At 44.6% G+C, this 70312-nt stretch overlaps 10 protein-coding genes and 1 pseudogene across 10 annotated transcripts; 7 read left to right on the plus strand and 4 right to left on the minus strand.

The window, feature by feature from the left end:
• The first annotated feature begins 1526 nt into the window (after positions 1-1526).
• LOC123431253 (mavicyanin-like) lies at positions 1527-2185 on the plus strand. The gene has a single exon (XM_045115077.1). It carries the CDS (start codon positions 1611-1613, stop codon positions 2115-2117), a length of 507 nt encoding a protein of 168 aa, XP_044971012.1. The 5' UTR covers positions 1527-1610; the 3' UTR covers positions 2118-2185.
• Positions 2186-5512: 3327 nt separating this feature from the next.
• Positions 5513-6244, minus strand: LOC123431254 (mavicyanin-like). Its single transcript, XM_045115078.1, has one exon. The coding sequence runs from the start codon at positions 6188-6190 to the stop codon at positions 5675-5677; it is 516 nt and encodes a 171-aa protein (XP_044971013.1). The 5' UTR covers positions 6191-6244; the 3' UTR covers positions 5513-5674.
• A 1848-nt stretch (positions 6245-8092) lies between these two features.
• LOC123431255 (mavicyanin-like) lies at positions 8093-8667 on the plus strand. Its single transcript, XM_045115079.1, has one exon. It carries the CDS (start codon positions 8093-8095, stop codon positions 8597-8599), a length of 507 nt encoding a protein of 168 aa, XP_044971014.1. The 3' UTR covers positions 8600-8667.
• Positions 8668-11992: 3325 nt separating this feature from the next.
• LOC123431256 (mavicyanin-like) lies at positions 11993-12724 on the minus strand. Its single transcript, XM_045115081.1, has one exon. The coding sequence runs from the start codon at positions 12668-12670 to the stop codon at positions 12155-12157; it is 516 nt and encodes a 171-aa protein (XP_044971016.1). The 5' UTR covers positions 12671-12724; the 3' UTR covers positions 11993-12154.
• Positions 12725-14572: 1848 nt separating this feature from the next.
• On the plus strand, positions 14573-15147 carry LOC123431257 (mavicyanin-like). The gene has a single exon (XM_045115082.1). It carries the CDS (start codon positions 14573-14575, stop codon positions 15077-15079), a length of 507 nt encoding a protein of 168 aa, XP_044971017.1. The 3' UTR covers positions 15080-15147.
• Positions 15148-18482: 3335 nt separating this feature from the next.
• LOC123431258 (mavicyanin-like) lies at positions 18483-19207 on the minus strand. Its single transcript, XM_045115083.1, has one exon. It carries the CDS (start codon positions 19158-19160, stop codon positions 18645-18647), a length of 516 nt encoding a protein of 171 aa, XP_044971018.1. The 5' UTR covers positions 19161-19207; the 3' UTR covers positions 18483-18644.
• Positions 19208-21491: 2284 nt separating this feature from the next.
• On the plus strand, positions 21492-24764 carry LOC123428921 (annotated as a pseudogene).
• Positions 21981-22775, minus strand: LOC123431259. The gene is made up of 3 exons (XM_045115084.1): positions 22617-22775; positions 22439-22535; positions 21981-22319 (listed from the first exon to the last, which is right to left on the minus strand). The coding sequence occupies exons 1-3, from the start codon at positions 22764-22766 to the stop codon at positions 22171-22173; spliced, it is 396 nt and encodes a 131-aa protein (XP_044971019.1). The 5' UTR covers positions 22767-22775; the 3' UTR covers positions 21981-22170.
• Positions 24765-27328: 2564 nt separating the features above from the next.
• On the plus strand, positions 27329-27987 carry LOC123431260 (mavicyanin-like). The gene has a single exon (XM_045115085.1). The coding sequence runs from the start codon at positions 27413-27415 to the stop codon at positions 27917-27919; it is 507 nt and encodes a 168-aa protein (XP_044971020.1). The 5' UTR covers positions 27329-27412; the 3' UTR covers positions 27920-27987.
• A 5945-nt stretch (positions 27988-33932) lies between these two features.
• LOC123428441 lies at positions 33933-37466 on the plus strand. Its single transcript, XM_045112653.1, has 5 exons — positions 33933-34165; positions 34255-34327; positions 35122-35186; positions 35710-35819; positions 36925-37466. Exons 1-5 carry the CDS (start codon positions 34052-34054, stop codon positions 37235-37237), a joined length of 675 nt encoding a protein of 224 aa, XP_044968588.1. The 5' UTR covers positions 33933-34051; the 3' UTR covers positions 37238-37466.
• Positions 37467-37860: 394 nt separating this feature from the next.
• LOC123428440 (ubiquinol oxidase 4, chloroplastic/chromoplastic) lies at positions 37861-40572 on the plus strand. Its single transcript, XM_045112652.1, has 9 exons — positions 37861-38065; positions 38138-38360; positions 38446-38539; positions 38685-38800; positions 38968-39076; positions 39179-39247; positions 39598-39669; positions 39785-39832; positions 40208-40572. The coding sequence occupies exons 1-9, from the start codon at positions 37923-37925 to the stop codon at positions 40342-40344; spliced, it is 1011 nt and encodes a 336-aa protein (XP_044968587.1). The 5' UTR covers positions 37861-37922; the 3' UTR covers positions 40345-40572.
• The last annotated feature ends 29740 nt before the right edge of the window (positions 40573-70312 follow it).

Genomic DNA, 70312 nt, shown 5'->3' on the forward strand with positions numbered 1-70312 from the left:
TTTGCCATGGATGATGAGCTATGTAGAAAATAATGATTGATAGAATATCTCTCCTCACACGCAAACTTGTAACTAATATTTCATCACTTTGAGTAATTCATTTTAAAAGGCAAATACATGGATTTGAAAATATTCATTGTGTTATTCAATTCAGTGCACAATTTGAAGTCATCCTAAAAGGTATCTATAAAGCAAAACCTATATATATTCCTTATCAAACATAAGCTACTATTATTGACCATAGATATATTATACTCCCTCCGTCCGGAAATACTTGTCATAGGAATGGATGTATCTAGATGTATTTTAATTTTAGGCGCATCCATTTTTATCAATTTATGCGACAAGTAATTCGGACGGAGGGAGTAATTGACGATAATCACTGTGCTTTTTGCACAGATTGTATTGTAGTGTGTGGTCCCTGTGTCCGCAATCCAAATAAAGGCACGCAAGAGGCCTCCAGCGTCAGGCCCGTACCGTGTTCCTGTGCACACACAAAATGAGTGCTGGCTGCACCGCGGCTTCCGAAATAATAGGGTCCTTAATTTTCTATGTACTTCCTTCGATTCTTTTTAATCTGTGTGTAAGATTTTTGTCAAGTCAAACTTTTCAAAGTTTTACCAACTTTAAGTTATAAAATATTAATATCTACAATACCAAATATTTATAATGTTAAATTACATCCATAATGATTCTACTGATATTGATTTTATATTATGAATGTTGATAATGTGTTTCTATAAGTTTGTCAAAATGCTTTCACTTCACAAAAAAAATATATACGGACTAAAAAGGACCGGAGGGAGTAATAGAGTAGTAATAATGACTAGTTTGGCTCTTACTACCTCCGTCCTGGTATATTAGTCCTCCTTGTAGTTTGGGTTAAACTTTAACCTTTGATTTAACTAATAAAATATAAGTCACATACCCTAAAAATAATATAAATAGAAACTTCTTTCAAATATGAATCCAACAATTAAAATTTTCTGACATACAACTTCTAATTTGTTAGTCAAATCTATGGTCAAAGTTGTGCATAAAATACAAAGGTCATCAATAAACCTGGACGGAGGTAGTATTAAATTATATATATGCATGGCATAACATTATAGTCACTAAATGTATCATTTGTACTTGATATTGCATTAGTACATATAAGTAAATCATTCCAAGAACAAAAATTTAGGGCCTTATTAATACGTTGAATCCATAGATAAAAAATGCTTTCAACACTTGGATCTACGTCAGAAGGTACGTGGATCGTGATAGTCTACGTGGAATGCGTGAAAAGCTCAGCAGGCCAACATTACAGCCCGGTCTTCACATGATCGGTCTATTATGACCAAATACGTACCAGCCACATGCCTAGCTTGCTTGTGTTTTCATCTACTTTCTTCGTTTCTAAATATAAATTTCTCCAGCATTCAAAGTCCAGAATCCATTCTCCGCGTCCACCAACCGCACACGTTTCTCCAACCCACCCAGGAGTATATATATAGGACCCGACACAGCCACCTAGGGAAGCAAACACAATCTCCACTCAAGGATCAATACACCACCACTTGCTATACAAATCCACTTTGCTAGCTCTCCTTGCAGTTCCAACCGCAATGGCTGCCACAAGAACCAGTCTTCTCGCCCTGGCTGCGATGGCCGTCGTCATAAGCACCGCGTCCGCGGCGATCTACAACGTCGGCGAGCCCGGCGGAGCTTGGGACCTCGGCACCAACTACGACGCATGGGCGTCCTCCAGGAACTTCCATACCGACGACCAGATCATGTTCAAGTACTCCCCTCAGGCGCACAACCTCCTCCAAGTCAGCAAAGCAGACTACGACTCCTGCAACACCGCCAGCCCCCTCGCCACCTATACCTCTGGGAATGTTATTGTCACCCTCTCCAACAACAGCACCCGATACTTCATCTGCGGTTTCCCTGGTCATTGCGCGGGCGGTATGAAGGTTAAGATTATTGTCACCTCTACGTCACCCGCCCCGGCCAGCGGCCCAAGTGCAAGCAACGCTCCCCCGGCGACACCTGCTTCCGCTGCCACCAATGTGAAGGTGACGGGGTTCGGTCTCGCCGTTTTGCTTGCCGTTGCCGGCCTCATGGCTTGAGTGCATCTCTATATAGTCGCAGGCACATGTGTATTTTATGTACATATTCAAGTAATTATTACTAGCAACTATCTGTGTGTATAGTAAAGTCGTTATGCGTGTGTTGGACCTATTCGCGCTTTCTGTTTTGCTGATTCATTTTATAGGATTTATTAATAAAGATTATTTTGGTCTTATACAACATTTGTCCTTAAACACGATCTTTCTAAAACATGAGAACCAACATTTTCATAACTTAAACTTGTATTACAAATATATACATACTTAAATTAGACATGTAATTAGTATTGCCCGGCCCTCATTGTAAATGAACTGTCCCGAACAACCAGCTGCCACAAATGTTCAAGAACAATTAGGATGCCCCCAACCCCGGACATACAGGATCAAAATCCGCTGCGCAAAATCCCTGTTTTTTGCTGATGGAGTGCCATACATGTTTCTTTTTCTGGTGTTGCAAGGGACAATCACCGTCGTCGAGGGGGAGAGACCATGGAAGTGGGTGTTGGGTGCATTTTGGGAATGGATTCTGCCCTATTATGTTCTTGCGGCTGTTAGGAAATAAACCACGACTGCGTCATGGCGTGTGAGCCAGGGTCGCATGCGTGCGTGTGTGTGCCCAAATGGCGCGTGAGTCCGAGCTCATGTCCGTGTCCATCAAGTAGCCATGTTGTGCGGCCACGGTGATTAGTTGCAGCAAGTGCAGCGGATGCATGATGGTGACCAGGTATAGCAGAGGAGCTAGCTCATCGTGTGAGAGGACCGGATCACCAGGATAAATATGGGTGGGCGTTGTGTTCCCTTTGCTACATGGCCGGACGTGCTGTTGGTTCATGTAGATGGCTACTTTCCTTACAGGGATTCATAGTAAGTATTGATGTTTTGATGAACGTTGATATATTTTTACTTTGTCAATTTTTTAGCGTTTCATATGTCCATTTTAAACGAGAGTTCATGTGCAAATTATTTTTTTGAAACGTTCATTCGCAAATTTTAATGTAGTGCTGTTGATATGGTTAGGTACATTCTTTTTATGTAAATCATAGGACCTTTGTTATTCGTATTCGTATTCATAGATGATAGATTATAGGTACTTATGTTTTCAACAACACTACATTAAAACTAGAGTGTGTGCGAGGAGTCGTTGAGTCTGCCGAGAGAGTTTTTGAAACTGCCAATGCCGCCCTAGCCGAGGTTAAGAAGATGATCGGAGACGAGGACAACTCTTCACAGAGTTGAGCTTAATTTCAAGTTGCTATGATGGAGTCAGAATTTTTGTTTGTCAACTTTTTGTGAACTGCCATAATGTGGTCTCTATGATCGATGCTTTCAGTGTAGTTTCTATGTTTCTACGAAAATGCCTATATGACTTTGCTATATGTTATGTGCTGCTCCATCTCTATGATACATCGTAATGCATACGATCGAATATGTAAATTCTTGTTGGTTATATGTATAGTTGTGGAGGGAAGCATATGTTACCAGCCCCAACTGCAACATCTAGTCGTGGCGGGCGAGGGCAGTTTGACTGCCACTACTACAATACCTATGTGTGACGGGCGTATGGAGATGCTCACCACTGAAGATGCTCTACTAGTGGCGGGCGTTCACCCGCCACTGGTGGGGTACCAGCAGTGCGGGAAGTCGGTGGAGGGCACCCCTGGGAGGCTTGCCCGCCACTATTGGCCTTTTTGTGCCCGCTGCTACTTGGCATTCCTACAGAGTCCCGGTGTACTTATCCTTCTGGAAACATTTTATCACTATAATCAAAAGTACTCCTGATTGGCGACATTGTATATCCTTCCTTCTATTACATAAAAAAAATGAGCCTTACTTCAGTACACCCCCCCCCCTCACAAATCGTATAATAAGGACAGTATGATTATTTAACCATAAGGTATACCCACCTTTATATGTGACGCGTACTAGCTATACATAGACGTACACGGTCGATCCGCACGCCCTTTCTATGCTTGGCCTCTCTTTTTTCTTTCATAAAGATTAAAAATTTAGTGCGAGAGGTAGGACTCAAACTCCCAACATCTTGATTTACTTCCACCCTTTCAGGATTGGTCGTTCTGTGTCACCACCTCCCACTACACATTCGATTGACTACAACCAATTAGGACAACTCACTTGTTTTTCCTAGTTACTTCGTTTATTCTTCTTGTTGTGCATAGCCTAGTTTTTTCTTTTCTTTTTTGTTTTGCTTGCCTTTTTTTCTTTGGTTTCATTTGTTTATTTATTCGATATACAATCCCCGCCACCCCCCCCCCTCCCTCCCTCCCTCCCTTTTGACCTGGGCTCGGCCCAATTATCTTTTTCCTTTACTTTTTTGCAACCTTCAAAAAATAAGTGCATCCTATAAACCTAACAAGTTAATCCCCACTACCTTATTTATCTTAACATGCACACATGCCACATCATCACTCATGCCACATCATCAAGTCCGCTACTTTGATTTCTTTTAACATGCGTGCATGATAATGCTACACATCCCACTTTATCAACTCTACTAATTTTATTTCTCTAAACATGCATGAGAAATAATACATAATATTTATTTTATAATTACAAATAATCAGATACAAAAAATCATATGTATTTTTAATCTTCAATCTCATATTCAAATTCTAGGCAACCAAATATGATTAACATAATTATATTGCAACCAATTTCCATGTGTTTTCGCTGCAATGCGCGGTGTATCATCTAGTTATGACAGACTCAAACCTAGAACGTCGCGGTTCATAAGTAGACGTATTAACCACCTTGGATACCTCACCTCCCATGTCTAACATCTTTGCTTTCCATTTTTTGTAGTGCGACAAATAAAACACAGAAAAGAAAGTCAGATTTTCCTTTTCTACGGAGCTGTTTCGGCATGTTTTTCCTTTGGTTTGTACTCGGGTTTTTATATTCTTTTATTTTTAATTTTTCCTTGTTTCTTTTTTTCTTCAAATGCATGAATTTTTTTAAATAACTTTTTCGAAATTCATGAACTCTGCTCAATTTTTTGAAATGTTTTTCAACTTCACGAACTTTTACAAATTTCATGAATATTTTGACACCCGTCATTTTTCGTTCTCTTTTTTAGCTAAAAGTCTAGTGAAATTATTTCTATAAAATATATACGTCATCGTGGTCAAAAAGATATAAGTGAAAAAATAGAGCAACTGCTAAGCTCAAAATATATATATGGAGTACATAAAGTATTCTAAAAAATTATGATGAATACATGACTCTGCAACTTAAATACATGAAAAACTCCAACTATAGGATACTCATTCACATATTCAACACAAATCAAACAATGATATTACATGTATAATCTATGTGTATATGCATTTTTCCGTGTTTCAAGTCAATGTTGGAGAAATCTGGCTCTACTTGCAGTATTGATCAAATTGTTTCAGGTAAAATACTGTGTAAAAATGCGGAGCCTCGATACATACAACATACCCTATAATTACTACACTTTAGAATATACGCATATATGGTAGCTAGTAATCGCTACTTCTAATATGGAAATTGCACGTGTATGCCGTTGCAAATTACATTCAAGACATGAGGCCGGCAACGATAAGTAAGATGGCGAGCCCAAACCCTGTGGTGGCCACAGAGGTGGCGGCTGAGACAGGCACCGGCGGGGGAGCGTTACTTGCACTGGGACCGCTGGCCGGGGCAGGCGAGGAAGAAGAGGAGCTCGGCACGACATCGATCTTCACCTTCATTCCCCCGGCGCAGTGGCCCGGGAAGCCGCAGATGAAGTAGCGGGTACCGGTGGCCGTGAGGGAGACGACATCATTCCCGGAGTTGAGGGTGGCGATTGGGCTGGCGGTGCTACAAGAGTCGTAGTCGGCCTTGCTGACCTCGAGGACGTCGTGTGCCTGAGGAGAGTATTTGAAGACGATCCGGTCGCTTGGGTGGAAGTTCCTGGAGGACGCCCAGGTGCCGTAGTTGGTGCTGAGGTCCCATGCACCACCTGGCTCGCCGACGTTGTAGATTGCCGCCGATGCGGTGCTCAGGATGGTCATTGTGGCCACGGCGAGGAGAATGGTTCTCGTGGCAGCCATTGCGGTTGGAACTGAAAGGAGAGCTAGCAGAGGAGATTGTAAGTCAGGTCTTGTGTTTGCTTCCCTAGTTGTTTGTGTCGGGTCCTATAAATAACATGCAGGCTATCCCCGGGTGGGTTGAAGAAACGCGTCCGGTAGGTGGAAGGCTGGGAGCGTAGAATAGACTACGTATCTGAATTTGGTACTTTGAACGTTTACGTGGGAACACAAGCAAGCTAGGCAGCATGCAGCCAGTACTTGGTCAACTCAAACACGTAGTGACGTGGAGATATATATACTAGTAATAATAAGATAATCGGTCGGCGGAATATCTGAAGACTGGGCTATGTTGCTGGCTGCTTCACGCGTTGCTTTCCTTTTCTTCAATATCGACACGGTCTACGTCCCTGTTCGATCGGCGTCTTATTACATCCGCACACACACAAAAAACACATTTACAGTTGGTAAAATGGAGTTTTGAGCTCGCAAGTTGAGCCGTACAATTGACCCACAGTGCAACCTCCTGGATTGCAAAGTAACATTATCGAGTGAAATAATATTGCACGATGTATTCTTAAATTGGATTAAAGTTTAGGAATATCCACTATGTCTTGGCGGGAATATCTCTCGTACCATTTGCCATGGATGATGAGCTATGTAGAAAATAATGATTGATAGAATATCTCTCCTCTCCTCACACGCAAACTTGTAACTAATATTTCATCACTTTGAGTAATTCATTTAAAAAGGAAAATACATGGATTTGAAAATATTCATTGTGTTATTCAATTCAGTGCACAATTTGAAGTCATCCTAAAAGGTGTCTATATAGCAAAACCTATATATATTCCTTATCAAACATAAGCTACTATTATTGACCATAGATATATTATACTTCCTCCGTCCGAAAATACTTGTCATAGGAATGCATGTATCTAGATGTATTTTAATTTTAGGCGCATCCATTTTTATCAATTTATGCGACAAGTAATTCGGACGGAGGGAGTAATTGACGATAATCACTGTGCTTTTTGCACAGATTGTATTGTAGTGTGTGGTCCCTGTGTCCGCAATCCAAATAAAGGCACGCAAGAGGCCTCCGGCGCCAGGCCCGTACCGTGTTCCTGTGCACACACAAAATGAGTGCTGGCTGCACCGCGGCCTCCGAAATAGTAGGGTCCTTAATTTTCTATGTACTTCCTTCGATTCTTTTTAATCTGTGTGTAAGATTTTTGTCAAGTCAAACTTTTCAAAGTTTTACCAACTTTAAGTTATAAAATATTAATATCTACAATACCAAATATTTATAATGTTAAATTACATCCATAATGATTCTACTGATGTTGATTTTATATTATGAATGTTGATAATGTGTTTCTATAAGTTTGTCAAAATGCTTTCACTTCACAAAAAAGTTATATACGGACTAAAAAGGACCGGAGGGAGTAATAAAGTAGTAATAATGACTAGTTTGGCTCTTACTACCTCCGTCCTGGTATATTAGTCCTCCTTGTAGTTTGGGTTAAACTTTAACCTTTGATTTAACTAATAAAATATAAGTCACATACCCTAAAAATAATATAAATAGAAACTTCTTTCAAATATGAATCCAACAATTAAAATTTTGTGACATACAACTTCTAATTTGTTAGTCAAATCTACTGTCAAAGTTGTGCATAAGATACGAAGGGGATCAATAAACCCGGACGGATGTAGTATTAAATTAGGTATATGGTATAACATTATAGTCACTAAATGTATCATTTGTATTTGATATTGCATTAGTACATATAACTAAACCATTCCAAGAATAAAAATTTAGGGCCTTATTAATACGTTGAGTCCATAGATAAAAAAATGCTTCGACACTTGGATCTAACCGCAATGGCACCACAAGAAAATGCCATTGCGGTTCCAACCGCAATGGCTGCCACAAGAACCAGTCTTCTCGCCCTGGCTGCGATGGCCGTCGTCATAAGCACCGCGTCCGCGGCGATCTACAACGTCGGCGAGCCCGGCGGAGCTTGGGACCTCGGCACCAACTACGACGCATGGGCGTCCTCCAGGAACTTCCATGCCGACGACCAGATCATGTTCAAGTACTCCCCTCAGGCGCACAACCTCCTCCAAGTCAGCAAAGCAGACTACGACTCCTGCAACACCGCCAGCCCCCTCGCCACCTATACCTCTGGGAATGTTATTGTCACCCTCTCCAACAACAGCACCCGCTACTTCATCTGCGGTTTCCCTGGTCATTGCGCGGGCGGTATGAAGGTTAAGATTATTGTCACCTCTACGTCACCCGCCCCGGCCAGCGGCCCAAGTGCAAGCAACGCTCCCCCGGCGACACCTGCTTCCGCTGCCACCAATGTGAAGGTGACGGGGTTCGGTCTCGCCGTTTTGCTTGCCGTTGCCGGCCTCATGGCTTGAGTGCATCTCTATATAGTCGCAGGCACATGTGTATTTTATGTACATATTCAAGTAATTATTACTAGCAACTATCTGTGTGTATAGTAAAGTCGTTATGCGTGTGTTGGACCTATTCGCGCTTTCTGTTTTGCTGATTCATTTTATAGGATTTATTAATAAAGATTATTTTGGTCTTATACAACATTTGTCCTTAAACACGATCTTTCTAAAACATGAGAACCAACATTTTCATAACTTAAACTTGTATTACAAATATATACATACTTAAATTAGACATGTAATTAGTATTGCCCGGCCCTCATTGTAAATGAACTGTCCCGAACAACCAGCTGCCACAAATGTTCAAGAACAATTAGGATGCCCCCAACCCCGGACATACAGGATCAAAATCCGCTGCGCAAAATCCCTGTTTTTTGCTGATGGAGTGCCATACATGTTTCTTTTTCTGGTGTTGCAAGGGACAATCACCGTCGTCGAGGGGGAGAGACCATGGAAGTGGGTGTTGGGTGCATTTTGGGAATGGATTCTGCCCTATTATGTTCTTGCGGCTGTTAGGAAATAAACCACGACTGCGTCATGGCGTGTGAGCCAGGGTCGCATGCGTGCGTGTGTGCCCAAATGGCGCGTGAGTCCGAGCTCATGTCCGTGTCCATCAAGTAGCCATGTTGTGCGGCCACGGTGATTAGTTGCAGCAAGTGCAGCGGATGCATGATGGTGACCAGGTATAGCAGAGGAGCTAGCTCATCGTGTGAGAGGACCGGATCACCAGGATAAATATGGGTGGGCGTTGTGTTCCCTTTGCTACATGGCCGGACGTGCTGTTGGTTCATGTAGATGGCTACTTTCCTTACAGGGATTCATAGTAAGTATTGATGTTTTGATGAACGTTGATATATTTTTACTTTGTCAATTTTTTAGCGTTTCATATGTCCATTTTAAACGAGAGTTCATGTGCAAATTATTTTTTTGAAACGTTCATTCGCAAATTTTAATGTAGTGCTGTTGATATGGTTAGGTACATTCTTTTTATGTAAATCATAGGACCTTTGTTATTCGTATTCGTATTCATAGATGATAGATTATAGGTACTTATGTTTTCAACAACACTACATTAAAACTAGAGTGTGTGCGAGGAGTCGTTGAGTCTGCCGAGAGAGTTTTTGAAACTGCCAATGCCGCCCTAGCCGAGGTTAAGAAGATGATCGGAGACGAGGACAACTCTTCACAGAGTTGAGCTTAATTTCAAGTTGCTATGATGGAGTCAGAATTTTTGTTTGTCAACTTTTTGTGAACTGCCATAATGTGGTCTCTATGATCGATGCTTTCAGTGTAGTTTCTATGTTTCTACGAAAATGCCTATATGACTTTGCTATATGTTATGTGCTGCTCCATCTCTATGATACATCGTAATGCATACGATCGAATATGTAAATTCTTGTTGGTTATATGTATAGTTGTGGAGGGAAGCATATGTTACCAGCCCCAACTGCAACATCTAGTCGTGGCGGGCGAGGGCAGTTTGACTGCCACTACTACAATACCTATGTGTGACGGGCGTATGGAGATGCTCACCACTGAAGATGCTCTACTAGTGGCGGGCGTTCACCCGCCACTGGTGGGGTACCAGCAGTGCGGGAAGTCGGTGGAGGGCACCCCTGGGAGGCTTGCCCGCCACTATTGGCCTTTTTGTGCCCGCTGCTACTTGGCATTCCTACAGAGTCCCGGTGTACTTATCCTTCTGGAAACATTTTATCACTATAATCAAAAGTACTCCTGATTGGCGACATTGTATATCCTTCCTTCTATTACATAAAAAAAATGAGCCTTACTTCAGTACACCCCCCCCCCTCACAAATCGTATAATAAGGACAGTATGATTATTTAACCATAAGGTATACCCACCTTTATATGTGACGCGTACTAGCTATACATAGACGTACACGGTCGATCCGCACGCCCTTTCTATGCTTGGCCTCTCTTTTTTCTTTCATAAAGATTAAAAATTTAGTGCGAGAGGTAGGACTCAAACTCCCAACATCTTGATTTACTTCCACCCTTTCAGGATTGGTCGTTCTGTGTCACCACCTCCCACTACACATTCGATTGACTACAACCAATTAGGACAACTCACTTGTTTTTCCTAGTTACTTCGTTTATTCTTCTTGTTGTGCATAGCCTAGTTTTTTCTTTTCTTTTTTGTTTTGCTTGCCTTTTTTTCTTTGGTTTCATTTGTTTATTTATTCGATATACAATCCCCGCCACCCCCCCCCCTCCCTCCCTCCCTCCCTTTTGACCTGGGCTCGGCCCAATTATCTTTTTCCTTTACTTTTTTGCAACCTTCAAAAAATAAGTGCATCCTATAAACCTAACAAGTTAATCCCCACTACCTTATTTATCTTAACATGCACACATGCCACATCATCACTCATGCCACATCATCAAGTCCGCTACTTTGATTTCTTTTAACATGCGTGCATGATAATGCTACACATCCCACTTTATCAACTCTACTAATTTTATTTCTCTAAACATGCATGAGAAATAATACATAATATTTATTTTATAATTACAAATAATCAGATACAAAAAATCATATGTATTTTTAATCTTCAATCTCATATTCAAATTCTAGGCAACCAAATATGATTAACATAATTATATTGCAACCAATTTCCATGTGTTTTCGCTGCAATGCGCGGTGTATCATCTAGTTATGACAGACTCAAACCTAGAACGTCGCGGTTCATAAGTAGACGTATTAACCACCTTGGATACCTCACCTCCCATGTCTAACATCTTTGCTTTCCATTTTTTGTAGTGCGACAAATAAAACACAGAAAAGAAAGTCAGATTTTCCTTTTCTACGGAGCTGTTTCGGCATGTTTTTCCTTTGGTTTGTACTCGGGTTTTTATATTCTTTTATTTTTAATTTTTCCTTGTTTCTTTTTTTCTTCAAATGCATGAATTTTTTTAAATAACTTTTTCGAAATTCATGAACTCTGCTCAATTTTTTGAAATGTTTTTCAACTTCACGAACTTTTACAAATTTCATGAATATTTTGACACCCGTCATTTTTCGTTCTCTTTTTTAGCTAAAAGTCTAGTGAAATTATTTCTATAAAATATATACGTCATCGTGGTCAAAAAGATATAAGTGAAAAAATAGAGCAACTGCTAAGCTCAAAATATATATATGGAGTACATAAAGTATTCTAAAAAATTATGATGAATACATGACTCTGCAACTTAAATACATGAAAAACTCCAACTATAGGATACTCATTCACATATTCAACACAAATCAAACAATGATATTACATGTATAATCTATGTGTATATGCATTTTTCCGTGTTTCAAGTCAATGTTGGAGAAATCTGGCTCTACTTGCAGTATTGATCAAATTGTTTCAGGTAAAATACTGTGTAAAAATGCGGAGCCTCGATACATACAACATACCCTATAATTACTACACTTTAGAATATACGCATATATGGTAGCTAGTAATCGCTACTTCTAATATGGAAATTGCACGTGTATGCCGTTGCAAATTACATTCAAGACATGAGGCCGGCAACGATAAGTAAGATGGCGAGCCCAAACCCTGTGGTGGCCACAGAGGTGGCGGCTGAGACAGGCACCGGCGGGGGAGCGTTACTTGCACTGGGACCGCTGGCCGGGGCAGGCGAGGAAGAAGAGGAGCTCGGCACGACATCGATCTTCACCTTCATTCCCCCGGCGCAGTGGCCCGGGAAGCCGCAGATGAAGTAGCGGGTACCGGTGGCCGTGAGGGAGACGACATCATTCCCGGAGTTGAGGGTGGCGATTGGGCTGGCGGTGCTACAAGAGTCGTAGTCGGCCTTGCTGACCTCGAGGACGTCGTGTGCCTGAGGAGAGTATTTGAAGACGATCCGGTCGCTTGGGTGGAAGTTCCTGGAGGACGCCCAGGTGCCGTAGTTGGTGCTGAGGTCCCATGCACCACCTGGCTCGCCGACGTTGTAGATTGCCGCCGATGCGGTGCTCAGGATGGTCATTGTGGCCACGGCGAGGAGAATGGTTCTCGTGGCAGCCATTGCGGTTGGAACTGAAAGGAGAGCTAGCAGAGGAGATTGTAAGTCAGGTCTTGTGTTTGCTTCCCTAGTTGTTTGTGTCGGGTCCTATAAATAACATGCAGGCTATCCCCGGGTGGGTTGAAGAAACGCGTCCGGTAGGTGGAAGGCTGGGAGCGTAGAATAGACTACGTATCTGAATTTGGTACTTTGAACGTTTACGTGGGAACACAAGCAAGCTAGGCAGCATGCAGCCAGTACTTGGTCAACTCAAACACGTAGTGACGTGGAGATATATATACTAGTAATAATAAGATAATCGGTCGGCGGAATATCTGAAGACTGGGCTATGTTGCTGGCTGCTTCACGCGTTGCTTTCCTTTTCTTCAATATCGACACGGTCTACGTCCCTGTTCGATCGGCGTCTTATTACATCCGCACACACACAAAAAACACATTTACAGTTGGTAAAATGGAGTTTTGAGCTCGCAAGTTGAGCCGTACAATTGACCCACAGTGCAACCTCCTGGATTGCAAAGTAACATTATCGAGTGAAATAATATTGCACGATGTATTCTTAAATTGGATTAAAGTTTAGGAATATCCACTATGTCTTGGCGGGAATATCTCTCGTACCATTTGCCATGGATGATGAGCTATGTAGAAAATAATGATTGATAGAATATCTCTCCTCTCCTCACACGCAAACTTGTAACTAATATTTCATCACTTTGAGTAATTCATTTAAAAAGGAAAATACATGGATTTGAAAATATTCATTGTGTTATTCAATTCAGTGCACAATTTGAAGTCATCCTAAAAGGTGTCTATATAGCAAAACCTATATATATTCCTTATCAAACATAAGCTACTATTATTGACCATAGATATATTATACTTCCTCCGTCCGAAAATACTTGTCATAGGAATGCATGTATCTAGATGTATTTTAATTTTAGGCGCATCCATTTTTATCAATTTATGCGACAAGTAATTCGGACGGAGGGAGTAATTGACGATAATCACTGTGCTTTTTGCACAGATTGTATTGTAGTGTGTGGTCCCTGTGTCCGCAATCCAAATAAAGGCACGCAAGAGGCCTCCGGCGCCAGGCCCGTACCGTGTTCCTGTGCACACACAAAATGAGTGCTGGCTGCACCGCGGCCTCCGAAATAGTAGGGTCCTTAATTTTCTATGTACTTCCTTCGATTCTTTTTAATCTGTGTGTAAGATTTTTGTCAAGTCAAACTTTTCAAAGTTTTACCAACTTTAAGTTATAAAATATTAATATCTACAATACCAAATATTTATAATGTTAAATTACATCCATAATGATTCTACTGATGTTGATTTTATATTATGAATGTTGATAATGTGTTTCTATAAGTTTGTCAAAATGCTTTCACTTCACAAAAAAGTTATATACGGACTAAAAAGGACCGGAGGGAGTAATAAAGTAGTAATAATGACTAGTTTGGCTCTTACTACCTCCGTCCTGGTATATTAGTCCTCCTTGTAGTTTGGGTTAAACTTTAACCTTTGATTTAACTAATAAAATATAAGTCACATACCCTAAAAATAATATAAATAGAAACTTCTTTCAAATATGAATCCAACAATTAAAATTTTGTGACATACAACTTCTAATTTGTTAGTCAAATCTACTGTCAAAGTTGTGCATAAGATACGAAGGGGATCAATAAACCCGGACGGATGTAGTATTAAATTAGGTATATGGTATAACATTATAGTCACTAAATGTATCATTTGTATTTGATATTGCATTAGTACATATAACTAAACCATTCCAAGAATAAAAATTTAGGGCCTTATTAATACGTTGAGTCCATAGATAAAAAAATGCTTCGACACTTGGATCTAACCGCAATGGCACCACAAGAAAATGCCATTGCGGTTCCAACCGCAATGGCTGCCACAAGAACCAGTCTTCTCGCCCTGGCTGCGATGGCCGTCGTCATAAGCACCGCGTCCGCGGCGATCTACAACGTCGGCGAGCCCGGCGGAGCTTGGGACCTCGGCACCAACTACGACGCATGGGCGTCCTCCAGGAACTTCCATGCCGACGACCAGATCATGTTCAAGTACTCCCCTCAGGCGCACAACCTCCTCCAAGTCAGCAAAGCAGACTACGACTCCTGCAACACCGCCAGCCCCCTCGCCACCTATACCTCTGGGAATGTTATTGTCACCCTCTCCAACAACAGCACCCGCTACTTCATCTGCGGTTTCCCTGGTCATTGCGCGGGCGGTATGAAGGTTAAGATTATTGTCACCTCTACGTCACCCGCCCCGGCCAGCGGCCCAAGTGCAAGCAACGCTCCCCCGGCGACACCTGCTTCCGCTGCCACCAATGTGAAGGTGACGGGGTTCGGTCTCGCCGTTTTGCTTGCCGTTGCCGGCCTCATGGCTTGAGTGCATCTCTATATAGTCGCAGGCACATGTGTATTTTATGTACATATTCAAGTAATTATTACTAGCAACTATCTGTGTGTATAGTAAAGTCGTTATGCGTGTGTTGGACCTATTCGCGCTTTCTGTTTTGCTGATTCATTTTATAGGATTTATTAATAAAGATTATTTTGGTCTTATACAACATTTGTCCTTAAACACGATCTTTCTAAAACATGAGAACCAACATTTTCATAACTTAAACTTGTATTACAAATATATACATACTTAAATTAGACATGTAATTAGTATTGCCCGGCCCTCATTGTAAATGAACTGTCCCGAACAACCAGCTGCCACAAATGTTCAAGAACAATTAGGATGCCCCCAACCCCGGACATACAGGATCAAAATCCGCTGCGCAAAATCCCTGTTTTTTGCTGATGGAGTGCCATACATGTTTCTTTTTCTGGTGTTGCAAGGGACAATCACCGTCGTCGAGGGGGAGAGACCATGGAAGTGGGTGTTGGGTGCATTTTGGGAATGGATTCTGCCCTATTATGTTCTTGCGGCTGTTAGGAAATAAACCACGACTGCGTCATGGCGTGTGAGCCAGGGTCGCATGCGTGCGTGTGTGCCCAAATGGCGCGTGAGTCCGAGCTCATGTCCGTGTCCATCAAGTAGCCATGTTGTGCGGCCACGGTGATTAGTTGCAGCAAGTGCAGCGGATGCATGATGGTGACCAGGTATAGCAGAGGAGCTAGCTCATCGTGTGAGAGGACCGGATCACCAGGATAAATATGGGTGGGCGTTGTGTTCCCTTTGCTACATGGCCGGACGTGCTGTTGGTTCATGTAGATGGCTACTTTCCTTACAGGGATTCATAGTAAGTATTGATGTTTTGATGAACGTTGATATATTTTTACTTTGTCAATTTTTTAGCGTTTCATATGTCCATTTTAAACGAGAGTTCATGTGCAAATTATTTTTTTGAAACGTTCATTCGCAAATTTTAATGTAGTGCTGTTGATATGGTTAGGTACATTCTTTTTATGTAAATCATAGGACCTTTGTTATTCGTATTCGTATTCATAGATGATAGATTATAGGTACTTATGTTTTCAACAACACTACATTAAAACTAGAGTGTGTGCGAGGAGTCGTTGAGTCTGCCGAGAGAGTTTTTGAAACTGCCAATGCCGCCCTAGCCGAGGTTAAGAAGATGATCGGAGACGAGGACAACTCTTCACAGAGTTGAGCTTAATTTCAAGTTGCTATGATGGAGTCAGAATTTTTGTTTGTCAACTTTTTGTGAACTGCCATAATGTGGTCTCTATGATCGATGCTTTCAGTGTAGTTTCTATGTTTCTACGAAAATGCCTATATGACTTTGCTATATGTTATGTGCTGCTCCATCTCTATGATACATCGTAATGCATACGATCGAATATGTAAATTCTTGTTGGTTATATGTATAGTTGTGGAGGGAAGCATATGTTACCAGCCCCAACTGCAACATCTAGTCGTGGCGGGCGAGGGCAGTTTGACTGCCACTACTACAATACCTATGTGTGACGGGCGTATGGAGATGCTCACCACTGAAGATGCTCTACTAGTGGCGGGCGTTCACCCGCCACTGGTGGGGTACCAGCAGTGCGGGAAGTCGGTGGAGGGCACCCCTGGGAGGCTTGCCCGCCACTATTGGCCTTTTTGTGCCCGCTGCTACTTGGCATTCCTACAGAGTCCCGGTGTACTTATCCTTCTGGAAACATTTTATCACTATAATCAAAAGTACTCCTGATTGGCGACATTGTATATCCTTCCTTCTATTACATAAAAAAAATGAGCCTTACTTCAGTACACCCCCCCCCCCCCTCACAAATCGTATAATAAGGACAGTATGATTATTTAACCATAAGGTATACCCACCTTTATATGTGACGCGTACTAGCTATACATAGACGTACACGGTCGATCCGCACGCCCTTTCTATGCTTGGCCTCTCTTTTTTCTTTCATAAAGATTAAAAGTTTAGTGCGAGAGGTAGGACTCAAACTCCCAACATCTTGATTTACTTCCACCCTTTCAGGATTGGTCGTTCTGTGTCACCACCTCCCACTACACATTCGATTGACTACAACCAATTAGGACAACTCACTTGTTTTTCCTAGTTACTTCGTTTATTCTTCTTGTTGTGCATAGCCTAGTTTTTTCTTTTCTTTTTTGTTTTGCTTGCCTTTTTTTCTTTGGTTTCATTTGTTTATTTATTCGATATACAATCCCCGCCACCCCCCCCCCTCCCTCCCTCCCTCCCTTTTGACCTGGGCTCGGCCCAATTATCTTTTTCCTTTACTTTTTTGCAACCTTCAAAAAATAAGTGCATCCTATAAACCTAACAAGTTAATCCCCACTACCTTATTTATCTTAACATGCACACATGCCACATCATCACTCATGCCACATCATCAAGTCCGCTACTTTGATTTCTTTTAACATGCGTGCATGATAATGCTACACATCCCACTTTATCAACTCTACTAATTTTATTTCTCTAAACATGCATGAGAAATAATACATAATATTTATTTTATAATTACAAATAATCAGATACAAAAAATCATATGTATTTTTAATCTTCAATCTCATATTCAAATTCTAGGCAACCAAATATGATTAACATAATTATATTGCAACCAATTTCCATGTGTTTTCGCTGCAATGCGCGGTGTATCATCTAGTTATGACAGACTCAAACCTAGAACGTCGCGGTTCATAAGTAGACGTATTAACCACCTTGGATACCTCACCTCCCATGTCTAACATCTTTGCTTTCCATTTTTTGTAGTGCGACAAATAAAACACAAAAAAGAAAGTCAGATTTTCCTTTTCTACGGAGCTGTTTCGGCATGTTTTTCCTTTGGTTTGTACTCGGGTTTTTATATTCTTTTATTTTTAATTTTTCCTTGTTTCTTTTTTTCTTCAAATGCATGAATTTTTTTTAAATAACTTTTTCGAAATTCATGAACTCTGCTCAATTTTTTGAAATGTTTTTCAACTTCACGAACTTTTACAAATTTCATGAATATTTTGACACCCGTCATTTTTCGTTCTCTTTTTTAGCTAAAAGTCTAGTGAAATTATTTCTATAAAATATATACGTCATCATGGTCAAAAAGATATAAGTGAAATAATAGAGCAACTGCTAAGCTCAAAATGTATATATGGAGTACATAAAGTATTCTAAAAAATTATGATGAATACATGACTCTGCAACTTAAATACATGAAAAACTCCAACTATAGGATACTCATTCACATATTCAACACAAATCAAACAATGATATTACATGTATAATCTATGTGTATATGCATTTTTCCGTGTTTCAAGTCAATGTTGGAGAAATCTAAATCTGGCTCTACTTGCAGTATTGATCAAATTGTTTCAGGTAAAATACTGTGTAAAAATGCGGAGCCTCGATACATACAACATACCCTATAATTACTACACTTTAGAATATACGCATATATGGTAGCTAGTAATCGCTACTTCTAATATGGAAATTGCACGTGTATGCCGTTGCAAATTACATTCAAGACATGAGGCCGGCAACAATAAGTAAGATGGCGAGCCCAAACCCTGTGGTGGCCACAGAGGTGGCGGCTGAGACAGGCACCGGCGGGGGAGCGTTACTTGCACTGGGACCGCTGGCCGGGGCAGGCGAGGAAGAAGAGGAGCTCGGCACGACATCGATCTTCACCTTCATTCCCCCGGCGCAGTGGCCCGGGAAGCCGCAGATGAAGTAGCGGGTACCGGTGGCCGTGAGGGAGACGACATCATTCCCGGAGTTGAGGGTGGCGATTGGGCTGGCGGTGCTACAAGAGTCGTAGTCGGCCTTGCTGACCTCGAGGACGTCGTGTGCCTGAGGAGAGTATTTGAAGACGATCCGGTCGCTTGGGTGGAAGTTCCTGGAGGACGCCCAGGTGTCGTAGTTGGTGCTGAGGTCCCATGCACCACCTGGCTCGCCGACGTTGTAGATTGCCGCCGATGCGGTGCTCAGGATGGCCATTGTGGCCACAGCAAGGAGAATGGTTCTCGTGGCAGCCATTGCGGTTGGAACCGAAAGGAGAGCTAGCAGAGGAGATTGTAAGCCAGGTCTTGTGTTTGCTTCCCTAGTTGTTTGTGTCGGGTCCTATAAATAACATGCAGGCTATCCCCGGGTGGGTTGAAGAAACGCGTCCGGTAGGTGGAAGGCTGGAAGCGTAGAATAGACTACGTATCTGAATTTGGTACTTTGAATGTTTACGTGGGAACACAAGCAAGCTAGGCAGCATGCAGCCAGTACTTGGTCAACTCAAACACCTAGTGACGTAGAGATATATAGTAGTAATAATAAGATAATCGGTCGACGGAATATCTGAAAACTGGGCTATGTTGCTGGCTGCTTCACGCGTTGCTTTCCTTTTCTTCAACATCGATGGAATCTCTATTACTCCCTCCGTCTCGGTGTATTAGGCATTTTAGGAGGTGCACTGCAACCTAGGCACGCATAGATTGGATAGGAGAAGAAAATTAAATTGCAGAGGAAGCCAATTACACCATTTCTTTCTCAACTGAAAACGTGCTATTAATTAGAATACCTCTTGAAATCCAAAAAATATGCCGCATAAATTGCATGCATTGGTCCTCCAATTAATAGATGTGGTCAAATTAATATGCATGCAACTAGTACTACTCTAATGTGCCTTAGTGTTTTGGGATTATTTGATTTTCGTAAGATGCCTAATGCACCGAGACGGAGGAAGTATTAAAAACTATACATACAGATTGATTACCTGCATTTTCTGTTTTATAATGAATGTCTATTTTGAGTTTAATGTGTATGCGATGTATAACTATCTCAGAATAAATTCTTGTTTTCTCTTTGTTTTGCTTTATTTTTATTGTGTGTTCATCATAAAATGACCCATGTTGTATGATATGGAAAGACATGTATGACCATGATACTTCGAATACACAAAATCCACTATTTCTCATAGCACCACGCATAAAAATACACCATTAATTGATCAAGAAATATACAATATCATGTAATCATATTTGAAAAGGGGATTAACAAAGTACCCCAGGCACATCTTTCCTTTGATTGAAAACCAAGATTTTGACAGCGTTATGTTTGCATCAAATATATTGTAAAACTATAAAAAACTTCACCAATCCAAAGAAAAATAATATAAATCTGAAAACAAATCTCATTGACAACAAGACAAAGTTGTGTTGCCTTTAAAGAATCACATAGCACCTTGGATTTTAGCAATCAGTAATTTAGCAGAGTTGACAGCTTGCGTCAGCACATAGGGCACATATCTCCCCCAGCTTGAGACAGCTCGAAAAACACCATGTGGGCGTGGATCATGGGCACCAATTTCGTCACTCTCTCGAGCAGCTCAAAGGAAACAAGGCACTTCCTGTCCATTGACCTCCGTGACGAACTACTCCATATGTTGTCCATGTCATCACCATCGTGCATCTTAAACTGGTTTAAACACATAGTTTTGAAATGCAGTCAAATAAACCAAGTGATTTATTGGTTCCTAGTTTAAACACATAGATATGCAATGCGCTAGTCTCAGATAGTTTAATTGTCTCGTGAAAAGAAGATATATAAAAAGGATACTCTAATTTACAATAATGCCTTTAAGATCCGCAATAATGCCATTTACAAAATTTACAATTATTCTTTTAAGTGGTTTTCATGATAGCTAATTCACATTTGGGTTACCATGGCACATTATGTTTCTGCTGTCAATGCATCTTGATAGCTTGTTTCTTATATTTTATTTTATTTAAATTCTTCTTCTATTCATTTATTTTTCTGTTTCATTTCTTATTGACTACTTGCCAGCTTCTGCATATACTGAATTTCATTTGTTGTGCTAATAGCAGGTTGACCAACTCTGTAAATAAAATTGCAATGCCATGGCAGCAGACGCCTACTTAGATGGGGATTATGCCTTGTCCTGCTACGTTTGTTTAACTGACTAAGTAGCTTTGGCTTATCAGTTGATGCAAATGCTAATGCTATCTCATGCATTGGCCTGCAATATTCAGAACATAGAGATAACTAATCAACTACATATAAAAATATAAAAGCACCAATTTATTCCTCCAAACAAATTCAGGACAGTAAGGAAGTGATCTAAAGCAAATATCTTATACTCCCTCCGTCCCGTAATATAAGAGCGTTTTTAACACTATACTAATACAAAAAACACTCTTATATTGTGGGACAGAGGGAGTATAAATTTAGGAACAGATTTGCAACTAAACACTAATTATTTAGATTGTGGGGGTGTGTTTCTACTTCTACAACTGCAAAGCGGCACCAAATACCACTTCCTATGGTTTGGCAAATAAAAGCTCATAAGCATGTTATAATATGGCTAACCTCTGTAAACGGAATAGCAACATTGTGAAACAAAATCATATTACCACACCTTCATATTACTGTAAGAAATATTGTAATAAAAAAGCAAGGAACCACCTTAACTGAAAAAGAAATTATATACCTCGAGACGAGATGAACGTTGTTATCATTGTCGTTATTGGTGCTACCGACATCACGCAGACTTACTGTTAATCGATGTAAGTCGGATACACCATCGAGCCTAATATAACCGATGGCCAAAACCCCAAGATTTCCAGCACTGCAAGGTTTCTCTGGGTAAACCCCAACAGCCCGCGCGCCGCCGAACTCGCCCGCGCGCGCCGGCTCCAGACGCCGGGCCCGCCTCACCACCGCCGCGGCAGCGCTCGCCGCGTGGGAGCCCGCCGAGGCGCCCGTCGCTGCTGCGCTCGAGGCCGCCTTCCCGGAGGCCCCCTCTGAGCAGGACCCCGCCATCATGCTCAACATGGCCGCCGGCAACCCGGCTACCACCATGCTCGCACTGCGCTGGTTCCTGGAGAACGCGGAGGTCCGCAGCAAGGTCATCCTGTACAACGTCGTGCTCAAGGTGTTTGCGCAAGCGGCAGCGCTGGAGCAAAACGGAGGCGCTCTGAGACGCAATGCTGCGGGACGGCGTGCAACCGGACAACACCACCTTCTCCACCGTCATCAGCTACGCTTCTTCCATGACAAATTTGTTGTCCTCGCTCTCACCAGACAACTTGGTTAAGGGTGTCGTAGCCTTCTTTGTCGTGCCTCTTTTGCTTGATTCGTTCCGCCTTTTCTTTCCTTTCTGTTCTTTTGTAGTCTCGGATTCCGCGGCTGCGCAAACATGTACAACATTGATGTACACATAAACAACATTGTAAAAGGCCTGGTTAAACTTTTGTAAGAGATAGGTATGTCATGTGCACAAACACAAGATTGTACATAAGAATTACCACTACGTTTTGGAGGGGAGTCACCAATAGTACAAGCAGCCATGCGATCTTTTAGGTTGAGTGCTTCGTCGTCATCATGTCTCACCGGTGCACTTGCCTACGAAATTTTTAAACTGATTTGTAAAGAAAAAAAATAACTTTAACACGTACAGTAAAAAGGCTTGCTCGAGGAACCAACCTTCTTGGCTGGTTTCTTCTTTTGTGCCGCGTGTTTGGTTTCCAAATCTGCATCGTGATTACCAGCCAAATTTGCCTCGAAGAGTAAGTTTGTTTTATCAGTAAAAGAACAACATATACTACCTAGTCCTCTGTAACTTAAGAACTTCATCTCTTCTGTTACTCTGTACCTTCTGAGCTTTGGATGCAGTCTTCTTAGGCCGTCTCTTGGGCGCTGCTTTAGACAACTTCTCATATTTCAAGTAATTTTCCCGCCTACGTCTTGTTTCCTCATGTTCAGCTTCAAATTTTGCATCGAGAACCTGTATCAAAAACCAATGAATGAGAAGAGATGAAACATATAACATCGACCAAAACATTAGAGGGAAACATTGCTTAATTACATCCATTTCTTTTTCAAGAACATCAAGGACACTCAACCAAAGAGTTACCAGAGTTGTTTTGTCCAGACTTCGAAATTCATCCTCTAATTTCTTCTTTTCTGCGACGAGCTCCCGTACTTTCTCCAGTGTCAAGGTACGAATTGCCATTCCGAGAAGATAGTCATAACCATTTTCTCCATCTACTTCTTTAGCCGTATTTTTTTCATTTGGGAAAGTTGCATATCCCTTCTGCTTAAGCTCCAAGAGTAACTCAGCCCTCTTCCTGTTACTGACTACGATGTCCCCGGAATTAACAGCAAAGATAAACCTCACTTTGTTCTTAGGCTTCGACAGTTCTTTCTCAATATTTTGCAGCATTACTGCCTGCACAGCAAAACGGAGGCGCTCTGGGACGCAATGCTGCGGGACGGCGTGCAACCGGACAACACCACCTTCTCCACCGTCATCAGCTGCGCGCGCGCGTGTGGCCCGCCCGGTAAGGCCGTGGAGTGGTTCGAGAAGATGCCGGAGACAGGGTGCTCACCGGACATACTCATGTACTCGGTCCTGATCGACACATACGGCCGCGCCGGGGACGCCGAGATGGCACTCCGCTTGTACGACCATGCTCGGTCCGAGAGATGCCAGCTCGACCCTGTCATATGCGCCACGGTGATCAAGGTGCACTCCACCAACAACAACTCCGACGACGCGCTCAACGTGTTTGAGGAAATGAAGGTCGTCGGCGTGAAGCCAACCCTGGTCGTGTACAACACCGTGTTGGACGCCATGGGCCGTGCCATGCGGCTGTGGGTAGTGAAGACCATCCACAGAGAGATGGTCAGCCAGAAGGTGCAGCCCAACAGGGCAACCTATTGTTGTCTCCTGCAGGCATACACGAGGGCACGCTATGGTGAGGACGCGAAGATCATGTACCGGAAGATGAAGGACGAGGTGATGGACATCGACGTGGTGCTATACAACATGCTCCTGTCAATGTGCGCCGATATCGGCTATGTCGAGGAGGCCGAGGAGATCTTCACAGACATGAAGTCGTCTGTGGACACCAAGTGCAAGCCTGATAGCCGGACCTACTCATCAATGGTGACACTATATTCCTGCACTGGCAATGTCCCTGGTGCAGAGGCCATACTGAAGGAGATGGCACAGGCGGGTTTCAAGCCCAACATCTTCATCCTCACCTCGCTCATCCGGTGCTATGGTAAAGTGGGATGCACCGACGACGTCGTCAGGTTATTCGGCATGCTAGAGGACCTCAAAATCACGCCCGACGACCGGTTCTGCGGCTGCCTTCTTACCGTGGCAGGGATACCCCAGTGGAGGAACTCGGCAAGGTGGTTGACTGCATCGACAGGAGCAACGCCCAGGTTGGCACCGTGGTGAAGCTCCTGGTGGACAGGAAAGCCTCCACTGAATCCTTCAAGGAGGCAGCCAGGGGCATCCTGAACGACGTCCGTGGCGTGGTGAAGATGCCCTACTGCAACTGCTTGATGGACCTGTGCGTGAACCTGGGGCAGATGGAGAAAGCCTGTGCGCTCCTCGACGCCGCGCTGCAGCTCGGCATCTAGAGCAATGTGCAGACGAGGACGCAGACGCAGTTATCGCTGCACCTCAGAGGCTTCTCGGTCGGCGCCGCTCTGCTTCTCTTCTCTCCATCTCACCTCCTCTCTCTCTCCCTCGTCTCTTCTTCCCAGGGGGCCGAGCCGCCATGGCCAGAATCCGCGGCGCGAGATGAGATGAGAGGGATGAGAAGGGTGGGACGCTAGCCGGACCTGCGGGAAGCGGTGGTCGACGTAGAAGCCCAGCGAGATGAGGGCGAGGAGGCCCTTGAGTGTCGACCTTCTCGCCGTCGAAGCGGGAGTCGAGGAGCGCCGGGATGGCGACGGCGTCCAGGTCGTCGTAGAGATACGCGTCCGCCCCACCGCCTGCATCCCTGAACCAGTCGAACGCGGCGGGAAGCTGCGCGGCGCGGATCTGGCCGCCGGCGAGGAGGAGAGCGGCAGGAGCGATGGAGTGGGGGAAGTTGGGGGCTGGGAGTTGGATGCGTTGTGCGGGGGAGGTGTCAGCGGATTTTCCAATCGCAGAGGAAGGAAGAGATTTTTTTTAATTAAACCGACTGGTTTTTAGGGTTGAATAAAAATCGATGGTGGAACGTGGGTGAAAGGGTAGCGAGCGTTAGCCTTAGAAGGTCGAACCATCGCGGAGGTTGAACCATCACGACGGCACATCCTGCTTTAATAGTAGAGCTCCGCACACACATAAAAAAACACGTTTACAGTTGGTAAAATGGAGCTTTGAGCTCGCAAGTTGAGCCGTACAATTGACCCACAGTGCAACCTCCTGGATTGTAAAATAACATTATCGAGCGAAATAATATTGCATGATGTATTATTAAATTGGATTAAAGTTTACGAATATCCACTATGTCTTGGCTGTAATATCGCTCGTACCATTTGGCATGGATGGTGAGCTATGTAGAAAATAATGATCGATAGAATATCTCTTCTCACACGCAAACTTGTAACTAATATTTCACCACTTTGAGTAATTCATTCACATAGTGACCTCTCCTTCGGTGATTGTTCAACGAAAACCTAGATACATCATGGTTACAAGGACTACCTTTTTTACTATTGTTTGATCATTTTCTCGGGTCTAAGTTCCAGCTTTCTACTACATGAGTTGCATGTAACACCTAATTAAATTATAGCTCTAGTGTCACAAAAAATTTACAACATTGTTCCAACAAAACAAGTCACAACTATCAACTTAGAAAGCAAACGCTATGTATCGCTCGAAAGTCGAGCATCAAAATCCAGAATTAAAGCGTTCATACCACATACAATCAGCACATTTAAAACTGGTAAAATGGAGCTTTCAGCCTGCAATCAAGTAATTTTTATCTAAAATGAAAGGTCATATTTATCTTGGGTCAATAAAAGAAATTTATTTTGGATCTCGGGCTCTATATCCTCCGTGAACCTATTCTTTATTTATTTTTAAATAAACTTTGAAGTGATAAAAAAATCTGAAAACAATTTCCCATGCATGCATAGATGGGTTTTAGGCACGTGTAAAATTTCTTTATGAGATACTTTAACATGTTATTTTAAAAGCAAACACATGGATTTGAAAATATTCATTGTGCTATTCAATTTAGTGCACAATTTGAAATCATCGTAAAAGGTATCTATATAGGAAAACCTATATATATTTCTTATTAAAAAGATTGTATTATAGTTTGCGGTCCTTGTGTCCGCAATTCAAATAAAGGCGCGCAAGAGGCCTCCGGCCCGTACCGTGCACCTGTGCACACACAAAATTAGTGCTGGCTGCACCGCGGCCTCCGAAATAGTAGGGTCCTTAATTTTCTATGTACTTCCTTCGATTCTTTTTAATCCGTGTGTAAGAATTTTGTCAAGTCAAACTTTTCAAAGTTTTACCAAGTTTATATTATAAAATATTAATATCTACAATACCAAATATTTATAATGTTAAATTACATCCATAATGATTCTACTGATATTGATTTTATATTATGAATGTTGATAATGTGTTTCTATAAGTTTGTCAAAATGCTTTCACTTCACTAAACAGGACCGGAGGGAGTAATAGAGTAGTAATAATGACTAGTTTGGCTCTTACTACCTCCGTCCTGGTATATTAGTCCTCCTGGTAGTTTGGGTTAAACTTTGAACTTTGATTTAACTAATAAAATATAAGTCACATACCCTAAAAATAATATGAATGGAAACTTCTTTCAAATATGAATCCAACAATTAAAATTTTGTGACATACAACTTCTAATTTGTTAGTCAAATCTACTGTCAAAGTTGTGCATAAAATACGAAGGGGATCAATAAACCCGGATGGAGGTAGTATTAAATTAGGTATATGGTATAACATTATAGTCATTAAATGTATCATTTGTACTTGATATTGCATTAGTACATATAACTAAATCATTCCAAGAACAAAAATTTAGGGCCTTAATTATTAATACGTTGAGTCCATAGATAAAAAAATGCTTTCGACACTTGGATCTACATCAGAAGGTACGTGGATCGTGATAGTCTACGTGGAATGCGTGAAAAGGTCAGCAGGCCAACATTACAGCCCGGTCTTCACATGATCGGTCTATTATGACCAAATACGTACCAGCCACATGCCTAGCTTGCTTGTGTTTTCATCTACTTTCTTCGTTTCTAAATATAAATTTCTCCAGCATTCAAAGTCCAAAATCCATTCTCCGCGTCCACCAACCGCACACGTTTCTCCAACCCACCCAGGAGTATATATATAGGACCCGACACAGCCACCTAGGGAAGCAAACACAATCTCCACTCAAGGATCAATACACCAGCACTTGCTATACAAATCCACTTTGCTAGCTCTCCTTGCAGTTCCAACCGCAATGGCTGCCACAAGAACCAGTCTTCTCGCCCTGGCTGCGATGGCCGTCGTCATAAGCACCGCGTCCGCGGCGATCTACAACGTCGGCGAGCCCGGCGGAGCTTGGGACCTCGGCACCAACTACGACGCATGGGCGTCCTCCAGGAACTTCCATATCGACGACCAGATCATGTTCAAGTACTCCCCTCAGGCGCACAACCTCCTCCAAGTCAGCAAAGCAGACTACGACTCCTGCAACACCGCCAGCCCCCTCGCCACCTATACCTCTGGGAATGTTATCGTCACCCTCTCCAACAACAGCACCCGCTACTTCATCTGCGGTTTCCCTGGTCATTGCGCGGGCGGTATGAAGGTTAAGATTATTGTCACCTCTACGTCACCCGCCCCGGCCAGCGGCCCAAGTGCAAGCAACGCTCCCCCGGCGACACCTGCTTCCGCTGCCACCAATGTGAAGGTGACGGGGTTCGGTCTCGCCGTTTTGCTTGCAGTTGCCGGCCTCATGGCTTGAGTGCATCTCTATATAGTCGCAGGCACATGTGTATTTTATGTACATATTCAAGTAATTATTACTAGCAACTATCTGTGTGTATAGTAAAGTCGTTATGTGTGTGTTGGACGTATTCGCGCTTTCTGTTTTGCTGATTCATTTTATAGGATTTATTAATAAAGCTTATTTTGGTCTTATGCAACATTTGTCTTGAAACACGATCTTTCTAAAACATGAGAACCAACATTTTCATAGCTTATACTTGTATTACAAAAATATATATACTTAGATTAGACATGTAATTAGTATTGCCTGGCCCTCATTGTAAATGAACTGTCCCGAACAAACAGCTGCCACAAATGTTTTTTTTTTTGAAATGTAGGCAAAAGCTTTGCCTCATCTCATTAATTAATTAAGAAAAGAATTGCTCGGTTGATTAACGGAAAATTAGACGAAAATCGTTATAACACGTCCATTCAGGACACACAGAGCGACCTGGCAACCCACATAAGCCTCACTCCTTAAATAGCCGGCTATGGCCTCGGGCGGTGAGCCGGAGTGGCGTCACGCCGCGTTCGCACCGCGGCGACAGTTGAGACGACCGTCGAAACATCGGGTTTTCGGGCGAGTCCGCATGTGCCCCATTACCAGGCCGACGTGGCGGGCGTGCCCGAGCGTCCTGTATTTAGACTAGATACGAGAGGTTCCTGTCAGCCGGGACGTTTAAGGTCCGTTTGAGTGGTCCGGTTGGATCGTTTTTTTATGACTGAACAGTCTATCCGGATGTTTGAGGTAGGTATGAGAGGTCTGGTTGTAGATGATCTTATTGTTAGCTAATCTGTTGTTTTTCACAGCTTAGGGATTATCATATATATGTCTCTTAATCTCTTATACATCGCTTGATTGTTTCTTCACTTTTTTTTAAGCGTACATATGTAATCATGCGAGGAGCAGAAAAGTCTTGTCACCGCAATACCTGCTTGCCTCCTGCCCGCGAGCCCCTAATTAAGGTAGCTAGATAACCCCGTTGCGATTGGGATTTGTTGTCAACTGTGCGCCGCCAAACGATTCAGACACGGAAAGCTGTGTCCGGCTAGAGCACGCTCCGAGCCCTTCTCTTCCCCGTAACGCAGAACAAAGGCCTTCCTCTCCAACACTATATATATAGTATATAGTTCCCCAACGACTTACCAAACACCGCAAATCGATCAAGCTCTCGCCGTTGTCCCTCGACACCATGGCCGAAGAAAGCAGGTGCTTCAAGTTTTGCATGATCGCAATGGCGATAGTTATAATGGCAGGTTTTGTGTTTTCCATTGTGTGGGAAACCACGAGGCCCTGTGACACCAAGTACACTGTGACCATCACCAGCGTCGACGGCTTGGATCTCCATAGCGACCGGCAGGCGCTCAGCCCGGTGTTCGGCATCACCGTGCACATCGACAGCACCCACAACCAGATGACCAATGAGTGCGTCGGCGGCGTCGGCTCGTCGGCGATCGTGACATACGGGGATGCACTGCTCGCCAAGGGCACCATGCCGGGGCTCTGCGTGCAGAGAACAAAGGTGCGAGAGGCCGCTACCAAGGCGTGGGGCATGAACGTGGAGGTGCCCCACTTCCTCCGGGACCGGCTGGCCAGCGAGCTGGAGAGGGGGCAGGCGGTGGTGGACGTGGCGGTGCGGACTCCCGGCGGCGGAGGCTGCTACATAAACGGGTGCCTGGACACGGTGCTTGTCTGCAAGGCCAAGATCGGAGGGGGTCCATCCCCGTGTTTTCGTGCTACGACTGTCAGCGGCACCAATACAAACACATAGTAGTAGTTTAGTGCTTGGTTTTCGTTTTACTTTTATTTAGATATATAGCGCTAACCTTGGATATGCAATTTTTTGTTTTCAATCATAGCTTTCTATGTATTATAGTTGATCTAAATTATGATTTTTTTTACCAGGAACTGTATTTATAGTGGATCTTAATTTTGTTCTTTCAGTCAGGATATACTAACAGACTGAGTTGATCGCAAAAAGCGCATAGCGTCTATATGTACTACCTCCGTCACAGTTTAGAAGGCACGCACGTTTACCGAGATCGTCAATTTGACTTATATAAAATCTATTATTTAATATAAAAATTATATCATTAGAAAATAGAACATCTAAAGTTTTTAATGATATATTTTTTGTAATATATGCTTATTATTAAATTAATCAAATTAACGACCTAGATACGCGTGCCAGACTTATAAACTGAGATAGAGGAAGTACTACAGTACAACGGTCTTTATCCGGTACTACTACTTTAGGTTTTGGAATAATTAGATTTCTTGTTTGACATAAAAAAAATCTCTATCCACTTATTTTGAAAGGAAATAGATTAAAATCAGACGACTGATTTGGGCGGGTTGTAAGCCTCCTCTAATGCATGACACCCGTCCCGGTGGGGACCTGCAGACCGCTTGCTCCACCCTATCCTTATCCGCATGCGAGACGCTCCAGCCATACAAAGCAGCAACTCGGTCGTTGACCCCAACCTCTCCCCTACCTTTGCGATAGTAAACCCCCCAATCGATGCTCTCCGTCTACATCTTTGCTGCCCATTTTCATCGGTGAAAATCGAAACTTTCTCGTGTGTTGCAGTGGCCAACTAGGGAAGACGACGAGCCGTTGCAAGCCGTCGTGGACGCTGGGTGTGGGGTGCTCACCGGTGTTGCTGTAGTGGAGCGCTCGTTGGGCGACCCAGGGCTCCAAGGCAACGCGTGGCGGCTGCAATGAAGTTTCATCGGCGGCCCGGAGCTGCGATGCAGCAGAGGGTGCTGCAATGGAGGCTCATTGTGGCTGCAATGAAGCTTCACCGGTGGCCCAGAGCTGCGGTGCAGCAGACGGTGCTGCAATGGAGCTTCATCGACGGCTGCAATGAAGCTTCACCAGCGGCCCGGAACTGGGTGCAACAGACGGTGTTGCAATGGAGGTCCACCGCGGCTGCAATGAAGCTTCACTGGCGGCTTGGAGCTGCGGTGCAGCGGACGGTGCTGCAATGGAGCTCCACCGACGGCCAGATCGTGCGCAGGAGTGGGGGTGTAGTTTAGCATCGCCGGCGCGAGTCCTGCTGCGAGCATGTGATGTTGCTTGCTCAGGCGACGCGGTGGTTGGCTGCGATGTGAGAAGGACGTGTTCGCGTTGATCGATCCAACGACTCCGAAGGGTTGGATCAAACGGCTGCCCAACCGAAAGAAATCATCCGGTTGATTCGTAGCAATGACCATTTTGAAAATAGACATTATTGTTTTTCTAAACATGTACACATCATAAAACGTATGAGTATTCAAACAAAGCTAATATGCAAACTAAAAAAGACCGAAGGGTGTACTACCTTGGCAGAGATCGTCCATCACATTGTTCAATTCCAAGTCCACGCATGGCTAAATTTCGTATTTTGTGTCTTTTTTGAAGTAAATTGAGATATGATCCTCATTTACAAAACATTTGGAATCTGATTCTTTCCCTATCAGCAGCGACCATAGTGTTAGGGTATAACAACTTATCGCCAAGATTCTTTCGGACCGTGTCCCCGTGCCTACGACCGAGTTGAACATTTTGCTCGACCCGTGAATTTCACATCCTTTCGGACCACATTGTTTAAACCCAACATGGTTGTTCATCGGTCCAGACGTCTTTTCATCTGCAAAGTGAAGACAAACGTGTGATAGGTTTGCGGGAGTCCGGACCGATCTCAAGCCCGCTTCTGACCATCCTCACCCACCAAAAACCCCTCTCCCCTTCGATGCACGCTTCTCGCCCGATGTCAGCTGCCCGCATTCATGTCGTTGTAAAGCGCGTCGTTCCACGTTGAAAGCAAATGAAGGCAGACGCGACCTCTCACTGTCTCCGTCATTGAAATGGCCCGCCCGTGGACGCCGCCCGCTACACGCCTGGCTGAACACGGCTCCTTGTTGCATTCAAACGTCTTCATTAAACCCACATGAAAGCCGAGAAACCTACTCCGGCCATACGTCCGTTCTTGAGTGGACCAACATTAAACGCAAGGTCGGTCCGCTCTCTATTTAAATAAGCCCAAACGACCGGCGAGAATCTCACCCCTAAACCATTTTCTCCATTTTTTATGGCTTCTGAACAGAAGTTCTCTAGCATACAAGTTGGTTGGGTGGTTTGTCGAGTCTATCGGATACAAGCGAGGCAGATCGCTCCTACATCTCCCTCGCCTAGCCCAACGGAGACAGTTGCCACCCGAAGTCGGCGTGTGGCTCAGCAACTCGTTGCTCCAGGCCAGCTCGAAGAGGAGTGGCGAGTTGCTACATGCCGGCACGACTGGGAGCACGACAGCAACTGCGCCCCCCGTGTGTGCGACCGCGCCTCCCGTGCATGTGGACGTGCCATGCGGGCAGAGACAGAAACTGGGTGCATGGAGAGCGACGAGTCGGTGGCGAGCGCCTCTGCGTCCGCCGCCATCATTGAGGAGAAGTACAACACGGGACGTTGCCGCCACTTGGGTCTCATGAAGGCCACCACTGAGGCGGCGCTGGCGTACACATCTGGTGTCTTGCCCGTTTTCTTCAGTTGCAAGGACCATCGTCAACCCCACATGGGCTCTGTGGAAGCGGAGGCACCCCTTTTCCCCTCCTGTTGAAGCATCAGTCCGGGGTTCCACTACGATGAGCAGTCGAAAGGTGAGTCATTGTTTGCATTGAAGCATATGCTTTCGGGGCTCCCGACAGTCCGCTGATCGGGCTGCCGGACATAAGGAAGACAAAGGGATCCGCGGGCGTCCATTTAGATTAGTATTAATTATACGCCCAAAGTCGGACCAACATCGCTTAGTTAATGTAGATGTAATGAATTTCGTTAATGCTTATATGAAAATCCAGCATTTTTATATGAAATCCAACCTTGTTCGCACCAATTTCATTTGGTTAATTTATGAGTTGTTATCAAAATATATGCGACTAGGTTAGATCATTTTCTGTGCGTGCAGAAATAGAGCCTTGCCTGTCTTGCCTTTTTGGGCAGGGCTCTGCGCCGGCGCTCCGGCCCAATCTTTTCGGCCGGTCAGCCTAGATCCATCCGATTTAGACACGCGTAGCCGTCGGATCTCCTCCCTCCTCTTCTGCATCCCATCTTCAACCTCCCACACGGAAGTAAAATATATGTTTTTTTTACTTTTGCAGCCTTATTTCTTATGTAATTTCTGCAGTTGTGCTTATTTATAGTTGAATAGTGAATGGTATGACCAAGTAGGCCGATGTCGAATGCTCTACAGATGAGGGCAGAATTGATGTTGATTTCATATCTTGATGTTTTCTTAATCCTGTAAAGAAACTACTGCTAATGCTTTGAGTAACCCCCTGGTTGTAGACCAAGGGCTCGCTTCCTTATATTTTCAATGCATACTTTGAATTTTTATCTTTTTCTTTTTTGGTTGCCCTTAATGATCACCGATAAGTTCCAGTCTACATAATACGAAACATAAAAGGATGCATTGCAGAATTTTAGACAACAACATAAATTACGGGTTAGGCAAGTATATATTTGTCGTGGCATTGTACATATGGTGAAGCTTTTCAATACGGTTGTTCGTAGATAACTCGATGATAACTACAATAAGTTGGTAAATTCAGTTTTTAGTGGAGACCTTTATTTTTATCCAGAGCAAAAACAATGATGATATTATGCTTTCAGTCGAGACGTGGGTTGCACGTGCATGTGTACTACTTCCTCCGTTTCTAAATATAAGTCTTTTAAGAGATTCCACTAAGTGATGAGTTAATCTATACTTTAAAATATGTCTATATATATCCGTATGCAGTTCCCTATTAATAAAAACTCTAAAAAGACTTATATTTAGGAACGGAGAGAGTAGCAAGGAAAAAAAAGGTAGCCAATAGGCGGCAGTGGACAAAGAAAAGGATTCCGGTTCGGTGTCCGGTACCGCCGCCGCGTTGCACTCCGACGCTCCCCCGTCCGTAGCCTAGCCGCTGCCTATTTCTGCCCGTTCCGTTTCTTCCTTTGCAAGTTGGTCGCGCGCCCAAGGAGCCGGAATCGCGCCCAACTTTCCTTCCTCGCCCCCAAACCCCGCTGCCCCCCCCGAACGAAATCCTCCAGGAAAAAAAGCCCCCACCGAGCGAGCGGAGGACACCGAGATGGCGGCTCGGCGGCTGGCCGGCGCGGGCCGCGCGGTGCTGTCGCTGCCCAACGTCCGGCGGCGGGCGACCAACTCCTGGGCCGCCGTCCGCGACACCTTCTTCTCCACCAAGGTAAGCTCCGCCCCCGCCCCGCCCCACCCCATCCTTGATGCCCCCGACCCGCCTCTTGCGATCTGGTTTTGAGCCCCCGATGCGTGCAGGAAGTGTTCGAGAGCCACCGCGTCGTCTTCACCGTCGGCACCTCCATCGCCTCCGTCCTCACGGCCTGGGCCGGTACGCCCTCTGTTCCATCCCCTGCTCCTCCCCCGCAGTCCGTATGCTGTCTTCGGGTTCAGATCGTGTCGCTGACTCGTTCGATTGATTGCCTTTTTGTTTTCAATCGCCGCTGTATCTGAAGGTAGCCACACAGGGAGTAATGCAGTTGTGCAGCTGCTTGCTGCTGAACCCTAATTACTTTGTTTGGCTTATGTGAGACTGACTGTAGGGCACACCTCAATTGGAACCACAGCTGCACCAGAGCAATTTTGTTTCAGAAAGCCCCATTGGTGCTGATTGCTGAATGCAAGTGCACCATGTTAATACAATCTAATCGATTAGTTTTTTTTTACCCCAATCGCTGCACACTAGCACAGTAGTAATTATTTCAGTTATAATGTTAGATTCTTCAGTGGTCTTTGGTTTAGTTGAGATGTGCAACTACTTTCGCCCCTCACCTGACTAAATGTTAAGTAATTCCAATATGTGTGCTTAATTTGAAGCCAGATTACTTGCCTTTTGAGCTGACAGATCCCCTTTCGTGTTCTACAATTAACAAAGGGAGTCCTCTTTATCTGCTGTTTTCGTTCATGTGTGTAATGCATGCCAAGTGGCAGGAGCATATGTTGTTATGCTGTACTCCCTCCGTCCCAAAATAACTGTCTCAACTTTATACTAGCTCTAGTGCAAAGTTGTACTAAGCTTGAGACAGTTATTTTGAGACGGAGGGAGTACATATGTACTGTTTCTTAAGTTAATTGGTAATTCCCTGTTTGGATGATTTACAGTTTCTGATACGCTTTTTGTTATAGGTTATTCTATTCGTCATATGCAGCAAACAAAGATCGACAAGAGGCTTCATTCGATTGAGCAATCTGTAAGCAATTCAGGACATAGTCTGTTAATGTCATGGTTATTTGTTTTGTGAATATGTTACACCCTTCTCCTTTTTTAATCTGCATTTCCCTGTGCATGACTTATAGAACTGCTAATAGGCAGTTAGACCCTTGACAAAAGTTCAAGATTGCTCCAGGGTAGGCTCGGCATGAGACAATTAGAACCTGTGTGCATATGTGTTACTTTGTCATTTCAGTGCAACATGCTTTCATATTTTCTGATGACGAGATTAACATGTGATTTGTTGTTTGTTTCATCTCTTTTTCCTATTTGAGGTGATGATATTTAATGTTCATGATGAGCTAGTGGGTTTATAACAGTGGAGTTTTACACTCCGATAGTCACAACTTTCATAGAGTTAGAAGCATCTGCTTTCGTTTCCCATTTCATTTGAGACGGTGGATCGGCTGCCTGATGTACCTTCAATATGTATTTGTTATTTTTACTGAATATATACTCTGGACAATCTTTGATATATATCTTCTCTTTTATTTTCTGAACAGTTGAGGGACACCCACAAAGTTGAACATGATGAGATCAAAAAGATTGTTACCTCCTATAATATTAGCACTTCAGCTTGTATAGCCACTGCATTGACAACTACGGTTGTTGGGTATGTTCCTGCTGTTCTTAATATATATACCAATTTACTATGTTCCAAAACTATTTCTATCGGTAGCACCAGGCATATGTTACTTGCTCTCTACATACATAACGTTTCAATGGCCTAGTCAAGCTTATATATGCTCTGTATTTTCATATTAATGCAGTCAATGCTAATCACATGCCTCAGCTCTCAATCAATCATAAAATCTATGGCCTATTTACTTCTGGGTTATTTTCTTGGTTGCTTTTGAGTTTAGTTTTCATTTTCTGCAGAGATAGTTTTTAATATCACGTCTGGTTTCTTTTATCCTGCTCCAACTTAGTGTAGCCCTCATGCTGCCACATATTTAGCTGAACACCCTACTCCAACTATACACATTACTGGGACATGCACAAACGACATAATTTTGCTGTCATCTTCTGTATATGTTCCAAAGGAACTCCATAATCCAAATCCCTGCTAAAGTGCTAAAGTACCTGTTATATCCGAGTTCATCTATAAACAATTAAGAGTGAGTGTTGCACAAAGGCTATTTACTTTGGGTTATTTATTAATTGATTGCTTTTGAGTTTAGTTTTAATTTTGCGCAAAGAATATACCCCCTCGGTCCACTATTATAAGATGTTCTAACTTTTTTCTGAATCAAATATTTATAGACAAAGTTTTAGTGTGTTTGGTCACTCATTTCAGTCTGTATGTGGTCCATATTAAAATACCCAAACCATCTTAGAAATAGTGAACGGAGGGAGTGTTTAATATCACATCTGGTCTCCAACTTGGCACCACCTGGATATGAATAAAGGCAAAAGTGTAGTAGTAGCTCTGATGTTGCAATTTATTTAGCTGAACACCCTCCTCCAACTATATGCATCACGGGGGCATGTACGAACGAGATAGCTTCACCGTGTCACGCCTCAGTTCCTCTGAATCAATCATAAGCAAGTGCTGCACATAAGTGGCCCTGGTATCTGCCACGAATCTTAGGATCCATTCTGACACCAACGCTAAACTTGCGAATCTTAGAATCCATTCTGACACAAACCCTCAACTACCAGTGCTATCATCTTGCGAACCTGACCAATGAAACCTGCCAACCTTGTGTGACTTTCAGGTATGCCCTGGGGTGGCGCGGCGGAGCCTGGTACGCCCGGAGGATCGTCCGGAGGGAGCAGCAGAAGCTGATGGGCCAAATAAAGTCGCAGAACAGGTGGCACTGGCGACCCTTCAGCAAGCTGAGAACCCGGTTCAGGAGCAACCGGCACGCCTCCAAGAGCTCCGACGCCCCTCAACTCCCGGGCAAGGATGCATCGGCCTCAGCCAACAAGGGCCAGGGCGCCGAGGCCCTTTCGAATAACGCCGCCTCTGCTAACGTCGGCGGTGGCTCTCAGCCGGCACCGGCATCGGCTGCGGCTGGCTGCAGATGACTCCGATAATAGATGATGTGCCTGATAATAGAGGGCAAAGATGCTAAGAAGTTGTAGGTTTATATACATGGACTGACAGTCGATGAGCCAGTCACTGCTAATCCTTTGCCAAGGAAAAAAATATATTGTCGGCCTTATCCAGTGGTGGATAATTTTGTAGCGTTAGCGAGGAAACCATCTGGTTGATTTTTGACAAGTATAGTATGGAGTATCACTTATCCGTGCGATATTTATATGTGGTTTGGATGCTGCGGTTGCCTGATCGTTGTGATCCCTTCCCACAACCGTACAGATGGTCGAGTTGACTGATGAATCCGTAGCGCGCTCCACCTCTCGTTCGGCACCGGCGACACGGACGGCACGGCGCTAGCGATCAACCATCGAGGTCGAGGTCACAGTCGGCACGGCACGGCACTAGGCTCCCAATCCACTGCCCACGCGCACCCCATCGCATCGCACTCGCTTCGCCTCCTCCGTCCGCCCGGCTGACACCTGCCGCCGCGCGCCGTCGTTTCCGCGGCCGTCGCGCTCCCGACGACAAAACAGCCCACGCGCGGTGCGCCCCCGCGAATATACCCACCACTCCGGGTGCGCATCACCACCCCACCCTCGCCGCCGTGCCCCTCCCACACGCTGCCACATCCCCCGTACCCCGGGAAAAATATCGCCTCCTCCCCGCACCGCCATGGCCGCCTCCGCGGCGCCACTCCGGGCCGCGCTCGCCCGCAGCCCCGCCGCCACCGCCGCCGGGCGCGCCTTCCTCCCGCCGCTCCCTCCCCGCGCGCGCCGCATCCGCCTCCGCCTCGGCCCGGCCGTTCTCGCCTCCGGGTAACCCGCTCGACTCGATCCCCCATCATCTCCATCCTCGCCGTACGGCTTTGCTGACTTCGTGCCGCGCAGGAGGGGGAGGAGGATCCGCGCGGAGGCGACGGCGAGGACGAGGCAGGACAAGGAGCAGCAGGAGGCCGAGGTGGCCGCCGTCGAGGACTCCTTCGCCGTCAGGGAGGCGGCCGCCACACCCCCTCCGGAGGAAGAGGGGGGGTTCGACGAGGAGCTCACCCTCGCCGGCGAGGACGGCGACTGGGTCATCAGGCTCGAGCAGTCCTTCAACATATTCCTCACAGTGAGCGACTCCATCCCAGATTCCCGGCGGGTTCGGGCTCAGACTTCACTCTCGGCCTGAACGTTTTCATGTGTCCGCACCGCAGGACACCGTCATCCTGATACTCGATATTCTGTACCGCGACCGCGACTACGCCAGGTTCTTCGTGCTCGAGACCATCGCCAGGGTGCCCTATTTCGGTGAGGGTCTCTGTCTCACGCATCTCTCAATCGCACGCAGGTCACTTAATTTTGCCTCCACACCATATGTGTGTGATTTATGTATGATCCTGGCACGCAAGTTTAGTCACTGTTTTTGTTGACTGACTGATTGATTGTTGAGCAGCGTTTATATCGGTGCTTCATTTGTACGAGACCTTTGGATGGTCCAGAAGAGCTGACAACATCAAAGTGCACTTTGCCGAAAGCATGAATGAGTTCCATCACCTCTTAATCATGGAAGTGTGTGCAAAGCCTGTCTGTTTAGTCAATGTTTTTATGTCAAAATGAATTCTGATTATACCCTGTTTTCTTCCGAGCCCTTAGCCTGAGCTCTAGATATATAGTTTTCTGCTGGGTTATGTTATTGTATATTGTCTTACTTTCTTCCTTCTCCCGGTTCATGTCAGGCGTTGGGTGGCAACTCTGTATGGATTGATCGCTTTCTTGCGCGGTTTAGTGCCTTTTTTTACTACTTCGTCACTGTCGCCATGTACATGCTGAGCCCAAGAATGGCATGTGGGTACACATATTACTTCTACTCGTGAATTACATGTTTCTTTTGTATCACTCTGTTTTTGTGATGATAAGGCTGGTTGCGACTCGGTTATCTTTGTGCAGACCACTTCTCTGAATGTGTTGAGAGGCATGCATACTCAACTTATGACAAGTTCCTTAAGCTCAATGGAGGTAAGGCAACTTTAGTGCGCTAAGTATTCCTCCAGTTTTGCAAGTTCTGTATCTAGGATTTTATGAAATTATAACACCCTGCCTATTGAGTGCAGAGTATTAGCTTATATAGTCAAGTTGGTTACCTCTTGTTTCCCATGTTTGATTTGAAGTGAACAACCTTCTGTTCAGTATTCCTCCATTCCTAACACCTACCAAAATATGGAAAGCTTAAATCATACAAACCATTGATTGCTCTTTGCTCAGATCATAGTTTTGGCGCCTACCTACCTGGGCACTGGGAAAGCTTGTTTGCTTTCCTGTAGTGGCACTCCCAGTTCCCTAATGTAAGCTACTTGTTCTTGTTTCAGAGGAGTTGAAGAAACTACCAGCTCCAGAGGTGGCTGTAAACTATTACATGAATGAGGATCTCTACATGTTTGGTAGGCCCTTGCTTCACTTGTGTTCTTTTCTAAATGTACCTTAACCTGTATTTGTTCTATGCTTTGTATTTAACATTAATATCTATGCTTATTGCTTGCATGACTTGTTTCCCAGATGAGTTTCAAACATCAAGAGCTCCAAATTCCAGGAGGCCTAAAGTTGGTATAGTTCTTTCTCCCCCCTGGCATCTTTACTGAGTTATTTTTTTCTGAATGTCAGGGCTTAACAAGTTGCCTGTAGCTTTGGAAATTAATTTCACTGATTTGTCTGGTCAAAGACATGAGTTCATTGGAAAAGTGTGCTGGTTACCACCGTTTGCTGGAACACATATAATATTAAAACCCATGAAATCACAGTTGAGTCATTTCAGCAGATTGTTACTCGATCTGCTGAGTCTCCTGCTCCTACCATTGGGATTTTAACCCTCTGCGCTGATAATATAGCACCTATAAACAAAAATTGAACTCTCCCATTTAATGCTTTCTTTATAAAGATTATGTGTATGAAGTGCTCACGGCTTACCTTATCCCATTGCAGATAACTTGTACGATGTATTTGTGAATGTACGAGACGATGAGGCGGAGCATTGCAAGACGATGAAGGCATGTCAAACGCATGAAACCCTCCGTTCTCCTCACTCCGTGCAGAGCTCCACAGAAGCTGATTCCAAATGATCGTGTCAAGAAGTCTCTTGCAAATCAAGATTGACCAGTTGTGTACCTCCGTGCTAGAGCGCTGTAGAATAGCATACTAAATTTTGGTGATATATTGTATTCCATCTTCGTTTCATTTTCTTCTTTCCCCTTGTATGTAGACATTGATTAGCACAGACTTCTGTACTTGTGAATCTTACATAGTAGGAATATTTATATATATAAAAAGTGTGTAATTCAGCTGGTCTAGATTATAAGTTTATAACTGCACATAACATTCAGGTATGCAATGAAACACTTACAAGTGTATACTAAATGCAAAAAAAGAATTCGACGTGCGTAGTACAGTTACATAGCAAATATAACTGTCTACCCTCCGTTCATAAATATAAGTCTAGTCCACCAATGGAACCTCTAGAAAGACTTATATTTAGGAACGGAGGGAGTATGTGGTGAGTTCGCCTCATATTTTCAGCTCTGATCTTAAGTGCACACAGAACGATGCATAATCAGTACTATCGAATATGGAACTTGTCTATTTGGGAAACTGACGCAGAAGCAGAACAGGGAAGCATTTGACTTGGAATCACAGAACCATGTTAAAACACACTCGGGCATATTTTGCTTTGGCCAGCTGATACCGTATCTGGTGATTAAGCTCGAAACAAGATACAAGTTGATTTTAGAAAGAAAAAAACAATCGATCAATCAATCCTCAGGCCTTGTTCGGTTAATCCCAACAAGGAGGGGATTGGAGAGGATTGGAGGGGATTGAAGTGGAATTTGACTTATAGGGGATTTAATCCCTCACAATCCCCTCCAAACCCCTTCAATTCTCAAACAACCGAACAAGGCCTCAAGCAGTTTTCATCCTTGGAATATCTGTCCCAACATCCACTCTGGATGGCTATCGCCAAGAGAGTCATTTCAGGTTACCAGGACTACCTGAAGGAGCATCCAGGGATAGGGAACCTTCCAGAACTTCTGAGCCTCGTATGTTGGATGAAATGCGGACTTGAATTTAGCCAGCGAAGAGGTGTTGATAGTACAATAACACCAACAGCAGAGCAGTCCGGAAAACTTTGATTTCTGTATGCATGGCATCAGCACATGCCCCCAAGAAGCATCAAGATAACTATCCATGTACTCCCTCTGTAAAGAAATATAAAAGTTCATGGTTCCCTACACTCTTATATTCAGGTGTAGTGATTTATACACTCTTATATTTCTTTACGGAGGGAGTATTTTTCACATTCAGGTGTAAGTTTAAGTCCATAAGGTTGTCTCCTGATGGCTCGGACACCTGCGCTATGAAATAGGAATTGTTGAGCAGGAACAGGTACCTCAGGCTTAGATCCGAGCATAGCTCTGATTTCCTCAGGAGCACATCCTTCAGATAATCTATTCAGGTGTCTACCATGCCACGAAGGTTTCCAGTCTCGTGTCTCTGCGATCGAGGAGGTGCGTGTCATTTTCATGCACATGATGCAATCCACCATCAACCGAGTGTTCCTGTCATCCATGCAATGTCTGGTGAGTTATCAGCCACGATATGCGTGTAGTATCATGTATTTAAATAGAAATTACCGAGGTATGTAATCAATAACTCATCCATCTCGGGGTATGTTTTAGTAAAGCACCAGCAGCTTTTGAGGAAATAAAAGCAGCCTAAGCTGCATTTAAGCAATAGTGAGATATTAACCTAGATGGCTGGAAAATAGCAAATTCGTTTAGGTTTTCTTTTGTGTGAAAAGAAATCTATTTAGGTATACACGGTCTTTTTTTTCTTCTTTTGGGTGCTGGACAGGCCTTTTTTTGTTTGTTTCAAAGCTACGGCCCAACCGTCTCCTATTTGGCGCGAGCGACCTGACGCGTGCCCCCTGCACCCACTACATACAATTTTTTTGAAAGTGCAAATATTTTCTAAATCATGATTTTTTTCTCAAATCGGTTAACATATGCGTCCTCGGACGGCTTGGCAAGTCAAGGACTACCTCAGCAGGCCACATACCTCTTCTGCAACCAATAGGCGGAGACCATAAATTACATACTGCTAACGTGCGTTTTTGCACGTATACTATGGCTCTGGGTTTGGACTGCCATGAGGGTTTCCGGACAGGCATTAGCGACGGAATACGACTTGGTGGAATGGTGCTCCATTCGGTGGGGACCCATTGCACACCAAAACACCTCAAGGCGATCATCACTTTATGTTTATGAGAACTGTGGAAGCATCGCAACACAATTGTTTTTGACGGCAAAACACCATCACTTCAAACAGCACTGCGCAAGATTAATCGTGAAGCTTGCGCGTGGAAGTCGGCGGGACTGTTCAAGGATGACCTAGAGTTCCTTTTTAGTGGATTATATAGACGGGCTAGTGGCGAGTAGTTGCTTTATATTGCAGTGTAACATGAATGGTGTGACTTGTAATGATGTAAACTTTGTGGAGGGGCTCTTCACCCCTTTTTTTCTATAAAATATGATATGCACGATCGTGCATATTCTTGGAAAAAAAAACTGTGTCCCTTGAGTTTTTTTTTCTTTTGGTCCTAATGTACCAGTTATCACAGTTCTCTTGGTTTCCATACTCGTTATAAGTTCTAAATAGATATTTTCAGACCGGGAAAACATTTAATATATTCTTGCACGTAAGTTTGTGCCACAGGTGCAGAACACCGTCAAATTGATAGGCCAGAGTGAGACGGCTGGTCAGTAGTGTCATGCTTCATGCATGATTGGCCATACGATCGATGGACATCATTGAGGCCTGGTTGGTTTGACAGGGATTTAGAAGGGGTTTGACAGGAATTAAGGTGGATATAATCCCCTACAAATCAAATTCTATCCCAATTCCGTCCAATCCTCTTGAGAAGAGGTGGAACCCAACAAGGCCTGACTGGTCGGCCTTTGATGGGTCGCCGACGGGTCAGAGATGATGATTTCTTTTTATGAAACCGTCATCAGCGCGTGGCGGGGGCTTTCCACCTGAATTTTGATCTCGTTTCAAAAAAATAAAAGGAAAATGGTCTAGTTAAATATATATCTCCCGTAGAAGTACAAGTAGTGGTACGGAGTGGCGGCAGAACCAACCTCCTCCTCTCGCACACTTGCTATTGCACTACAATGGAATTGATCGAGTTGATCAGACCGTTGGATATTCCTGGCAATGTCCTGTCCAAAAGTCAGTATCGGCAGGAGATAATGGAAGCCAGCAGGACATGACACATAGTTAACTTAAATAAGGACGGTGCTATGGATGTGAGGGATCTGGTGTGGTGGTGTGCGACCAAAAAGAATCCTTCCTCGCGGGTAGGTGCTTCCGGTATCTCGTGATCACTGATCCCTTTGTAAGAGAAGCCTTGGCCTGCCAGAATGCCATGGTGTTGGATAAATATTATCATTGAATCAGATTCTAAAGCCCTTGTGGACGACTGACATCAAGGGAATGACCCATCCGTTGGTGGCCACATTATTCCAGCCTGTCTCTCAAACTTCCAAATGTTTGAGCTGCAATATGTTGGGAGAGGCAAATGATCGTGTGTCCTTCGATGTAATCCATGAGTTTCTGAATGACATGGCGCAAATCAAAATATTATGTACAATCGCTGAATGGATAAGTGCCATTGAGGGTGTGGTACCTTTCCGGATCGAGCATGCATGTTGCCGAGTAACGGCACCTCTGGTTGTTCAAGGAAATCGAAGCAGCCAGCCAGCCAGAAGAAACAGCCTCTAAGTTAACGTCGCATGGGCAGTGGAGGATCTAGAGGGTGGATAGGATGGTCCATAGACCACTCTGAAATTTTCACATAGGCTATATATATCATAGAAAATTAATCAAATTAATATATTCTTATAAAGAATTACACTGTTAAATGTAGGTCAGGGACCTCCAGTGCATTTTAACTCTTAAATCAAAATGTTATCTTTTTTGCTATGTGCATGTTACTCAAGAAATTGACAAACAAATTCCCATGACAACACATGGAGTATTCCCATGACAGCATACATGGAGTCTAATTTATGTCCTCCATAAGAAAACAATGATACATATATGTAATTTGTATATGCTACCCTTGAGCGCCCATCTCTCGGAATGCTAGTAGTCCTTTTGCCACATAAAAGATCGTTAAAATTTGACATCGTATTTGAGCCTTCTTAAATAGGAAAACCCTTCCCGCCTACACGCCGGCTAAAACTTTGAGCCGGTCGATTCGTCGCGCGAGGCGCTGGCATGTGGGACCCGGCGCGACCCACCTTCTTCCGCAGCAGCGGCCAGCGTGGGCGGCCGGGGCGATGAGCGCCAAGTCGGTGTGACCGGGGTGACGAGCGCAGGCTGTTGGGTCGACGAGCGTGGGCGGTCGGGGCGGCGAGCTACTACCGCTGCAACACCGTGAAACCCATTACGACAGAGTTGCGACTTACTACGGCATCGTCTTCTTTTATTGCAACCGTCCTTAGATTTTCTACTACCGACGGGTTTTTTGCTACGTCCGTCATGTCGGAGCCGAGGCTGACGCGATAACAAAATAATTGGCTCCAATCGTCCTTCGATTTTTCTGCATGCTTCAACAAGCATCGAATTTTGCTACAAGAGGAATCTCATTTTGCTACAGCCATCCACTAACAAAGTTGCATCCAAGTTCGTGAGCGTTGCAACCTGAGTTCGTTGAAGTTGTAGCCACGGTCATCGAGAGATTTTTTGTTACAACTAGTGTCGATTTGTGCTACAATTGGTGTCCATTTTTGCTACATTTACAAAAACCGGGGTCGGAAATTTTTTTCTTCAATCGCTGGCATGCCATGGTACAACCCGCTCTTCACATTGCTACAACCGGCTCACGCGAAAGCTTCTCGCGGTGAGGAAAAAAGCTTCAACTGGAGTTGACAGAAGCTACGACCGATCGGCTAAAGCTGCAACCGGCTAGGATAAAGTTACAACCACGACGAGTATTCGACTCCACAAACTGGCGGGCTGCAACTGACGCTGCCACGACCATCACAGCGAGGACTTGACAGACCCCGGTGTGCGTTGACCACCATCGCTACAAGCGCGAGCGACGACGTCATGGCCATGGAGGGAAAGAGCGACGGGAGGCTAAAAGGAGACGGCCGACGACGAGCGGTTGGGTGCTGGGGCGAGCGGCAACGGCGGGGAAGAGGATGCGAGTGCTTCCGTGTCTCACCGGTGCACACACACGGTGGTCGGGGTAGAGACATGCCGCACACGAACGAAGGCGGGGGAGGGGGGAGATGCTGACGTGGAGGAAGGAAGGGTCAGACGGCTTCCGTTGGCTAGATCGCACGGTTGCATGCCGACCGACCCAAATATTGGGTCGGCACGGCTACGCCCTAGTGCTGCCATGATTTTTGTGCGATAGAAACTAGCATAAAACAGGAACATGAACTTGACACTAAATTAATAAGGTAATTCAAAAAATAATTTTAAAATATAAAAAACTAATAGTTTAATATTATTAAATAACTAAAAAATATAAATACGTCGGATACTTATCGATGGCCCCTTCAGGTTCGGGTGCTTTGTCGATTCTTCGCTCTAGGAAAAGATTGTCAAATACCCCGATGACGTGGTCCGCAAATAATGATTTTCTAAACAGTAAAAAGAATGTTGAAAACAATAACTAGTTGTGGGCGCTGAACTAATAGGTTAGTCTAGAAAAACAATATAAATGGATATAAAATTATATAAAAGCGGTATGAGAATAACATGAACTAATTAAAAATTATCAATAAGTTTGAGACGTATCATGCTTCAGCATAGTTTTTCTCTAATTAGATTTCAGTAGGAGACGGTCGTCATCCACCCTCTTCTTGCCATGACGTTCTGTCATCGTAAATTTCCACTATGACTTTCGTGCATTTTCGAAAAATACATAAGATTGACCGGGTTGTGCAGTGGGCCGACATGGGGCACGACATTGTGAGACGAGACGCTTGGACAAGGAAGCCCAAATTAAGCGACACAAATGAGGGACGATGGCAGCGAGAAACGTGAGCATGGACAAAGGCTGCAATGTACCCACAGTGTGTCCGCACATCACAAGGTCACCGGCAGGGGCCAAGGCCGAGCGGGATGGGACCTGAAATTGCCATGGTCACCTAACCAGAGGTGAAATATTTTCCATCAAAAGCATGTAGCATGTGTAGTTCGTCTTTTTGTTGTTGTTGATTAGAGACCTCTATGACCGAATGCATGACAACTGTTTTTTCCTGGTTTTGAAAATAACAATCAAAACTACAGGTATTAAAAAAATCATGACGGGATTGTTGTTTTAAAAAAAAGAAATCTGGATGGCAATGTTCCTTGACTAGCAATCGACCAAAACAACAATTTTTATGTGTGACAAAAAACGTAGAGGGAAATTGGTTGCACCGCATGCCAACATGGGGCACAACATTGCGACACGAGGTGGTTGGACTCCGAATCCCAACCAAAGTTGCATAGACAAGGGATGACCAGAGCGGGGCGATATTTAAACTACGACATCGTGAGTGGGCAGATCCGACGAGAGGACATCGTCCCGCTGGGGTGGGGGGGGGGCTTCGGTGGGTAGTCTTGTTCTTTCTTATAATCAAAGATAGACCGATGACCCACTATGCAACGAGACAAAACCATACCATATTTTTTGGGGTATTGTGCAAAAGAAATCACATGCTGTGCAAGTACAATATGTTGCCATCCATAGGACCAGTCCGCGCGAAGATATGAGACATGTTTGGATGGTTGATTTGCGGGGTCTGGACTGCATGGTCCGGAAGGATGCGGAAAATTTGATGGTTCGCGTTGTATATGCCTTTAGGTCCTTTGGCAAAAAAAGATGGATGAAAAATAAGAAGAGGATTGAAAATCATGATGAGAGGGGGAGGGAAGACTATTGTGGAGATGAGTCGGTAAGTTGTGTTTTATACGATCCACAAAAAGTACTCGCCCCATTCACAAATATTTACTCCGTGCCTAAGTACTTGTGTTAGGGAGAAGAGTAATACTACATCCACGTAATGCTACATAAGTGTTTTACGTAATGTGTTACATGGACCAATCAAATTAAAGTCTGGAGGATGAAGCGCCCCCACCCCCTGAAAATCAGGAAGGGGGGGAGTTAATTAGTTAGGAAAACTTACGTTAGTCTCCGTAAAGCTTATGTAGATGCAGCATTTTCGTTAGGGAGAATTGTTACAAGTTCTCTCACCTACAAATATATTATGATACTGAGGGAGTACAAGTTGTTCTAACTTTTTTTGACAATGGTGTCTCACTTTTCTTAATCGCACATATATAGACATGTTTTTAGTGTGTTTATTCATTCATTTTAATTTATATGTAAACTATGCTAAAATGGAGGGGGTATATTTGTGAATGGAGGGAGTATTTGTTTTTAAAAGTATGATTTTTGTATTATTACTTTTTGAAAAATAAGTAGTACGTATGATTTTTGTAAAGCATCCACGGCGGCACGGGACAAGAAATGAAACATGTGCATCCCGCCAACCAACGAAAAGACCTGGCGCGGAAAGGTGGGTATAGGTGGGCCCAGGCAGCTTCGTTTGCTCTGATTCGCTTTTGCTGCGTCCCGCTGCGTGCTTTTTGAGAGAGTGCTGCCCTCGTGTAGCTGAGGGGTGGGGCCGAGAAGCCACGGCCATTTGCCGCTGCGCGTGGAGATATTTTCTGTGGTGCCAGCCGCGGCGCGTCTGCGTGGGGGTCGTCCCGTGCGTGAGAGTTGTTGCCATGAGTCAAGACAATATCCATCGGTTGCATTGCATTGACAACGCATGCAGATTAAATCCATAGAAACTACTGTAATGTGAAGCATTGGAAGTTCGTAGTGTGCTTAAATATTTTCTAAATAAAGCTGGTAAGTGGTAATGTGAAGTGGAAACGACGCCACCCGTGTGACTGGGTGCGACGCTGGAGCAGTAGCGACAACGACGGGTAAGGGAGGAGGACGCAGAGCCCCGACGGATCGAGCAGATGAAGTGTGAGGCCGAAGTTGAGGAGGAGGAATCACATGTTGTCCAACGAGCGTAGGTGCAACCATCGACAGACGACGTGGGAGACGGCCTTCCCCTGGACTGACCCGACACCGATGCTCATTGACCTTATCAACGCCGACGAGGAGGACACCTAGGGCAGCACGTCTCCTCGTTTTAGTTTACTTATAAATTTAACATTTTATGTAATGTGAAATATTTAATTAATGGTTTCTTTATTTCAAAAATGTCTTTCGCGACGTCTAAAAATAGATCATGGGTCGTGTTGGAGGCAAGCGTCCAACTAATTGCAAAAACGAAGTGGAATGTCCGCCAATTCAATCTAAACGAATAACGTGGATCGGCAAATTGGAGTTGCGGTACGTTCGCATGCAAGCTCGCACCAGCTTGCTGGACGACGGGGACTCCCGTGGTTAAGGCAGGGCCCACTCGCAAGAGGTAGAAATAACAAATCCTCTGGCGACTGCGGATCGGTGTGAGATCCGTGCAGTGTAGGACCCGTGCAGATCTATAAATGCTCGTAGATTTGGCGGTTGTCGTTGCTGATTCGGCTGGAACACATTGATATAGTATTTTAATTCTAAAAAACCAGATGACGGAATTACTAAACTGTGCAGTAATTGATTAAGCACACTCATGCTTTTATTCCAAAAACTATGCCACAACTAGTTGTTAAGGAAATAGGCAATTTTTCGAGCAGATTAATCCATGAAATAATTACTAACATGGCATTGACTAGGTTCATGACATACTGATCACGGAGTATACTAGCAAGTACTACGCATATAGCAGAAACATCTACGCATATAGGCAATACTACTAGTGCAGACAGAAACATGAGAGAGACAAACACATCATACCCTCCGATCGGCCAGTTGGCCGTAGCAGCAGCGGCGGCGGCAGCAGTATCCTCTGCCGCCTTCTTCTCGGCTTCGGCCTTCTCGCGGAGACGGTCAGCTTCGCTTGGTGAAGACATGGCGATGACAAGGGCGACGCGGACGTAGACGAAGAAGACGGACGGAGGCGAGCAGTCGCGTGATCGCTCCCCAAAAACCTAATCGCCCCTCTCCCGTACAAGAACCGGAGAGGCGAGGTTTCGGAGGCCTGCTCTCCCGTCGACCGTGTACACGGTAAACGGGACAGAGTCGCCGGCGGCAGCAGCAGTCAAGGAACGAACGCGTGAGGCAGATGTGATCTGATTCTCGTGACGGCTAGGGTAGGCGATAGCCTGCTTATAAAGGCGGTTGGGTGGAGAGACGTGGGCCAAACCCACGTCCGAGTCGGTAACAGCCACGATCCGACGTCTCGGATCGTGCCTTGTCCGTTACGTATTCTCCGTTCCTGGCCGGCAAAAATAAGCGCTAGGTATGAGCTTGGCTCGGCTCATTCCCGCAACCCGCGGCGCGTCGTGACGAGGCGTGGCGTGGCGTGGCGTGGCGAGGCGGGCGGCGGAGGAGGAGTGCGCGAGGGCACCTTCTCTTCTCACTCTCCAATAGCATGTGGAACAGAGACCCTTATAAAGGGGTCCAACTTCTCCTCCACTAGCGGGATGGGACTAAACTTCCCACCACCTTGTCATGCCACCACCTACATGGGCTCTTGGAGATTTTTCTGAAATTTGTCTTATGGGCCTAAGGCCCATCTCTAATTTCAACAATCCCCCACCAGATCTCAAGGGCACATCGTGTTCCCTCGTTCCAAACACTGTTTTAATATACCAACATTTCAGTGAAGACCTGTTAAGGTTGAGCTTCACCTAGAGCAAGTAGCTACACCCCTTTACAACTGAACAATGGACTATGCCTTGAATTGTCAGTTTGGCGTAAAGTAGCTTCACCACAAGTCTTACTAGTACTAGGCTGCCGAAGGTGACCCCTCGGGTGGAGCATATTAGTCACACTCCTGGCCTATTCATGAGTTTACTAGAGATCACCCAAACCTCATAGACTGTGACCAGCAGTCAAGCTCATATAGGAGTGTTCTTCCAAAGATCGCTCTGTAGGACAACATCTTGCTTACATATAAGCTTTAGAACACATTAAGATAGTAGTCATCCTACCATACAGTATCCGAGAGTATTGCATCTCCAACGGAGTGGGTTAGTAAAGTTACTCTCCTCAGTTCACCACTGGCTTGTTTTCCCAGGTCCTACTTCACGGGATCTCCGATCATATAGGTTGGGTTACTGCCATGGCAACTCATGTGGGTCTCATACCCATCTCCCTCGATGCACTGTCTATCACAACACGTGATAGCCCTTTAGTAAAGGGATCTGCCATATTCTTAGCTGTTTGGATGTAATCCAACGCTATCACTCCGGAGTTTCTCAAACGTCTAACAGACTTCAATCTCATTCTTATATGTTTGTTGGACTTCATATTGTCCTTTGAACTCTTCACTTTGACAATAACCGTCTTATTATCGCAGTTCATAAGGATAGCCGGAACCGGCTTCTCAACCACAGGTAAGTCCATCAAAAGATCTCGAAGAAATTCTGCTTCGACACCAGATGTGTCTAATGCTGTTAATTCTGCTTCCATTGTCGATCTTGTTAAGATCGTTTGCTTGCAAGACTTCCAGGAAACAGCACCACCCCCAAGAGTAAACATATACCCAGTAGTGGCCTTCATCTCATCAGCATCAGAGATCCAATTCGCATCACTATACCCTTCAAGTACCGATGGGAATCCCGTATAGTGAAGCCCGTGGTTGACAATACCTTTCAAGTAGCGCATAATTCTTTCAACAGCACGCCAATGAACATCGCCCGGGTTTGCAACAAACCGGCTAAGTTTGCTCACAGCAAACGCGATGTCGGGCCTCGTTGCGCTAGCTAGGTACATAAGTGAACCGATAATTTGACAGAATCTCAATTGATCTATAGCTGTGCCTTTAAACTTTCGAATAAGCACACTAGGATTATATGGTGTTTGACAAATTTTGCAGTCTGAATATCCAAAGCGACTCAAAATCCTATCAACATAGTGGGATTGCAGAAGTGTAATCCCACCCTCATCATCTCTCAACAGCTTGATGTTCAAGATAACATCAGCCACCCCAAGGTCCTTCATCTCAAAGTTTTGAGACACAAAAGACTTAACCTCCTCAATTACTTTGAGGTTGGTTCCAAATATCAGTATGTCATCAACATACAAGCACAATATAACTCCTTCGCCCCCACCATGGCGATAGTATACACATTTGTCAGCTTCATTAACAACGAAGCCAACGGATGTGAGAGTTGTATTAAACTTCTCATGCCATTGCTTAGGTGCTTGTCTCAGACCATATAAAGATTTCAGCAACTTACACACCTTTCCTTCCTGACCTTCTATCACAAAGCCATCTGGCTGTTGCATATAGATTTCCTCATTTAGCTCTCCATTCAGGAAAGCCGTCTTAACGTCCATTTGATGAACGAGAAGACCATGAGAGGCCGCCAATGAGAGTAGTACTCGAATGGTGGTCAGTCTAGCCACAGGTGAATAAGTATCGAAGAAATCTTCTTCTTCTTTCTGGGCATAGCCCTTGGCCACAAGCCTAGCCTTGTACTTTTCAATTGTACCATCGGACCTAAGCTTCTTTCTGAACACCCACTTGCATCCCAATGGTTTGCAACCATAGGGACGATCAGTGATTTCCCATGTCCCGTTAGCCATGATGGAATCCATCTCGCTACGGACCACAGCTTTCCAGTAATCAGCATCTGCAGAAGCATACGCTTCTGAAATAGAAGTGGGATTATCATCCACGAGGTATACGAAGAAATCATCACCAAAGGTCTTTGCAGTCCTTTGTCTCTTGCCCCTACCACGGGCTTCCTCGTCATCCTCCTCAGGATTTTCATCATGTGTTTGTTCATAGTATTCCATAGGAATGGCAGGCTCAGGAGTTATCTCAGATTCCTGTCTAGAAGTGCTTTGCATATCTCTCATGGGAAATATATCCTCAAAGAATGTAGCATCCCTCGACTCCATTATTGTACCGACCTTCACGTCAGGTACCTCAGATTTCACTACTAGAAATCTATAGCCTACGCTATTCTTAGCGTATCCCAAATTAACGCAGTCCACAGTCTTTGGTCCAAGCTTACGCTTCTTGGGGATCGGTACATTGACTTTCGCCAAGCAGCCCCAAGTACGTAAGTACGAGAGCGTCGTCCTTCTCTTCGACCACTCCTCGTAGGGAGTGACCTCATTATCTTTTGTAGGAACTTTATTCAGGACATGACACGCGATCAATATAGCCTCCCCCCACCATGCCTTGGATAAACCCGATGTATCTAACATGGCGTTAACCAAATCAGTTAGAGTACGGTTTTTCCGCTCGGCAACCCCGTTTGACTGGGGTGAATAGGGAGGCGTCCTCTCATGAATAATGTCGTGTTCCGCACAAAATGAATCAAATTCGTTTGAGAAGTACTCTCCACCACGATCAGACCGGACTCGTTTAATTTTCTTTTCAAGTTGATTCTCAACTTCTGCCTTATAGATTTTAAAGTAGTGTAGAGCCTCATCTTTAGTAGTTAACAGATACACATAGCAAAATCTAGTGGAATCATCTATCAATGTCATGAAGTATTTCTTTCCACCTTTAGTCAACACACCATTCATCTCACAAAGATCAGAATGTATGAGTTCTAATGGTGCCAAGTGTCTCTCTTCTGCAGCCTTGTGAGGATTGCGAGGTTGCTTTGCTTGCACACACGAATGGCACTTAGAACCTTTGGCTAAAGTGAAAGTTGGGATTAAATTCAGTTTTGCTAGCCGCGACATAACACCGAAACTTATGTGACAAAGACGTGAATGCCAAACTTCAGATTCATTAACACTCGAATGAATATTGTTCACGACTTTATTACAAAAATCTGCAAGAGAAAGGCGGAACAGACCTCCGCATTCATAACCTTTTCCAACGAAAAGTCCATATTTCGTAACTACTACTTTATTAGACTCGAATACCAACTTAAACCCTTCTCTACACAGAAGGGAGCCGCTAACGAGATTCTTCTTGATGGCGGGGACATGCTGCACGTTCTTCAGCTGCACGATCCTTCCCGAAGTAAACTTCAGATCGACCGTGCCAACACCAAGAACAGAAGCACTTGCGCCATTCCCCATCAATACGGACCCGTGACCGGTGGCCTGATAAGAAGAGAACAATGATAAGTCAGCACACACATGAATATTTACACCCGTGTCCACCCACCAATCGATGGACTGACAAACTGTAAATACAGTAAGTAAATTACCGTATCCAGATGCACCACTTTCATTGTTGCCCACGATCATATTGGCAGACTTGGAGTCCCGCGTCGGCTTATTGTACTTGTTTGGGCATTTGTTCGCCCAATGTTCCTCTGAACCACAAGTATAGCAGCCATCTCCCTTCTTGTTCTTCTTGAAGGGCTTCTTTCCCTTCTTCTTGAAGTCGGTATTCTGTTGGAAATAGCGTAGGTCCCGCAACCCGCGTTGTGACGAGGCGTGGCGAGGCGGGCGGAGGAGGAGGAGTGCGCGAGGGCACATTCTCTTCTCACTCTCCAATAGCATGTGGAAGAGAGACCCTTATAAAGGGGGTCCAACTTCTCCTCCACTAGCGGGATGAGACTAAATTTCCCACCACCTTGTCATGCCACCACCTACATGGGCCCTTGTAGATTTTTCTAAAATTTGTCTTATGGGCCTAAGGCCCATCTCTAATTTCAACACTAGTTAGCTCTTCTTAATTACCACACACATAATATTAGCGACCTAATCTAGCCCGATAATATTTGCCACGATAAGTCACACTTAGACTAATTAGTGATTTGAGCGATTTTCGGTGGGCACACGTGGCATGAGAAAAAGAGGACAACAACGACCCCATTACGCTGCAACCAACGACAGGCAAGATAGTTTGAGACGGGATGATTGGAAACAAGTCCAAACGACCAAACCGAACGGCCCAAATGAGGAACGACAGCAGCGCACACGATATTTTGAGACGAGATCATTGGAAACCGGAGCCCAAACCGAGCTGCCAAAATGAGGGACCCCGACGGTGAGCACAAATTCTCAAGGGCAGATGGAAATGCATGGAAGAATATAGCACACTTAATTCAACTTCTTCTTCTTCTTTTACTGATTAAAGATTTCGATGATTGGATGCCGATTGAAAGCATGGTAAACGTGTTTTTTGTGGTCTTCCTAGATATGATTTTTCTGCAATAAAAAAAAAAGGAACTGATAATAGGCACTAAATTAATAAGTTAATCCAATGAAATAATATAAGAATATATAAATGTGATAGTACAATATCATTAAAATGTTGAAAATTACAAACACGTTAGAGACATATAAGTGACCCCTCGCAGGTTCGGATGCTTTCCGGATTGTTCGCCCTATGTAAAAAAAACCTTCAAATATCCCCGTGACGTGGTCCGAAAATAATGATTTTCAGATAGTAAAAAACATGTTTAAAACAACAACTCGATGTGGGCACTGAATTAACATGTTAGTCTTGAAAAACAATATAAATTGCTACAAAAATGTATAAAAGTGGCATGACAAAATCATGAAATAATTAGAAAAAATCATCAATACGTCTGAGATGTATCATGCTCCAATGCATTTTACTCTCTAATTAGGTTTCAGTAGGGGATGGTCGTCAAGCAAAAAAAAGAAGGGCGACCTTGGGGCAGCATCATATCCACCGTCTTCTTGCTCTGACATTCTGGCATCGTAAATTTCCACTATGACTTGCTTGCATTTTTAAAAAAATACATAAAATTGACCCTGTTTTGCAGCGGGCCGGCATGGGGCGACATTGTGAGACGAAACGCTTGGACAAGGAAGCCCAAATCGAGTGACCCAAATGAGTGAGGATGGCAGCGACAAACGCGAGCACGGAGTCCCGATGGCAGACAAAGGTTGCAATGTGCCCACGGTGCATCCACACATTTCAAGATCACCGGCACGGGCCAAGGCCAAGTCGGATGGGCCCCAAAAAAGCCATGATCACCTAACCATAGGTGAAATATTTTCCGTCCAAAGCACGTAGCATGTCTAATTCTTCTTCTTCTTCTTCTTAATTAAAGATCTCTATGAGGGAATCCGTGCCAACAAAAATTGGAACTAAATGCTTTTTAAAAATCATGATGGGTTGATTTAGTTATTTTAAATTGGAATGTCAATGTTAGTTTACAATCAATCAAAACAACGATTTCCATGCGTGGTAGAAAATGGAGGAGGAGGCAGTTGCACCGCATGCACACATGGGGTACGACATTGCTACACGGCGTGGTAGGACTCCGAACCCCAAACTAAGCGGCATAGACAAGTGTATGTTAGTGGCTGCTACATTGTGCAAGTCAAGTGTAACTAATATGCAGTCATCCGTGTTTATTTAGTCAAAGTTCGTCCATAGGACCAGTCCACAGGCCGATGCGGGACGCCGAGTTGGATGGCTTTGAGGGTGTGAACCGGAAGGATGCGGGAGATTTGATGGTTCAGACCAATAAAATCCTTTGCCACCCTGTCCTATACGTTAACCCTACTATAGGCCACAAAGAATGGCAAATAGGGGATTCCAACAACGACCCCATTGCCCTGCACACCAACAACATGCAAGATAGTTTGAGACGGGATCGTTGTAAACCACAGCCCAAACCGAGCGGCCCAAGTGAGGGACGACGGCGGCGCACACGATATTTTGAGACGAGATCATTGAAAACCGGAGCCCAAACCGAGCTGCCAAAATGAGGGAAGACGACAAAACAAGCAAAAAAACAGGAACTAACAATAGACACTAAATTAATAAGTTAATCCAATAATATTATATAAACAATATAAAAGTGATAGTATAATAGAACTAAAAAGTCAACGGCTACAAATACGTTGGAGATATATAAATCGCCCCTGGCAGGTTCGGATGCTTTGTGGATTGTTCGGCCTATGAAAAAAATCTCAAATATCCCCGCGATGTTGCAAATAATGATTTTTCAAACAGTAAAAAAATATTTAACACAACAACTCGATGTGGGCACTGAATTAACATGTTAGTCTAGAAAAACAATATAAATTACTATAAAAATGTATAAAAGTGGTATGACAATACCATGAAATAATTAAAAAAATCATCAATACGTCTAAAATGTATCATGCTCCAGCACATTATTTTCTTCTCTAATTAGGTGTCGGTATAAGACGGTCGTCAAGCAAATAAAGAAGGGCGGCCTTGGGGCAGCATCATATCCACCCTCTTCTTGCTCTGATCGTTCTGTCATCGTAAATTTTCACTATGACTTTCTTGCATTATCGTAAAATACATAAAATTGACCCTCTTTTGCAGCGGGCCGGCATGGGGCGACATTGTGAGATGAGATGCTTGGACAAGGAAACCCAAATTGAGTGACCCAAATGAGGGACGATAGCAGCGAGAAACGCGGGCACAGACTCCCGATGGCGGAATAAGGTGGCAATGTGCCTATGGTGCAACCACACATTGCAAGGTCACTCCCGATGGCGGAATAAGGTGGCAATGTGCCTATGGTGCATCCGCACATTGCAAGGTCACCGGCAGGCGCCAAGGCCGAGCCGGATGGGCCCTGAAAACCGCCATGATCACCTAACCAGAGGTGAAATATTTTCCGTCGAAAGCACGTAGCATGTGTAATTCGTCTTCTTCTTTGTTTGATTAAAGATCTCTATGAAGGAATGCATGACGAATGTTTTCTTTTGGGTACTCTACTACAAAAATCGAAAGTACATGGTTTTTAAAAATCAGGATGCAGGAAATTTGATGGTTCGCGTCGGAGATGCCCTTAGGCCCTTTGGCAAAAGAGATGGTCGAAAAACAGGGAGTGGAGTGAAAATGATGGTGAGAGGGACAGGGAAGACTATTGTGGAGATGAGCCGGTACGTTGTTTTGTACTCCCTCCGTCCCAAAATAACTGTCTCAACTTTGTATTAGCTCTAGTACAAAATTGTACTAAGCTCAAGACACTTATTTTTGGACGGAGGGAGTATACGATAGTGAAAAATATACTTGCTATATGTTCACAAATATAAGATGATCTAACTTTTGTTTTAAAAGTGATGTTCTAACTTTTCTTAATCGCGCACACACACACCTATATAGGAGTATATAGAGAGAGACATGTTAAATTCGTGGAAAGCATGTAGCATGTGTAATTCATCTTCTTCTTCTTTTTAATTAAAGATCTGTATGAGGGAATGCGTGACATTTTTTTTTTGGGTATTCTGCAACAGAAAACAAAACTACATGATTTTTGAAAATCATGATGGATTGATTTAGTTATTTTAAATTGGGATGTCAATGTTAGTTTACAATCAATCAAGACAACGATTTCCATGCGTGGCAGAAATTGGAGGAGGAGATGAGTTGCACCGCATGCACACATGGAGTTTGCATGCCGGATGTGGACCCCGTCCTCAGATCCATTAATACTTTTGAGTTAAATACATCAAGGATGCCTTAACTTGTCATATGCGGTCAGTTTGGTGCCTAAAGTTGTAAAATACACGAAAATGATGCTTTAACTTGTTCTACCGTGCAAATACGGTGCCTCCTACCGTATTTGGATGTACGCCTTGCCCGTGTGACGTGACAGCATGGCGGCGGCCCACAAGTCGGTGGCTGGAAGTGAACGAGTAATTTTTTATTTTTGTTGGGATGAAAATTTGAAGCTGGGACATCCTGCTTAATGCAATAACATGCTGGTCACCGAGCCAAACTAAGTTATACGTAGTAGTATTAGCTAGAAATGTATACAGACCAATTCGGCGTATCGTTCTGCAATTCCTCAACACATTTGCTACAATTTTGTAGAAAAATCAAGATCATGTTTAATTTTCATGATATGTAAATTTTACCAAATAAATATACAGTAATTATCGGTAGGGCATTATTGTGTATTTTAAACATCTATTATATTTTTATTATTGTGTACTTTGAAAAGGTTAACGTGAATGTTTTAAAAAATTTATGTGGATTTAGACAGTTCAATGTATATTAAAAATTGTTGTGTAAATTTATGCATCTTCATGCAGGACCACACGCACGGACAATTAGTGTGTATCTTCATTGTATTACTATATTTTTAAAATACACAATTACAGAAAAATTGACAATGTAATTGTTCGATGTGCATTAGAAATTAGTGTGTAATAATAGTAATTTTAGAAATGTATTAAAATATCTTAAATGTGTTTGTATAAATGTAAGAACAATTTTACACAATAACATTTTGAATGCACGTTGAACATTTATAAAAATACATGTTGTCATTTTCTTGAACGCATGACAAACATCTTTCAAATATAAGTTTATAATTTTATAATACCCGTGACACATGTTTCAAAAGCATTTTTTTTTCAAATGCACCAGCACATTCCCTAAATCTCCCTTGATACTAAAATGGTTAAGAAGTAAATTATCTCATTTAGGCATCAAATGGTTAGCAGAGGTCCCTCGGTGAACAATATAACCACGAGGCACGACACCACGTGATGCCTAAAATGGAGAAATAATGTTTACATTTTTTAAAGGGTGAGATAAATAAATTCATAGGAAAATTCCAACTAGATGCTCTAAATAAACATAAGATTTTGCTTGGTTTATCGGCTAGATTGCAAGGGTGGCACAAGTGAGCTCCTAGGTTCGAAACTTCAGATCCCTTTTTTCTTTCTTATTTTTCTTTAATATCTTGCACGGTATCATTATTATAATTTTCATTATATCTATGATATGCACATACAACCGTGCTTGGTGTAGCTGATATGTGGGACCCAAACCTGACAGGTTGGACCCATCAGTATGCATCTGTATGTGATACAATTATGAGTAAATAAATAAAATGTGAGGGGTTGGATGTAAAAAATGCTCCCGGTCACTGACATGCGGGCCGCCATCATAGTGGCTCGCTATGCGGGCAAGGCATATGCCTGGATACTGTACGAGGCACCGTATTTGCACAGCCGGACAAGTTAGAGCACCACTTTCATGTATTTCTCAACTTTAGGCACTAAACTGACCGGACATGACAAGTTAAGGCACCCGTGGTGTATTTAACTCAATACTTTTGATTGATACGGCGGTTGAAATTGAGTTTGATTCGATTCGGCTGCAACGTAGAAGCTCGGGTTTCGTTATGTTACCCATCTTCAATGACATGTGGGACCCACCGGTAGACTGGCCCACGCGTCCTGGATGGGTGAAGAACATTCAGGTCGCCTCGGTCTGGTGAGTCACTGGCAGACATGGGCTGCCTTTTTAACCACGGTCCACATCATTCGTTGTGCACTGTAGCAGAGCGCCAGCGGAGCCGATGGCCAGGACCCGCGGGCGGCGAGAAGGCCCGCGCTCGCGCTCCACCACCACCTCCACCACGCGCGGGGGCGGCGATGACCAGCACCCGCACCAAGGCCGGCGAGGCGGCGGCGGCGGGCGGCGAGAAGGCCCGCGCTCGCGCTCCACCTCCACCACACGCGGGGGCGGCGATGACCAGCACCCGCACCAAGGCCGGCGCGGCGGCGGCGGCGGGCGGCGAGAAGGCCCGCGCTCGCGCTCCACCTCCACCAGCTCGCGCTCCACCTCCACCACGCGCGGGGGCGGCGATGACCAGCACCCGCACCAAGGCCGGCGCGGCGGCGGCGGCGGACGGCGAGAAGGCCCGCACTCGTGCTCCACCTCCACCACGCGCGGGGGTGGCGATGACCAGCACCCGCACCAAGGCCGGCGCGGCGGCGGCGGCGGGCGGCGAGAAGGCCCGCGCTCGCGCTCCACCTCCACCCCGCGCGGGGGCGGCGATGACCAGCACCCGCACCAAGGCCGGCGCGGCGGCGGCGGCGGGTGGCGAGAAGGCCCGCGCTCGCGCTCCACCTCCACCACGCGCGGGGGCGGCGATGACCAGCACCCGCACCAAGGCCGGCGCGGCGGCGGCGGCGGGCGGCGAGAAGGCCCGCGCTCGCGCTCCACCTCCACCACGCGCGGGGGCGGCGATGACCAGCACCCGCACCAAGGCCGGCGCGGCGGCGGCGGCGGGCGGCGAGAAGGCCCGCGCTCGCGCTCCACCTCCACCACGCGCGGGGGCGGCGCTGCTGCGCGCGAGTTACATGTCCATCTACAAGCCGCGGAAGGTTGGGGTGGAGCTCGTCGAGGACAAAGTCAACCCGGAGGGCCCCTTCATGTCTCGCCAGTTTTTCCGCGACGAGGGTGTCAACAGGGCCGGCCCATAGGTCGGGCAAACAGGGCAACTGCCCCGGGCCCTGGGAGGATGAGGGCCCCTAAACATTAAACTATCTATACCTAATAATAAAGCGGCTATTGCTTTCCTCGGAAAACCCATCGTGGCATTTTTATAAAAAAAACGTGTAATTTTTGTTATTCAACCCGCGCTGCATCATTTATCTGCAACGCAAAAGGAAAAAACGATTCGTTGCAAAAATTATACCCGTACGCATCGTCTCCTCCCGTCGACCCTGGGCCACCCTGGCCTGTGCCCAGGCCGCCGCCACACCACTCGCCGCCGCGGCCGACCTCAATCGCCACCGCTGCCGATCTCAACCCACCCGCCTCCGCGACCGTACCTCTCCCCGCTAACTGCCCCCGTTGCCGCGCTCGAGAGCATCGCGTTGACCCTGGTCCACCCTGGCCTGTGCCTAGCCGCTGCCACACCACTTGCCGCCGCGGCCGACCTCAACCACCACTGTTGTCGATCTCAACCCACCCGCCTCCGCGGCCGTACCTCCGCCCGCTTGATGCCCCCGTTTCGGCGCTCGAGCACAGCTTCTGGATCAAATCAACGCGACAGCTACAGTGACTAGGGATGATGCGTCTGCTCGATGCAGAACGGCGACGGCGCGCGGATAAGGCGCGTCGGAGCAAAATACTTGTAGGTGGAGGCGGACCTCCATGGCTCACACGGGAACTACGAGGTTATGACGCGGCAACGGCGACTCCTTATGGCCAGATAGAGGCGCCTAACCCTTGCTCCCCTCATCGTATCGCCTCCTCCGGCAGGAACTCATCATCTGGTGAGATCCCCTCCTCATGCCTCCAACCGTGTGCCAAGCACCGTTAAGAAATTTTGTTTTGTGGGGATTTATTTGCTGATGAATGAATGTATTGAATGTAAGATTGTATTGTTGTAGAGGCAGAGAATGGAACACCACCTTCAGTTTGTCATCTGATCCCACATTTTCTACCCCATGAGTGAAATAAGATAACAGTCCATTGATCAATTCACGTAGCCTCTTTGTTTTGTTTTGCTTGTCCCGCTTAATTTCTCATCATGGTGGAATTAACAATGGATGGGTTGATTTCTCAACAAAATAGGATAGGACTGACTACATTATTTATTTAGCTTATTATTTTAATAAATCAAAATGATTATAAAAGATTAAAAGCGTGTGGTATTTTTTTCTCCCGTTGCAACGCACGGGCCCTTTTGCTAGTACTACTAACAACCATAATATTGCATATTAGGTTGAAATATCATAAAATATGTTGGAAAAACAAAATTCTCAATTTGGATGAGCAAAGTCCACACTGCAAACAAATAACATGTATAAGGTATAAATAGATCACTGGTGATATTAAATTAAGTTAGACTCTTTGTAATAAACACCATCTTAGGTAGATTTATATGTGCAATTTCGTGCAGAAGTTTTGATTTGAAAGACTGATATCTTCACTAGATAAATCCAAACACATCACATAAGTGCATACGAAATAATAAAATCAGTATATAGAAATTGAACTAACGTTTTTTTTATCTTTGCATAGGTGATTCTTATAAGTGATGCTACTTCAGAATCAACTATCTAGTACGCACATAATGTCAGTTTATTAATTAACTTAATTTGCAAGATTCAGTTGACAATTACTCAATTTATACTCTATAAATTTCTATAGATATACTTACCCAATAATACACTAGAAACCACTATTAACTTTTTTTAAACAATATGCTTTAGGAAGCTTTATCATGATATTTGACAATATTAAAATAAACATGGACCCGCATACTCACACCCCCCCTCTATATATATAATTTATGCAAACCATTAAATTAATTTTTGTTAGGATAAATAATTTAAATTTATATAATTGTTCTGTTAATGTACGTTACAGTCGTAGGACAAAAAAACAATAATTAATATTTAGCAATGTTGCTGGATGACTAATTATGCCAACTAAGTGGAAAACATCATACTCGTTTAGGTTTTAGTCTGATTAAACAATATATTTAGAAGAATATAAAAGTTTGGTATAAAATTTATTTATTTTCGACTTCGCCCCGGGGTCCAAAATTTGCTTGGACCAGCCCTGGCTGTCAAGCTGGTCGTCGGAAACCCTTACGACGTGCTGACCTACCTCTCCGACGGCGACAACGACGGCCACGACCTCCGCGACCACGACGACGACTCCGACGGACACGACTCGGGCGGCCACGGCAGAGACTACGACGACGGCGACGGCGGCGGCCACGGCGACGGCAGCCACGACAACTCCGACGACGACGGCCCCGACGGCGACCACGGCGGCCACAGCGACTCCGACCACGACGGCCCCGGCGGCCACGACAACTCCGACGACGACGGCCCCGGCGGCGACCACGGCGGCCATGGCGACTCCGACGACGACGGCCCCGGCGGCCACGAGGCCTAGAGGCGACGACTACTGCGTTGCATGCCTATCGCGCGCGGCAGGTTCCCGTCCCCCACATAGATCATCTCCTCTCCATCTGTTCGAACACTACGTGGATCATGGTTCCGATTAGAACTCGTTATCATCAGACGCAAATTTTCCTCGGATATTGCATAGATCGCATTATCAGACGCTTTGCGTTTTGCCAATTAATGTACCCTGATCTTGCTCAGCGCAAAAGTAGTAATTGTTGAGTGCACAAATTGTTGAAGGACATACATGGGCGAGACATGTTTTTAGTCCCGGGAAGAATGACCTGATGGAGTTTGAGGAACGTCTAGACAATAGCATCGTGGAATTCGACAATTTATTACTCTACCATGCTGGTTTTTGGGAAACCTGGGTGTACGTGTTCGCCCGATACAACGGCACACCTTGGCAATAACAACTCAACTTTGTTGTGCTTGCATTGGATTCGAACACCTACAAGAGCAGTCACTAGTGGAGACGGGGCCTTTAGCTCCGGCCCGTAAGGGGCTTTAGTCCCGGTTCACCAACCGGGACTAAAGGGGCGGGACTAAAGGCCTAACCTTTCGTCTCGGCCCTTTTACAAGCCGGGACTAAAGGTGCTCCACGTGGGCGCTTCGTAGCGCCCCAGGAGCAGGCCCTTTAGTCCCGGTTCGTTACACGGACCGGGACTAAAGATTTTCCGATTTTGCTGGTTTAGGTTTTTTTTAATGAAATTATTTTTGGGTTTTAGGGTTTTAGGGTTTAGGTGTTCGGGAGATTAACGTGATGCCTCGTTTGGTGTTCGGGAATTAGTTTTCATATAATTTAAATAGAAATAATTATGCATATATATATAAGATTAACTTATCTTACAAGCGATCATATATATACAATTATATGGAGATCTGAATTATCGGGACTAGAGCCCGTCTATTCGATTACATGGACGAACATCACTGATGGCCCTTAGCTACACTAAATCGTCATTTGTCTTCTATAGCTTCCGTCCTCAGAAATCCCGCAAGCTCCTCTGCAACAGCAATCGCGCGTTGCTCTGGTAGGACCTTCGTCCTCATGGTCGTGTGCTATATAAGAAGAGGAGATGAATATGAATATCAATCATGATAACAAAGAATGACGGGTAAAAATAGAGGTGTGAATGTTCATTGCTTACGTGGAATCTGTGATCCTTGAGCTCAGAGGTAAACGTGCAAATGGTCTCGCAAACATAATATCCGCATAGATGCGTTCCCCGTGGCTGCTGGTCGCACTTTACGAGAATAGAATATATATAATCAAAATAAAAATCTAGCATCATAAATGTATTGAAAATTAATAGAAGTATATCATACTACTACTTACCTGAGCCGCTCTAAAGGTCAGCTTCTCAGGAAAGTTACCGGGAATCACGCACTTGAACCGCTTCCAAACCCTGCCCGACAAGGATAATGATTTGCTAAGTTTTTCATTAATTGATATATCGGAAAATCATCGAAAGAGACTGATAGAGCGCAAGAATCATTAAAATTACCCTTGGAGCATGTCCTGCAGGCTTTGGAACTGTTCCAAGGGTCTCGATAATGGGTCGAAGGCATCAACTCTTCCCTTATCAATTTGAATGTCCAACAGAATCCAATGGAAGCTGCACACGTGTGTGTATATATATATATGTGTGTGTGTGTGTGTGTCAGTAACTTATCAATTACACTTATAAGTGAATGGACACAACAGAGTAAAGACCCTCAACTGAAGTTGTATGGAAACAGTATGTGGTCACAGAAATTTTGATCTATTAGAAACCTTAGAAGGTTTTCCTCTGTCTCCTTGGGTTTATCAGTTAGTGTCGCTATATGTATTTTATCTGGGTCAATAAACCCAATATTTAGGATGCTCTTACTTTTACAATCCAGAATCTTCATTCTGCATAATAGAGTACAAGTTATATATAGACAATGAATTAAAATAACTAAATAAGTTATATGTAGACAACGAATTGAAAAACTTACAAACAATAGCAACTCATAAGCGATTTGTCGAGGGCGTCGTCATTGTACATCGGGAAGAGTTCATCAAAGTCGATATGGATTTCTTCGGAGCGGTCGTAGTACTCCCGTGGGACACTCAGCACGATCATCGTTCTCCCATACTTTGATTCACTTAAGTACCATTTATGCAAGTAACGCATATTTGTTGGGAGATCATCTTTGCTGACCAAAGGCTCTCCCATGACAAACTGTGGCTTAGGGGCTACCACAGCCTTGGGTATCCTATCGTCTTGGGAAGCCAGCAAATCTTCAACCGAGACACCACATTCAATCCTTTGCTCTTTCAAAAGCTTGCCCCTGCGTCGGAGGGGGAACATTCTCGGTTAACACCTTGAGGGGTGGGATCGACTGTTTGGCCTGTTGTCCAAGCTGAGGAACGTCTGATTTTTTCTTGCTTGTAGTTGAACTTGATTTGCTCCCACTTGCACTTGCACGTGAGCTGCTCTTTTTCACTTCCTTCTGCAATGTGCGTGTATAGTCATCAGGCTTATAGTGTAAGTCATACTGTGATGGAAGGGTTATGAAGTCTTTTGCCCATGCTATTTGCTTCTCGGTGTATTCCGGGCGGGGCTCGGGTTCCTTCTTTTTCATCTGCGCATCATGATGTTCCTTTGCTATCCTGGCATTTTCCTCGGGGGTACGATCATAAGGTCTGATAGGAAGATTAGCATGAGGTACCTTTGGGAGGGGCGACAGTTTGCGCTTTGGGGAGCTCCGTCGCTTAGAAATCATCGACGGAGCGTTCTTGCTGGCACGCTTCCGCTTAGTATCCTATGCGGGCGGCGGTGGAGACGGACGACCCAAGTCCGGCGGCGGTGATCGAGATGGACTCGTGTTGTGCTGGCCGACGTCATGTGGAGGGCTTGGAGGTAATGGAGGTGTAGGTGACCTGCGACGACTCGGAGGCGGTGTTGTCCTTGGGGCCGAGCCTGGAAGCTTGATGTAGTTCTTGTCCCATAGGATGACTCCACCCAGTACTTCTCCGAGTGTCCTCTCATCTTCGGGTCCAGCTATGTCGAGCTCCATATCATTAAACCCCGTCATGATTTCATCCACCCCGACTTTAGCAAAGCCAGCTAGAATCTCACGGCCATGCCAGCGTGCATCAGGGCCAGAAGGTAAAGCTTGTCCGACGGCCACCTTCATGGATATGTTCTTGAATTTCTGATGGAGTTCACATGATGTTGACTCCTTGATTCCATCCACGGGGTAGCCGGGACTGTTGGAAATATGCCCTAGAGGCAATAATAAATTAGTTATTATTATATTTCTTAGTTCATGATAATCGTTTATTATCCATGCTATAATTGTATTGATTGGAAACACAATACTTGTGTGGATACATAGACAAAACACTGTCCCTAGTAAGCCTCTAGTTGAATAGCTCGTTGATCAAAGATGGTCAAGGTTTCCTGGCCATAGGCAAGTGTTGTCACTTGATAACGGGATCACATCATTAGGAGAATCATGTGATGGACTAGACCCAAACTAATAGACGTAGCATGTTGATCGTGTCATTTTGTTGCTACTGTTTTCTGCGTGTCAAGTATTTATTCCTATGGCCATGAGATCATATAACTCACTGACACCGGAGGAATGCTTTGTGTGTATCAAACGTCGCAACGTAACTGGGTGACTATAAAGATGCTCTACAGGTATCTCCGAAGGTGTTAGTTGAGTTAGTATGGATCAAGACTGGGATTTGTCACTCTGTGTGAACGGAGAGGTATCTCGGGGCCCACTCGGTAATACAACATCACACATAAGCCTTGCAAGCAATGTAACTTAGTGTAAGTTGCGGGATCTTGTATTACGGAACGAGTAAAGAGACTTGCCAGTAAACGAGATTGAAATAGGTATACGGATACTGACGATCGAATCTCGGGCAAGTAACATACCGAAGGACAAAGGGAATGACATACGGGATTATATGAATCCTTGGCACTGAGGTTCAAACGATAAGATCTTCGTAGAATATGTAGGATCCAATATGGGCATCCAGGTCCCGCTATTGGATATTGACCGAGGAGTCTCTCGGGTCATGTCTACATAGTTCTCGAACCCGCAGGGTCTGCACACTTAAGGTTTGACGTTGTTTTATGCGTATTTGAGTTATATGGTTGGTTACCGAATGTTGTTCGGAGTCCCGGATGAGATCACGGACGTCACGAGGGTTTCCGGAATGGTCCGGAAACGAAGATTGATATATAGGATGACCTCATTTGGTTACCGGAAGGTTTTCGTGCATTACCGGAAAAGTTTCGGGCTCATCGGTAGTGTACCGGGAGTGCCGGGAGGGGTGTCACGCCCCAAGGGGTCTCATGGGCTATGGGAAGAGATAAACCAGCCCCTAGTGGGCTGGAATAAGTTCCCACTAAGGCCCATAAGGTTTGAGAAGGAAAAAACACAAGGTGGAAAGAGTTTCCAAGTGGGAAGGTGGAATCCTACTCCAAGTAGGATTGGAGTAGGACTCCTCCACCTCCAATTTCGGCCAAACCTTTGGGTTTTGAGGCTGCCTCCTCCCCTCCCTCCCACCTATATATACGGAGGTTTTAGGGCTGATTTGAGACGACTTTCTCACGGCTGCCCGACCACATATCTCCATAGTTTTTCCTCTAGATCACGTTTCTGCGGAGCTCGGGCGGAGCCCTGCTGAGACAAGATCATCACCAACCTCCGGAGCGCCGTCACGCTGCCGGAGAACTCTTCTACCTCTCCGTCTCTCTTGCTGGATCAAGAAGGCCGAGATCATCGTCGAGCTGTACGTGTGCTGAACGCGGAGGTGCCGTCCGTTCGGTACTAGATCGTGGGACTGATCGCGGGATTGTTCGCGGGGCGGATCGAGGGACGTGAGGACGTTCCACTACATCAACCGCGATCTCTAATCGCTTCTGCTGTACGATCTACAAGGGTACGTAGATCGCTCATCCCCTCTCGTAGATGAACATCACCATGATAGGTCTTCGTGCGCGTAGGAAAATTTTTGTTTCCCATGCGACGTTCCCCAACAGTGGCATCATGAGCTAGGTTCATGCGTAGATGTCTTCTCGAGTAGAACACAAAAGGTTTTGTGGGCGGTGATGTGCGTTTTGCTGCCCTCCTTAGTCTTTTCTTGATTCCGCGGTATTGTTGGATTGAAGCGGCTTGGACCGACATTACTCGTACGATTACGAGAGACTGGTTTCATCGTTACGAGTAACCCCCTTTGCTCAAAGATGACTGGCAAGTGACGGTTTCTCCAACTTTAGTTGAATCGGATTTGACCAAGGAGGTCCTTGGATGAGGTTAAATAGCAACTCATATATCTCCGTTGTGGTGTTTGCGTAAGTAAGATGCGATCCTACTAGATACCCCCGGTCACCACGTAAAACTTGCAACAACAAAATTAGAGGACGTCTAACTTGTTTTTGCAGGGCATGCTTGTGATGTGATATGGCCAACGATGTGATGTGATATATTGGATGTATGAGATGATCATGTTGTAATAGAAATATCGACTTGCACGTCGATGGTACGGCAACCGGCAGGAGCCATAGGGTTGTCTTTATAACTAACGTTTGTGCTTGCAGATGCGTTTACTATTTTGCTAGGACGTAGCTTTAGTAGTAATAGCATGAGTAGCACGACAACCCCGATGGCGACACGTTGATGGAGATCATGATGATGGAAATCATGGTGTGACGCCGGTGACAAGAAGATCGTGCCGGTGTTTTGGTGATGGAGATCAAGAAGCACGTGATGATGGCCATATCATGTCACTTATGAATTGCATGTGATGTTAATCCTTTTATGCACCTTATTTTGCTTAGAACGACGGTAGCATTATGAGGTGATCTCTCACTAAAATTTCAAGACGAAATTGTGTTCTCCCCGACTGTGCACCGTTGCTACAGTTCTTCGTTTCGAGACACCACGTGATGATCGGGTGTGATAGACTCAACGTTCACATACAACGGGTGCAAAACAGTTGCGCACGCGGAACACTCGGGTTAAGCTTGACGAGCCTAGCATGTGCAGACATGGCCTCGGAACACATGAGACCGAAAGGTCGAGCATGAATTGTATAGTTGATATGATTAGCATAGAGATGCTTACCACTGAAACTATTCTCGACTCACGTGATGATCGGACTTGAGATAGTGGATTTGGATCATGTACCACTCAAATGACTAGAGAGATGTACTTTTTGAGTGGGAGTTCTTAAGTAATATGATTAATTGAACTAATTGTCATGAACATAGTCTAATGGTATTTGCGAATTACGATGTAGCTTGCGCTATAGCTCTACTGTTTTTATATGTTCCTAGAGAAAATTTAGTTGAAAGTTGATAGTAGCAAACTTTGCAGACTGAGTCTGTAAAACCGAGGATTGTCCTCGTTGCTGCACAGAAGGCTTATGTCCTTAATGCACCACTCGGTGTGCTGCACCTCGAGCGTCGTCTGTGGATGCTGTGAACATCCGACATACACGTTTCTGATTACTACACAATAGTTCAGTGCAAGATACTTAATGGCTTAGAAGCAAGGCGCCGAAAACGTTGTAAAACGTCACGGAACATAAGTGATGTTCTAAAGAGATGAAATTGTGATTTCATGCTTGTGCCCTTGTTAAGAGGTACGAGACCTCCAACAAGATTCTTTGTCCACAAAGTAAAAGAGAAAAGCTCAATCGATGAGCGTGTGCTCAGATTGTTTGAGTACGACAATCACTTGAATCAAGTGGGAGTTAATCTTCCAGATGAGATAGTGATGGTTCTCCAAAAGTCACTGCCACCAAGCTTTGAGATCTTCGTGATGAACTATAACATATCAAGGATAGATACAATGATCTTTGAGCGATTCGCGACGTTTGACACTGCGAAAGTAGAAATCAAGAAGGAGCATCAATAGTTGATGGTTTGAAAAACCACTAAGTTTCAAGAAAGGCGAGGGCTAGAAGGGATACTTCGTGAAACGGCAAAACAGTTGCTGCACTAATGAAGAGACCCAAGATTAAACCCAAACCCGAGACTAAGTGCTTCCGTAATAAGGGGAACAGTCACTGAGGCGGAGCAACTCTAGATACTTGGTAGATAAGAAGGCTGGCAAAAGTCGAGAGAAGTATATTTGATATACATAATGTTGATGTGTACTTTACTAGTACTCCTAGTAGCACGAGGGTATTGGATACCGGTTCGGTTGCTAAGTGATTAGTAACGCGAAATGAAAGCTACGGCATAAACGGAGACTAGCTAAAGGCGAGGTGACGATACGTGTTGGAAGTGTTTCCAAGGTTG

The sequence above is a fragment of the Hordeum vulgare genome, chromosome 2H, assembly GCF_904849725.1.
Source record: "Hordeum vulgare subsp. vulgare chromosome 2H, MorexV3_pseudomolecules_assembly, whole genome shotgun sequence".
NCBI lineage: Eukaryota > Viridiplantae > Streptophyta > Magnoliopsida > Poales > Poaceae > Hordeum > Hordeum vulgare.

What these genes read in the sequence shown, in the direction of transcription:
- LOC123431259 (XM_045115084.1), bottom strand. Translation starts at nt 22,766, where the DNA reads ATGAAGTTCTTAAGTTACAGAGGACTAGGTAGTATATGTTGTTCTTTT. An exon ending in AGAAGAAACCAGCCAAGAAG is followed by an intron (nt 22,536 to 22,616) that starts GTTGGTTCCTCG and finishes AAAATTTCGTAG; the next exon opens with GCAAGTGCACCGGTGAGACA. An exon ending in CTCCCCTCCAAAACGTAGTG is followed by an intron (nt 22,320 to 22,438) that starts GTAATTCTTATG and finishes ATGTTTGCGCAG; the next exon opens with CCGCGGAATCCGAGACTACA.
- LOC123431253 (XM_045115077.1), top strand. Translation starts at nt 1,611, where the DNA reads ATGGCTGCCACAAGAACCAGTCTTCTCGCCCTGGCTGCGATGGCCGTC.
- LOC123431255 (XM_045115079.1), top strand. Translation starts at nt 8,093, where the DNA reads ATGGCTGCCACAAGAACCAGTCTTCTCGCCCTGGCTGCGATGGCCGTC.
- LOC123431257 (XM_045115082.1), top strand. Translation starts at nt 14,573, where the DNA reads ATGGCTGCCACAAGAACCAGTCTTCTCGCCCTGGCTGCGATGGCCGTC.
- LOC123431258 (XM_045115083.1), bottom strand. Translation starts at nt 19,160, where the DNA reads ATGGCTGCCACGAGAACCATTCTCCTTGCTGTGGCCACAATGGCCATC.
- LOC123431256 (XM_045115081.1), bottom strand. Translation starts at nt 12,670, where the DNA reads ATGGCTGCCACGAGAACCATTCTCCTCGCCGTGGCCACAATGACCATC.
- LOC123428440 (XM_045112652.1), top strand. Translation starts at nt 37,923, where the DNA reads ATGGCCGCCTCCGCGGCGCCACTCCGGGCCGCGCTCGCCCGCAGCCCC. An exon ending in ATCACCTCTTAATCATGGAA is followed by an intron (nt 38,801 to 38,967) that starts GTGTGTGCAAAG and finishes GGTTCATGTCAG; the next exon opens with GCGTTGGGTGGCAACTCTGT. An exon ending in GTTCCTTAAGCTCAATGGAG is followed by an intron (nt 39,248 to 39,597) that starts GTAAGGCAACTT and finishes TTCTTGTTTCAG; the next exon opens with AGGAGTTGAAGAAACTACCA.
- LOC123431254 (XM_045115078.1), bottom strand. Translation starts at nt 6,190, where the DNA reads ATGGCTGCCACGAGAACCATTCTCCTCGCCGTGGCCACAATGACCATC.
- LOC123428441 (XM_045112653.1), top strand. Translation starts at nt 34,052, where the DNA reads ATGGCGGCTCGGCGGCTGGCCGGCGCGGGCCGCGCGGTGCTGTCGCTG. An exon ending in TTCATTCGATTGAGCAATCT is followed by an intron (nt 35,187 to 35,709) that starts GTAAGCAATTCA and finishes TTTTCTGAACAG; the next exon opens with TTGAGGGACACCCACAAAGT. An exon ending in TTGACAACTACGGTTGTTGG is followed by an intron (nt 35,820 to 36,924) that starts GTATGTTCCTGC and finishes TGTGACTTTCAG; the next exon opens with GTATGCCCTGGGGTGGCGCG.
- LOC123431260 (XM_045115085.1), top strand. Translation starts at nt 27,413, where the DNA reads ATGGCTGCCACAAGAACCAGTCTTCTCGCCCTGGCTGCGATGGCCGTC.